Raw genomic sequence first — 72,089 nt, 5'->3', positions numbered from 1 at the left:
GGGGCAGGGCGGGGAGCTGCTGGTGGGTGCTCTGCACCCACTAAATTTTCCCCTCGAGTGCTCCAGCCCTGGAGCACCCATGGAGTCGGTGCCTAAGGCGCCACTTTTGGCCAGTTGTTAAATTTAGAAACCCTTTTAGAACCGGTTGTCCCTCGTGGAACAACCGGTTCTAAAAGGGCTTCTAAATTTAACAACCGGTTCCAGCAAACCGGTGTGAATCGGCTCCAGCTCACCACTGCCCTTGATGCTGCATGCCATTTTCTTCAATGTAGATATAATGCAAGAAGTTGGCGCATATGATCGTATTTCCCTGGGGTTGCTTATCCCAGCAAGGTCAGTACTTAGCAAGAATTAATTCAGGTAGTAGGGATTCATGCTGTTGACCAGACCCGAGACCTCAGCACCATCAGTGATGACTACAGATAGATGCAGCTACAGCTTGTTACAATGAAGCCCCAGAAGCATGTTTGCTGGTCCACAGGGATAGAAGTGAGTGGACTTCCATTGTATCCACTTCCTATTCATTATCGACTTATTTGTTCCCATCATTCTGTTTTTTGTCCATCCTGCAAGCACTGACTCATAGGTCTGAGCATGTCATCATCATGCATAACTGGCTCATTTTCTGAAGGCAAGTTCCTGGGATGGTTGCCTCTACTTTGGAAGAGTGTGGAGGCAAGGTGGATTTTGGCCAAAGGAGAGGTAAAGCTGGGTGTGGGGAGTTGCTCCCCGTGATGGACAATTGAAATCACACTGAGCTATATGCCAGAAAGGGGAAAACAAAGGACAGCAAGGAAAATAAACTGAGCCAGAGGGTACCCAATCGTGTGCAATGGGGCAGAGCAGCGGCTCGCCACGAGGGAAGATTGTACACCTCTCTCAGATAGTGCTTAGTTATGGTAACTCTCTTTCCAGGGTTGGAATCCAGTGTCCCTCTTTGGAACGTGTTCAGCTGACATCAGTGTTCGAGGGGATGGAATACACCAAATCGTGCGATGTTTAGTTAGTGTGTCAATTGCATTATTCTGACAGCAAGGCGGGGAGAGGGGAGAAAAATTGAGATGTTCACCTGGCACATAAAGGCTAAACATTGTGAAATCTTAGAAAAATATCAGCTCAATTTGTCAGATGTACAGTACATCAGTTACATCCTTTGGTAAGATGCTAGTATGGCTATATGGGCAAAGAACCAGTTGGGCTAATGCAGGGGTGGGCAAACTTTTTGGCTTGAGGGCCACATGGGGGTTCTGAAACTGTATGGAGGGCTGGGTAGGGAAGGCTGTGCCTCCCCAAACAGCCTGGCCCCTGCCCCCTAACTGCCCCCCTCAGAACTTCCCCCCACATCCACCACCACCCCGCTCCTTGTCCCCTGACCGCCCCCTCCTGGGACCTTACCCCCTATCCAACCCCCCTGCTCCCTGTCCCCTGACTGCCCCGACCCCTATCCACACCCCCGCCCCCTGACAGGCCCCGCAGGACTCGTACGCCTATCCAACCCGCCTGGTTCCTCGCCCCCTGACCGCTCCCCCATCACAACCTCTGCCCCATCCAACCACCCCCTGTCCCCTGACTGTCCCCCGGGACCTCCTGACCCTTACCCAACCCCCCCTCTCCCCGCCCCCTTACCACGCCGCTCAGAGCAGCAGGACTGGGAGCCGCGCCGCCTGGCCAGAGCCACCTGCACCGCCGTGCTGCCCGGCAGGAGATCGCAGCGCTGCTGCCCAGAGCACTGGTGGCTCAGCGAGCTAAGGCTGCGGGGAAGGGAGGACAGCAGGGGAGGGGGCCGGGGACTAGCCTCCCTGGCCGGGAGCTCAAGGGTTTGTCCACCTCTGGGCTAATGGGTCAGTAGCTTGGAGTGCCAAACACTGGACTGGTTTACTTCATTTCCCTGCTTTCAAGGAGGGCTGAGTACTTACTTTCAGCTCTAAGGTGATGGTGTACAGATTTTGCAGTGCAGACTAGAGGAAGGTAACGTTACCCGAAATTGAGCCAGCTGGTAAGCTTAGGGAGGACTAATGACCCACAAGAGTTTGGAAGAAAGCAACGCATTTATTATTCTGATAGCTAAGCTCAAAACAAGGGGGGGGGGCACAATCACACTCACATACTCACGCTCGCAGGACAGGCTCGTCACTGGAGATGTCAGGATTCTTCAGGGTAGGTGTACGAAGGTCAGTCTTCCCAAGGCACAATGGACTGCAACGCGGCACACCACTGGCCAGGCGGTCCGGGCGAAGGGCCTTCACGGGGGGTACAAGCTTGTGAGTGCGCTCCTCAGCACATGGCCCCTTCCCCTTTTAAGGACCTGCTCCTCATGGCCTGCCACGAGCGATGACTTGGCTGTGTCTGGCTGGTCACACTCCACCTCAGACAGTGCCCATGCGCTGGGTGTGTGATCGCTGCCGAATCAGAGTCCCAGACACCTTGTCTACCTGGGAGCTCTTCTGGGAGCGTTGTGCAGGAGGTCAGACTAGATGAGCATAATGGTCCCTTCTGACCTAAATATCTATGAATCTATGATCTTCCAGCTGTTCAACCAGCCCATTTATCCCACAGGCATTCCAGGAGGGAGGGGGAGGGGGAAAGCCACTTCACAGGTATTCAAAGAGGGAGAGGAGACAAAAGCGTGGGGTGGCGGGTGGGGAGGAGAAAGTGTAACAGACCTTAGGAGCATACAGGTTATACATAGCATAGTCCCACAGCGCATACAGATCACTGCTGCTCCTGCAACAGGTTAAGCTTCAATTAGGCACTGAGGGCATGTCTACCCTGATAAAGGCATGCAAGAGCGAGCCTCCCAGCCCATGTCTGCAGACGTATGCTCGTGGGGCTCATGCTAGCATTCTAGAAACAGTTGTGCCGACGTTGCAACTTGAGACGGCGCTCTCAGGCCTGTGGGTAGGCCTCAGAGCCTCGGTTCCTGACCAAGCTGCACCTTTCGAGCACACTAGTCTGTGGATGTGGGCTGGGGGGGGGCGGGGGGTCACTCCTACGTTCAGTGTAGGCATACCCTGAGGGGCCAAACACAATGGGGTGCAAGTGAATTAATAAAAGAGGGGAACATCCTGACTGACCAGAGGGGGAAGCAGATGGGCGGGGTTATGATCTTGTGGGCGGGAGATTAGAAGCTTTATGGAATGATTGCAGCACATGGGTTCTTCTGGAGATGCCATGTAACCGAGGACAGACCTGTCTGTGCTAATAGAGAACTGGGTGTGGAGATCTGAGGTGCAGGAAACTGCTTTTCCTTTCAGTGCAATCCTCCTATCCCGTCGTTTTTACACTCCCACAAAACTAAGTATTATAAAAATTCTCTGTCATTGCTTTGCAACGGTCCACAGCTTAGCTAATTTAAAAATGCAAATAAATGCTAAATTGCAGTCAAATCTGAACCGTCTTTTTCCAGTCATTGCACCGGCAAGAGCAGGATGCAGCAGATATAAGTGCTGAGGCTGGCAATCAATCTTTATGGTTCGGAATAATTTTGAATAAACGCCGGTGCCAGTTGGTGAAGTCATTGGAGGTGCTCGGTCAATCAGGATTCGAAGAGGACTGGTTCGTAACGAATTGCTTCCCTCTGTCCTTACATTAGGACAGAAAGCTGCAGTCTTTGGCTCATTCTATACTGGACCTTTCATACTCAAGGGAAACTCAGGGGATCTCAAAGCACTTCACAAAGTAATGTTAGGCTAAGTTTACACAATGGGGACTAGCAGCACTGCTGTAGCTATGCTGGCATAACACTGTAGTGTAAATGCAGCCTACACACATGGAAGGGGTAGGATCACCACATCCCCAAGCAATGGTAGCTAGGGCGAAAGAAGCATTCTTCCATTGACCTAGCTGCATCTACGTGGGGGGGGTGTTGGGTTAGGCTGGCATAGCTACGGTGCATGGGGTATGGATTTTTCATAACCTTGAGGGCCATAGTTATGTCAACCTACATTTTAAATGTAGACCAGATCTTAGACAGTGATTGTACAGGGACGACAAGCAAACACATCAGCTGTTATGTCCTCAGCAATAGCTCTCACACAGCCCTTGACAGTACAGTAATAGCTTGTACTTGGTTGTGACTCCAGGGATATTTCCTCCAACTGCCTGCCCCACTCCCATTTCTTTTCAAACAACACCATTTGGATCTTTACTTTCCTTCACCAGAGATGGCGCTCAGTGGTTTGAGCATTGGCCTGCTAAACTCAGGGTTGTGAGTTCAATCCTTGAGGGGGCCATTTAGGGATCTGGGGCAAAAATTGGGGATTGGTCCTGCTTTGAGCAGGGGGTTGGACTAGATGACCGCCTGAGGTCCCTTCCAGCCCTGAGATTCTATGATTCTATGATTCTCATTCAAAACTCTGTACCACTAACAGTGTCAACGCCCTCCCAGTACTACACTTCATTGTTAGCCTTGAGACTGAACCAAGGACTAGCATGGGACTCTTGAATCTATGCACTGTTTAGTTAGGGTCAATAGCCAGACCTAGGAGTTGACCCAATAACACAACTCATCACAGTACTGGGCTGGTGTTAGTCTTAATACTAACTGTTACTAAGACTCAGGTCCTTGCAGACTCACCCAGCAAATGGCATAACCCTACCACTGAGAGCATCTGTCTGCAGCTCTATGGCATAGGGCCATCTGCTTTGTTTAAACAGTATTTGTTTTATTTTTTCTTATTGAAATTACATGCCTGTTTTGTTGATGCTTCCAAACAACGAACAGATTTCAAATGGGTTCTGAAAAGGCAGTTGAAATTCTGAGTCCAAACACTGTGATGTCCATGGGGCCGTACAGTCCCTTGTCAATTCTTCTGAATAAAAGTTTTTGAGACGAACAATAGTTGCGGATTCAGACACCCCCCCACTTCCCATAGTAACAGACCAGAATCATGCATGTTTCCCTCACAGCCCTCCGGCACACCAGGCCGTGGAGCCTAGAGTTTTGGATTTCAATTAAGATTCAAACATCACAATGATAGAGTCCTCCTAATCCTTCTACGAAGGTGCAGGCAGTTAATCAAACTGCAATGCCTCAGGCTCCAGGCTGCTTTCGTGAACATGAATTCAGTACCAAAGCTCCCAGGGCCGTGCTGACCTGTTCAGAATGTGTTGGTCTGCCTCCTGGCTCCGGAAGAGGGGAAGACTGGAAAGCTATTGTTTGTGAGTCCAATGTAATGGTGCATTGCTTAATGCAGGCTTTTATTGCTACTGGATGGGTTATGAATGAGACCTTGGCCTTTCTCTCTTTAGTGCATGAGAGGAGGGTAAGGGGTACTGTTCTGGGGCAAATGCACCTGGGTAAAGAAATACATATCGCATACATACGGCAGCCAAATGGAACAACCACATTAAATAAGTCAGGGGGTCCAGAATGGGAATGCATTCATCCTGCATCCACATGGAGCGTTAGGTATCTACCCTAGTGGCTGCAGCAACTCCACCCTAGAACGGGAGGGTCGTGGATTCTCTGTTTTGCTGGCACATAGCAGCCCCACTTCTCCACACTTAGTTATTATGTCTTATAGGGTGCTCCGCTTCCCTGTGTCACCTCGGGGAGGGGGGCTGTGATTTTTAAAGGCTGTCTGTCTGGTTGCCAGGTCCTGAAAGTGGACCTTATCTGCACTAGCTACCAACAGTCCCCAGGGGCCATTCCAGCAGCTAGGCATGTGAGGAAGCTCAGGCCATGCCCCCTTGCCCCCACCCCTAGGCCCTTGTGGGCACCTAGGACAGAGTCTGAAAGAGGAATACCAAGGGCCAAATCCTGCTCTCAGTGACATCGGCGTAAATCTGAAGTAATACCATTACATTCCGTGGAGATGCCCTGGGTTTATACTGGAGTTCTTGGGAGCAGAATCTGGCCTCAGGAGTCTATTGGGGAGGAAGGGAGAAATCTCAGGAGTCCCAATGGAGGGAGAGGGAAAATGTATCCTGTGTCCTACCACGTCCTCCAGTGTGTGTGTTTGTGTGTGTGTCGCTGCAGCCCCTCAGTGTGGGTGTGGCACCACAGCCTTTCACTGTGTGTACATCACCATAGCCCCTCCGCAAATGTGTGTCTGAGCCCACAGGCCCGCAGCATGTGTGTGAATGTCATTGCGTCCCTTCAGTGGATGTGTGCGTCACAATATCCCCGCAGCATGTGCGTGTGTGTGTGTGTGTGTGACCACATCCCTTCATTGCATGTATGTATGACTCACTGCATCCCTTCTGTGTGTGTGTGTGTATTTTGCGGGCCACCAAGGAGCACTGAAGATGAGTTCAGTCCAGTCCTGAGCAATAAAAAAATACAACACCCAGTCACAATGGGTTTGTCAACAACACTGGAGGACATTGTGTTGTTTTTTTAGTTGCTAGCTGATAATGGCCTGGCGTAAACATTTTATAACTACCTCATGAATTATTCACAGCCAACTTCATAACCTTACATTTTATGGGATGTTGGTTTAGAAGGGGGTGGAGGGGAACCACCAACAAAAAGACCCCTGGGGAGCCAGGACCCAGCTGCAGGAAGGAGCAAGTTCTGAGGCCTCTGATTTATTTTCTGTCCGCACTCAAAGGAGGTGTCACTCTTTGATTTCTTTCCCACTCTTCCTTTTCCTTCTTTTTTATTCCTTCTGTTATTCACATTCTATATTTAATCACCACAAAAATATAAATAAAACATCGTATACTGCTCTTTGAGAGCAGCATGCGAAATATTTCACCCATTGCCGAGGAGCTGAGTTCTAGCATTGTTGATGTTGCTTGCATTTGATGAAGGACAAGTCAGCGTAAACCAACCTGAATCTCTCTCCATCTTTCTTCTGTCCCTCGTTCCTTTTTCTAGCCTTTCTATCATCCCTTCTTTCCTTATTTTTCTCTGTTCTTTTCAGCCTCCCTCTCTCTCCATCCTACTCTCTCTTCCTTTCTTTTTCTCCATCCCTCTATGCTCCCCTACCTCGCTCCTTCTCTGGGTTCTCTACCCTCATGGGATCTGAATAAGTCAGTTACCCGTATCTGCTGGGGAAAGAGTCAGACTCAGAGATGGGTTTCTGTGGTTTAATGAGGCCTGGGAAGGGTAGGCTCACGAAGAACAGTGCCAAAACCCTCCTCCTCTCCTGCAGATGGGAGTGTTTAGTATCCTGCCCACCAAGTTGCACTGGAAGGAGTTACTGCAAACCTGTGTATGGTTGTTTCCAAGAGAGCTGCAGCAAAATGCAACTGCAGTAAGGGGCTAGGAGAGCCACCCAGCCTGCATCGGTCCCCTGCATGGACAGTGGAAGGGATGATCAGTGATGCAAATGGAAGAGGGAACATGGCAGCTGGCAGTAAATCCCTGTAGGAACCAATGGTGCTCACAGTAAACATGAAAATGATTGACAGCCAGCACAGACCCCAGACCCCACCAGGACTCATTGTTCCTGGTTTGAAGGTGGAACAAAGGGCATAGAGTCAGTGTTGCCACAATGTGAGAGCAAAATGGTGAGTGCAACTTTCAGGGCTCTTTTTGAAAGCAGAGAGGAAGTGGGGAGAGATTTGTATTTCGGACATTGTGCCTCCTTTTAGTTATCCACAGAGCTAGCTTTGGTGGCATGGGGTGCTCAGCTGTGTTGACATTTAATGCAAGGCAATTGATTGAGGCACCAGAGTTTCCATAAGGAGCTCCCCATACATCAGTCATGCATGTATTTTCCCATGTATCTCTAGGGCTCATGGGTATAGCTGAGGGCATTGGTAGGGACTGATGGGTATGCCCGTAATTCTGGATGCGCCAACATGAACTGAAGGGTATTATGGAAGGTACCCTTGGGGACCTTTGAGTATGTGGGTACTTTGAATGGGCATGCAGCAGTTTTTATTTGATAGTTCTTTTGGGAAGGAATGTAACACTTTTCACCACCTCTTTTCGTGCATTTATTGAAATTCATGCCATAAAAAGCTGGTGAGAGCCAAAAGACAGCACTGATTTAATATACATAGATAGATAGATACAGTATATATATATATATATATATATATATATATATATTCTGTTCTAGATACACCTTGATATGTTTTTGCTCAGTGCTTATTACTGCTTCACCAGCCTTGAAATGGGAACTGCAGGCAGCTTGATAAATGGATTGAAAGGCTGTCTAATTTCACTGACGTCTCTGTGAGGAACGCTGCCCTCTGCTGAGAAACTGTTTACAATTTCATATGCCACAAACACCGTATTCCTTGGTCTATCACCACAGAGAGCACTTATAGTGCGGCAGGGGGACTTCGTGTGTTACCCTTTCCTCAGCTGCGGACGTTCACCACCGCTGCTGAAACTCAGCCGGTAAGCGCAGAGAAGAGCTGCAGCAGATCTGACTGTACTGCGGACGGCAAAGGGGGAGCCAAGATCCAGATGGCCTCACCCCAACCGGCACCCCACAACTGTGCTGGGGAGTCCAGGCCAGCTGGCTCTAGAAATATAAAATCAGGAGGTATTATTATTTTTTTTTAAAAAAAGTAAATTTTGTCTTCCAGTGTCTGAGCCTTTAGGGTGCACTTGGGTCATGTTTTCAGGGTTCCCCCCCACAACCCCAAGGACTGAAAACTTACTTCATTGTTAAATGAAAGCTGAGATTCTCAGCTGTTCAGATGCTCCCAGGAGCAGGGGTTTTGCGCAACACACCAAGAATTGAGAGAGTTGGCAATGCCAGGAGATAATTCGTTATTGTTATCACAGCCCTAGGCGGGCTAAGCTACAATAGTCACATTGAAATGCAGTAAGCTGCTTGACAGAGCAAATGAGCTCCGACATTCAAAGTTGTCTGGACGTAGGATGCCAAGTTTGCAGCACAGACCAGCTAGTTGCTACCCAGAAGCCACGTAGCTTTTCTTTCTGGGGTCTTTTTTAACTCCTGCTTTCATGTCTCCAAGTCCTTCGCTAAATGGCTAGGGGCAAATTCATTAGTGGTGCAAAAATCTTTTGACGTCAGCAAAGTTACACCAGGAAAGAATATGGGCCAATGTGTCCACGGCGCCATCTACTGATTCTGCAGTGTATTCCTGGAGTTAAACGATGTACTCCAACCCCTGAAGGTCTGGAATGAAAAGGAGGGAAATAACCACTAAGGGAATGCTACTTTCCCATTAATTGGAGAGATTCCTCATTCACCCCCTTTCCATCCCGGGGATGGCCTAGACAATCCGCCTCTTGCTCCAGTTCAGCAAGCACAGATGCTGGGGCCAGGGTCTTATTGTAACTAAAGCTGGGGCAAAAGGTATCTGGTTTTGTGGTGGGGAATAACCAGAGACCCAAAGGGGGTCTGTGAGTAGACTTGACGGGGCTTCAGTTTCGCTCCATTCCTGTCCCATTGACCTCCACGTGCAGCAACACCCAGCAGCCATGAAACAGTTGTTCACCTCCCGTCAGGCTGAGCAATGGGCAGGCTGGGGTGACAAAGGTAGCGTTCACAGCTGGCTAGCCCTTGGCTGAGCTCTGTTCCCATGGACCAGAAGGAGCATCCTCTGGGCACTGCAGAGAGCCCAGTAGTACCAAGTGCCATAGGTTGTTTGGAGCTGCCCTCCACCCAATATAGAAGTCAGTCAGGCCAATGGGGCTGCACGTGGGGAAACAAATTCCACACCTGCCAAAGCTTGCAGTTTGGGGCGGGCAATGGCCCCTTGCCCGCCCTAAATTTGGCCCAGGCCAAGCGCAGGTCAACCATTCCCAGTGATAAGAACAAAAGCATCTGCACAGAGAAGGGCACTTTATCCCTTCTTCCTCTTGTCCCCCAAATGAGCGCACCCCCACTCCAGCACTGAGGAGTGCATATTAAGCTGAGCTCACAGGTGTGTGTATTGGCTCTGGATATCACAGTCTGCATTGAAGGCAACGAGCTATCCGATGTAACATCATTAACACAGAGGCCTGAACTTTGGGGTTTAGAAAGAGTTTTGCCGTTTGAAGAGCGAGAGAGCCTAGCTTTCGCTCTTGGGGACAGTGTGGAATGCAGGTGGGACACAGGCATAAGGCTATTTGTGGGAATGGGAGACAGGAGACCTAAAAGTATCTGGACCCTCATAATTCTCCTGCTAATGAGACTTTATCAGTGCCACACCATTAGCGCCGAAGGAGACTTTACTGCACACGGAAAAGGAAACCAGCAGCAGGGGATCAATATTCCTAGCACTGTGCAGCTGAGCTAATGAGAAAAGCAAGGCCTTAAGCTGCTCACAGCAAAGTGGTGTGATGCTCCTTGTTCATGCACTTGCCAGGGGCAAAGATGGGGGGCTCTGGATCTCTATATATCTCAGCTGTTGTTTCAGCTTGGCGCAGTAGTCAGGTGCATGGATTCACCGTGCCTTTAAGATGAAGATGCGGTTTAGGTCCTGTGGCTGGAAGTGGGGCATATGGCCCCTCAATTATCATTCTTCTGAGAGCCAAAGCTAAGCTAGAGACAAGCCCAACATGAAGCTGAAATAGTGAGAGGTTGGGGCTCAAACTCAGTGTGATAAATGGATCAGTAGCCAATGGGTGATCGCAACACCGAGCCTCAGACTGTATTTACAGGTCCAAAACACAGTGGTCTTGTGTCATGGGGATGTTCCTTCAGGTAAAGTCTTTTAACTCAGAGGACTGTATTAAAATATGCAAGATCGGAAGAAGGAGACTCATGCTAGACAAAAGGGATCTGCTTTTGCTTGGGGAATGGACTCAGGAGCGCAACTTGAGCAACCCTTCTGACAGCATTAATCAGAGCATCAGAGAATATCAGGGTTGGACGGGACCTCAGGAGGTCATCTAGTCCAACCCGCTGCTCAAAGCAGGAAGGACTACCTGAGACCCCCACATTGGTTTATGCACATGTGACCCAGCATGGATGGTGGCTCAGCCCTTCGAGTCCAAGTTTATATTCTGCTCAGCTCCACCACAGTATAAAATAACACAGTGTCCAGCGGCTTCCAGTCTCTTTCCAGCAGACGCAGCGTTTGCATAGGGATCAGAGTGATGCTGGTATATTGAATTGGTTCTCTCCCTACCCATAGGCCTAGCCTTAGATACTTTTCTTAATCGGGGCCTGAGTCTAGCTATGAGTAGTCTGGCTGAAGTCATGTGAGTAACTGCCTTGTTACTTCCAACCTTAGTGCACCTGTAAAGGGTCATTGACACCCCAGCAGAGCTACCATATCATGCAAAGTTTCAGCTTCCTGCCCAGTGTACAGTACACGTCACTCCCCACGGGTAACGTTCCTTCCAGGAACAGACTGCTGAATATTTGGGGGAAAACTGGAAAATGTTCGTTCCATATTTTGAAGATGATTTTTTTTATTCAAAGGTCAGGAAGGGAACAATGCTTTGTGCTGAGCATCATCCTTAATACTGCGAAAGCCTTTTTTCAGGCAGGAAAAAAGCTCAGCTGCTTAAACTGGGGGGAAGGAGACCCCGGTGCAGCTTTTCATGGCACAAGAGTGACCTCCAGTGGTGTGTATGATCCATGCACACCCTCACTAGAGCAGCAGTGGGCTGGCTTCAGATGAGGTAGAGACAACCAGCCTTGTCTGTACCCTTTTAATCTGCAGAAGAATCTAGCATCAGCAGCTCAATGAGCATAACACCACGGTAGATGCATTACCATAGCTCAATTCTGAAAAGACCTAAGGGGGACTTGGAGAAAGAGGGTGGGAGGGAATACACTGAGGGACTGTGGCCTAGAGCCACACTCCCTAGAGAGTAACAGTGAAAAAAGGAAATCTGTCTCGGGGAGAAGTTGCTGGGAGAAGGAAGGAGGGGAAGTAACAAGAAGCCATCTCTCTGTGCAATGACAGCAGAGAAAGGAGAGAGACTGAAACTATGTGGTCAAAAACTGTTTCATCTTGAGATTTAGGTTCTTTTTCAAGATGAGTAGGGATGAAGTCAACCTCAAGCTTGGCTCTCAAGCGGAGGAGAGAGGACAGACAAGCTGAGAAAGCACAGATGTAAATCGAGAAAGAGCAGCGTTTGGAGTTGGACGGACGTTCTCCTCTGTTTGAATAAAGATTAAACATTTGGATCCAGGACCCTTCCCAGGATCTTCTGGGCAGCTCTCCTCTCAAACACCCCGCACTATTCTCTCTTTCCAGTGACTCCTACCATCCCTGCAATCAAACTCGGCATAACCTCCCAGCCTGGCATGAGGTGAATCCCCTCCCATGGAGCAGCACTATCTCCACGGGAAGGCTACTAGCCCTCTCGTCCCATCTGGCAGCAGCAATCTGGAGCTGTCTGCTGCCTGGCTCCCATCCCAGTGAACAGATCCCTGCATCCTGCAGTTCTCTTCAGACCAGTACCAATGGGGAACAACTGAAGCTAGTTGCAAAGCTCCCACTGAAGCCGGGGTGATCAGGAGCTGATCCTAGACATGTACCATCATTTTCACCTTTCAGCAGGCAACTTTGGGGTGTATCCCCCACTCGATACTTTTGTGAATGCCCCTTAATGCAGTGCAGAGAGGACAGGCCCGGGGAAGGAATTCAGATTCATCTAAGAGAGGCAAGAACCTCCAGGGGGGAGCTGTTACAGGCGATTCACGTTTGCCCAGGTTCAGATCTGTTTACACTGGGGCAAATTAGTCCAGAGTTAGAAATCAGAATTTGGCCCTATGGATCCAGTTAAACATGCTAAAAGGATGGGGGCAAAGACCGCAGCGTCCTTGGCTTCTTGAAGAGAGAAGAGCTCCAAGGGGAATTTCTAGAAATGAGCGTAATGGAGCCTATTGGTTATGATTTGATGTGGGTGAGTTGCAAAAGGGGTAGCATTTGTCTCATGAAATGCACAGCTTCCAAGCGGCTCAGAAGAAAGGAGGGAGATGTGAGTGTCTGGGGTGATGTCTAAGCATGGAGCAGAGGCAGGCAGAGCGGAATTGGCTTTCACCAAGCGCAGTACACAGAGGCCAAGGACCTCCTTTTCTGAGGACTGGAAGAATGTTTTACAAGTGCCCCTTCTGGTTTTGAGAGATCTGAAATCTGTCTGCAATTAAGTTAATTTGGAGTTGAACATGGACAAAGATAATGAGTTGGAAATAACAACGGGAGAGGAGGAAGGGGGTTGCTAAGAAACAGACCCATTTACTGCATCCAGAAAAATCAAAGAAATCATTTTTATGAGCTGAATGGCTGAGTGACAGGGCACACATTACAGCTGGCATGGAAATGAGAGTGCTATAGGGAGAGACTGCAGAGAAATGAAGGAGGTAAGAAAAGGACAGGACTTCTGGAAAACTGCAGGAAAAAAAAAGAAGGGGGGGAAAAGACCATTTTTAATAGGTGGGGGCCACTAGGGTGTAAGGGTCAGCGCACTGGCCTTGGAGTCAGGAGACCTGGGTTCTATTACCAGTGCTGCCGCTTAATTGATAGGTGAGTTAGGGAAACTGAGGCACAGAGCGACAATGTGACTTGCCCAGTAGTCACATAAGGATAGTTATGATTACCTTCCTTTGTGAAGTGCTTTGAGATCTACAGATGAGAGTGAAGCATTATCATCGCTTTCCAAATAAAGGCAAAAATCAACTCTCAGACCCCCCCAAAACTATCCTCACCTCCACATTCTTCCCATTGGGAGTTTCACATGGAGATCTGAGAGGCCAGCATTCCTTTACTCTGGGAATTAACATGCGAATTGTCACCACTGAGCTAAGGGGAGGGGGGGGGGGGAAGAATTGAAAAGAGACCAGAGTGCTTAACAATCACAAGCCTTAAGTAAATCCATGAGCTATTATCACTGAGCTTGTTTGAATTGACAGAGCTTTCCTGCAAATATTGGGGTGACACCTTCCCCACCAGTGTGTGTTTTAATAAGGAGCTTGGTGTTTTCTTAGTCTCTCTTTCAGCTAAAATGGAAAAGGTTGCCCAGGTAATTGAAATCGGGACTAGAATACAAATACAGTGTGAGAACCCTACACTTGGTAAATATAAGTTGCAGGGTGAAGAAGGAATCCCAGTGGAATTCTGTATGGGATGGAAAGAACGGGAGACCTTGAAATATTTTCTCCCCACTGATCCGATTAGGGAAAGAACATGAGATGATGGGAGACCAAAAATGGATACAACAATACTATCGGTGTCTCCAGTCATCATTGAAAGAAAAGGCAGATCAGAGATTATTTCAAAGGCATTGAAATTAGTTATGATTAAATCAGGTAAACTAATCAGCGTTGCTTCTTTGGGCAATGTTGTAATATTGTTAGGAGTCACCAGATGGTAATATTACTTAGTGTCTTCCTCTGTACAGGGCCTAGCGCAGTTGGGTCCCGATCTTGGTTGGGACCTCTGGGGGCTACTTAATACAAATAAGAAGTTCCTTTGCGAATAACACCACTGTTCAATTCCTGTTCAATTAGATCTTGGGGAGAACGCCATGTTATTAATTATAATGCAATTCCTTTTGGGAACTCTGGGATGGGAGATACAATTTTCTCACCTCTGACTGGAATAAATTCCTAGCTGCAGACCGATCGCGACACAAAAAGCAACAGACACTTTAGACTGTATGTTGTTAAAAATAATACAGATGTATGGAGATATCGTTGTTTATATTTTGTGTCCCGAGCTGAGTGAGGGGGTCTGCCCATCCCCACTAGACTCCTGAAGATCCTTTGGTAGTTCTTTTCCAGTTCATCCACACTGCATTCACTCAATGCTCTATGTCATGACCATCTGCATTTCAGTCAAGAAAGACTTGACATAATTTCTCTTTAAAGCCCATCAGCCTTGTTTATTAGACATTTAGAGTGGTCAGTGCAGAGCATGCCACCTCCATAGCTCTCACCAAATGGGGGAAGGAGACATCAGGCTTGGGAACTGAATTGGGGTCTTCTAAGGAATGCTGTCCAGCTCCATCACTGCCCTCCTGCAAGGCTTCAGTATCACTCTTGCTCCGCCAGCATCACAGCAGGGCACAGTAGGGTTACATCTTTGACCAGAGAAAGAGAGAGGAAACCCTCTAAACTGGCTTCATTGGCTACAGGGTGAAGCCTTCACTAGGGCTAGTAATATAGGGGGAAAGCAACTATCAGTGTCCCAAAAGCAACTGTCAGAGTAGACAGAGAACCACTAAAAGAAGTAAGTCATTTTACCTATCTAGGGCATGAGATATGCAATGATAGTGACACTATGCTAGATGTCAAGCAATGACTACCAAAATCCACAAACCACTTTCACACACTTGAAAAGATCCAGAAAAGTAGCAGGATTGGCAGTGATACAAACATACAAATTCTTAACACTAGCATCATGTCAGTCCTCCTTTATGGCAGTCTACAACAAAAAATGATGAGAAGATGAACTCTTTCCAATGGACTCTGATGATCTTCTTTAGGTATTTACTTTGATGCTGAAGGCTGGTTTTCTCTACTTAGAATCTCTGATGTTGCAAGAAACTCATTCCAAACATAGTAAAAGATGACAAGGGACATATTTAGGACATGCTTTGAGGATGCCTCCATGTCAAGTGATAATATGGACATCATCTGGAAAGAGAAAAAGAGGACAACCTCAAGAAACATCAAGCAGAACAATGGAGAAGGAAGCCAAATCTATCAACTTGACACTCAGAAGCCTGAACAGACCAGCACAAGACTGAACTAAATGGTAGAAACTGGTGGACACCCTATGCCCCTAAGGGTGCGGGAAAAGAAAGAAGAAAAGCAACTAGATAGTACTCCCAACTTCTGCCAGCCTGAGGGGCAGCAACATCGATCACCTCTTGCAGATTACATGGGTGTGAAATAAATAGCTACCTGATTATAGCTGTAGACATTCCTAGATTTCTAATGCAGGCCTGGTATTTTCCAGGGCAGCATCACAGTGTGCATTTACAATAAGACAGGAAATGTCTCCCGGAGAAGGACATTGAGGAGCAGTTCATTCATGTAAGCCAGCAAGATCATTTTCAGAAATCCCACATTCAGAACTAAAAAAGGCACCCGCCCAATTTCTGGGAGTACAAATTAACACACAAAAAATGACCTGGATAATCACTCTCACACATACAACAAGGCTGTTGTCTCTCTAAAGTGACAAGTGGATGAGGTAAATACCTTTTATTGGACCAATTTCTGGTGGCAAGAGAGCCAAGCTTTCAAGCTTTCAACAGAAGTTGGTCCAATATAAAATATTACCTCACCCACCTTGTCTCTCTCATATTCTGGGTCCAACGTGGCCACAACAACACTGCATACAACAATGGTATTGCTAGTACCAGTTTGGTTTCTTTTACCCTTATTTGGTACCTTGCAGTTTATGTATAATCCAGGGAGGTAAATAGACAAAATGCATTTGATTTTGTAAAGTGATCCGTAAGACGGATTTCCCTGGCAGAGTTTGCAAGGGTTATGTGGTCTCTTAGGAAATGGCCATGTGAGATGGTTGTAAGACTCTCACGTTCTACCTTCATTGGAGATCTGGCTTTCCCAGTGGGCTGTTTCGTCAGGGGTGGTGGGGTTGATCAGTCTGAAGGTACTCACAGCGCAGTATAAAGAAGGGAAATCAGTGCAGAGAACAAAGTACTTTCCACTCTTGTGCTCACTGCAGGAATCCCAGGGGGAGAACAGCCCTTCATCACAAACGCTTTGCTCCAGTGCACACCAAGTTATGCCAGTTGAAGAAGAGTGGGGGAATTTGACAGAAGGAAAATGACATGGCAGAGCAAATAATGAGAAACCATGCAATCTGATTCAAAGGGATTTGGATTGTTTAGGTGATTGAGCCCACAGTTAGCAAATATAGTTCAGTGCAGACAAATTAGTTTGGGAGCAAGGAATCAAGCGATGGAATATGTGTTAGATAAAAAAAGCACTCAGCATACTGATCAGGGAAAGGATTACCCTGAGGTCATTGACACCATCAGGCTGGTGCAGAGCTGAAGTTAAAAAATGCAAAGATATTTTTACAAACTTGATACTAGTTTCTATGAAATACAAAATATTAGTGACACTGTTTAAAGCACTAGTTAGATCCTTGCTGGGATACTCTGTACAGTACCTGCTAGTCACTCTGACAGAGGAAGCATATTATTGCCTTAGAGAGAGGGCAGGAAAGCTGATACGAAGTCTGAAAGGAAATGGACATATGCTCCCGGGAGCGAGAAGGCTTTGTGGTGATCTAATGGATGTTTTCAGAATTATAATGGAGATGATTGGTAAGAATACATTTCATACCTTGGGATGAGGTTTCAAAACACCGGGAGAACCTTAATATTTTTGTTTAAAAAAAGCTAAATCATATTGTACGTATATAGTAATACATACATACATTTACTTGTATTACGGTCCTGTCAAGAGCCCACAGCTGAAATCCAGACCCTAAAGGATCTGTACAGTCACATGCACAATCTAAATATTCATGACAAAGGGAGTGAGACAGAGACAAAACACACACGGGGAAGTTCGGGAACTGAGGCCTGGAGAGATTTCCAAGGCACAAGCAGCAGATACATGACTACCTGCCATTGAAAGTCAATAGGAATGGGGTGTCAAACTGCCCTTTGTTCCCTTGTAAATGTACAGCAGCAGGGCTTGAGCTGCTAAGAATGGCAGTGTGGACATTCCAGCTCTGGAAGAAGCTCGGGTTCTTAAGTCCGCCTGACCCTCTAGGCGTCAGAGGCCAAGGTGGGCCATCCAGTGAAGTGCAGACAAACCCTTAAGGACTTGGCCAAGGTCTCCAAGATGGAGTCTGTGGTAGGGCCAGGATTGAACGCTGATCTCCGGAGTCCCAATCCAGTGCTGTAACCAGAAAGCATCCCTTGGGGAAGTAAGAAACACCATGATGACTATTTACACAAAGGCCCTGTGTACGCTAGGAAGGTGGCCCTGTTCTGAGAGCAGGTGTCTATAACAGGTCTCAGTTGACCTCCCCCAGCCAGGATTGAAAATAGGTTAGCTTCTAGTATAGATGGTCCAAATCTTTATCGGAGGAGTAAGGGACAGGAGAGTTGGGAGGCAGCGCAGAGTTAGCAGGAGACCCCTTTCTGTAGCAAATCTCTGGGGAACTGTGGATTTGGAGGCCAAACTGCCCGTGGCTGCAAGCTGGTCCCCAGGAAAATTGGCTTCTTACTTGTTTGTAGAGTGCCAGGCACATTATCAGCATATCATAAACAATAATAATGTTACACGCAGTATTTCCATATCACCCAACCCTCCGTGCAGTCACTATTCACAAATGAATGACCAGGAGGAAGAGTATGAAGAAGAAAGGGTCTGTTTTCCTTTTAACCGAGACACCAATGGAAGAGGAGTGTGAAGATGCCATTGGCCTAGGATTATTGCAGCCAAAGGGAGTATTTTTCTCTTTGTGTGTGCACACAACCCCTGATGCTGCTAATGCCGCGAAGACACTAAGTGTCTCTGTTTACACAGGCTGCATATATAGTGCCAGCCCAGGTCCCAGCTGTTGTTTCTTCAAGCATCTAGCACAGTTCAGAGACTCTTATTATCACAAGAACAAACAACTTTGCGCAGTAGGACTAAAGGCTCATTGCATGACAGGGCTCAAGGTTTCTTTGTTGTTTACCAGAATTGATTTTTTTTAAAAAAGCACTTTGAATCATAGACTCATTGAAGTTCCAGATGGAAACAAACTCCAACCATAAGTCATCCAATTCATCTCCCATCCAGTGCAGGATTGGTCCCTATTTACTAATGTTTTATGTTCAGTTGTTTTGTTAGCTGTTTGTTTAGGATTTTGGAACATGATTCTGCTAGTGATTTAGTTCTAAGAGGCCTTTTCCACTCCTGTATTACAGAAAAGTACAAATTCAAAGGGATCATTTGGTCTCATGCACCATATAGCCTATGACAGAAGAAACATCAAAGGCAGAGCTGTATAAAGCTAAGAGGTTTTGCTTAGCAAATACAGTACATGTGGGGTTAAAAAATGCCTGGAAAAAAAACAAAAAAAACAAAGCCCCACCTTTTATTTTGTCTGAAAATTTGAAGTGAGAATGAAAAATGTTTCAGTAGCTTTTTTTGCTCCTGATAATTTTTAGTGTTAGGTCCAGTCAAAAGAGAAAATAAGAGTTGAGCAGATCATGTTGTTGTGACATGGGAGATGTAGCCCCACAGAGAAAACTATCTATGGACCTGTTTCACCATCAAATTATTCCACTCTGAGGCCGGCATAACTCCACTGATTTCACAGCTGAAGCATTGTTTTCATTTTAATTAATATTTTAGCCTGTGAACACAAATTCTGGGAGAAAACATCAGTGGTTCCAACAACCGTCCTCAGTCCTCATCTCAAAATTATGCATAAACATTCCAAACATGTAGAATCCAAGTCCCCTTGCTTACTTATTACTAGTTAACAAGTAGATTTTCATACTCTCAATTGCAAACACCTCTTTGCTCATCTGCAGGAATGTCTGAATAGCTCTTTGCTGATTGCCAGATTTTGCAAGATAGCAAAAACAAACGGGATTTAAACAAAAAGAAAAACAAAAAAGCAGGGCTGTGATATAACAAATGGCCTCTGGAGGAACAAAGTTCCCTTGTCTGTACATGGAGATATCTGCCTGGCTATTTGTTCTTTTGTATGTTTTGACAAATGCTGGCTGTTTGTTTTTCATAATGCTGTGCACAATACTTTAAAGGGACCTTGGGGAGGGAGCATATTTTGATTCCCCAGTCCCCAGCTGAGTGGACTGTGGGGGCCTTGTGATTCCCCAGTCCCTGGCTGAGTGGATTGTAGGGGTTTTGTACCGTGGTTCCTGCTCATAGATTCATAGATTTTAAGGTCAGAAGGGACTCTCATGATCATCTAGTCTGACCTCCTGCACATTGTAATAGACCCCTAACTATTGTCTGAGTCACAGACGCCTGGCTCTGCCCCAGGCCCCACCCCCCGCTCTTCCCCCCTTGCCTCCCTGCATGCTGCAAAACAGCTGTTTGTGACGGGATGGAGGTGCGGGGAGGGTGGGCAGGAGCTGACAGGGGGTTGCCGGTGCGAGCTCAGCAACTACCATGTTTTCCCCATGCGTGCTCCAGCCCCAGAGCACCCACAGCCTCAGCGCCTATGGGCTGAGTTACTGAACTCCTCAAATCATGTTCCTTTTAGTAAGTCACAAATAAGGAAGGTTTCTGTTTAAACCATTGGTAGCCACTCTTTGGAGCGGAGTGATCACGAACACGATTGCCTCTCTACTTAGTGTGCTGGCTCTCTGTACTTTACGTCAAATCCCTAGCAACTTGGGGTATTTATTCTCCCACACTGGAACAAACCATCTAATTCGAGCATTTCTTTACACAACCGTTTCTCTTTCTCTTGCTGCTCAACCAGGCTCCCTCTTGAGGACAATTGCCCTCATTACACTCAAGTGGACTCAGGCTTTTAATCTCCTCCGTTTCCTTGGACCAGTTTTGTTTTCTTCTCCATTTCCTCCCAGTTCTCCTAAGTATATTAAAGAGAGGAAGAGCCTCCAATTTCCATTCTGTCTCATTTTCCGTGCCATATTTTCCACTCTCTTTCCCTTCCATTTTATCTAACGACCCAGCAGCCTTACAATTTGTGATCCTTTGCCAGTGTGCAAAATGCCAAACACCAGTGTGAAAATCTATCATGTTACAGTGCACAAACAACCGAGCAGCTTATGGGGGAAAGCACCACAGTGAGATGGATGATCTGGCTATTACTAGCTGGAGAAAGGGGCGTGGGTTCTGATTTCAAAATAAAGCTGAAGAGCCAACCTTGGGGGTGGTATGCGTTGGGGACAGTATTCTCAGAGCCCCAACAAGGGAGCAGCAATTCAGGGCCAATCCGGACTTCACCAGCACTGTGGGAAGGAACAGGGACACTGGCCTGTATCTTCTTTGAACGCTGCCAGCCAGGGCAGGCCCCAGCTAGCACATGTGTTACTCGCACAAAATTCTCTGTTACTCGTATACTCTAGGGGCACCTATCTTTACCCAGTCCCTAGGGCTCAAGGGTAACTCTCTTAATTTAGGCACACACCCCAACCCCGTTCCGAGGGCTCAGGGCGTAACCTTACACTGTAGGACACCCACCCTTACCCTTCTGTGGGCTTAGGGTGTAACCTTACACTCTGTGGGGCTGCAGGGACCTTTACCAGTGAAAGAGCCTTACACAGTAATATCCTACTTAACCTCTGTTTATTAACCAAAACAGAATACATATGCTAAGCATACAGCACTCACCACTCCCAATAAGGCCCATGAACTTTTCTTGATGGCCAGTCAGGATCAGGTCATCAAGTCAGTCAGGGTGACTCCAGCTTCTGCACGGTGTAATTAGCAGGGTGTTGAGGTCTGGCAGCTTTAATCTTGGGGCTGTGTCCTGGAGTTGGTTCCCAAGCACTTTCTTTTGGACCGCAATTTATACAGTGAAACTTGCATCCTGCTTATTTCTATTCTGGTAGTGCCTTGTCATTATTTCCCCCTGCACTCTGGTAGGGCGTGAGGCTGCCGCAGCCAATCTCAGAGGCAGGAAATATGCTTTATAAATAAATGTCAGTAATGTATTGGCATCACCTAGGGTTTCTCAACACCCCTGTCCATTTCCTCAGTATTTTCAAGTTCCTACCCACTATAAAAAAGCCAGCCAGCCAGCCAGCCAGCCAGCCAAATTTTAAAGCAGAATGCTCAATTACACAACGAAAATGGCCCTTTGGGGAGTAAAGTCTGCAATGGCGATCACAGGGAATGAGTCATCAGATGCATTTTTGGTGAAACACTCTATAAACACATTATAACATTCTCTTGATGAAATTGGATTGCACAAACCATCTTTATATTACCAGGAGTGCCAGATGATGTGACCTGAATACAGTCCTGTCCTGGGGGTGCTGTGCACATGTCCTTCCCCCAGGGAATTGTGGGAGGGACATGCCTCCAGTGGAGTGCTGGTCAAAAAATGGAAATGGGGCTTTGACCAAAATTTTCAGAGAGAAATTTTCATTTTGATCAATGTTTGTGGGTTTTGGTAAACACTTGCGGCTGTGGTTGCAGTTTTTAGCAAAAATGTTGGTTTTTTTGGTGAATTTTTTCAGTATTCAAAAAACCAAAGCCAATTTTTTTTAACCAGAAATGTTTTTTTTTGAAAACAAACAAACAAATTTTGCTTTTCTCTTTTTGTCAAAAGTGGAAAAATTTTCTTTGGACATTTCGGAATTTTTTCTTCTCAAAAGGTCTGCCTCAAACTGGCCTTTTTCAGCCAGCTCTACTCAGGAGATACAGGTTTCAGAGTAACAGCCGTGTTAGTCTGTATTCGCAAAAAGAAAAGGAGTACTTGTGGCACCTTAGAGACTAACCAATTTATTTGAGCATGAGCTTTCGTGAGCTACAGCTCACTTCATTGGATGCATACCGTCTTCTGCAGTTTCCACGGTATGCATCCGATGAAGTGAGCTGTAGCTCACGAAAGCTCATGCTCAAATAAATTGGTTAGTCTCTAAGGTGCCACAAGTACTCCTTTTCTTCAGGAGATACAGAATCTCCCAGAGCTCACCGGTGTGGAGCAAGCCTTTTGCACCTCTCCTGAGGTTCCCTGCTTTATGGTTGCATGGCCCCCCACCTTCAACCCCACTCTCCCCATTTGTGTCAGCTCACACGTCCTCAGGTGCTAGGATGGAGACCTCCCAAAGCTCCCTGGCATCTGAGGCTGTGGTTTGCTGGGTCCTTCACGAGGAGGGTGGAAGGGGAATGGGGAGCTCCTTGTACCTGTCTCCCCCATGCACCAGTACAAGGTGCAGTCTAGCCCTAAATATAATCACATATTTGTGTTGCCAACAGCCAGGAAATTCGGTAGGAAGATTTCCCAGAAATGTTATGCAAGTATATGTAAGCCTAGGAAGCCCCTGTCTACATGCTATCTCCTCTCAGCCTAGGCCCAATGTCTAAGACTTCTTCTCCTGTCTCAGGTAGACCATGAGGACCTTGGAGCCTGGACTTTGTAGTTTGAAAGGAGCATCTGTGCACTTGTGCTGCCCTGTAAATATTAAAGAATAACATTCAAGTCTCAGCTGAACGTGAGAGGCTCAGGGCCAGCCAGAGGTGCATTAGTGGGAAGCACAGCGATGTCTTCACAGTGGCTGGAGGCAAATTGCATAAGCAGGCCAGAGGCAAGCCGAATGCGTCGGTGGCACTGGAGAGAGCGCTCTCAACACCAGGGATTCCTGCTTCTCTCAGCAGGTACCAGCACAAAGATGGGAAAGGGGGTGCAGGATGTCGGCCGTACTCCCCATTCAGTGCCATGCCTCCTTTGGGGTTATAGAGTCACCGGCAGCACTTGACAGTTCCCACCCCCTTGCACTTAGGGTTAGCTACAGTATTGTGGCTTCCCCTCACATATGTATCCTGCAGAATGAGGGGATCCCTGCAACCTCTCCCGCCCTCCCTGCAGCCATGCAGGGGTAGCCACCATACAGCCCCTAATGTTGAACAGGATTAATGGATAGAGTACTGGACTGGGACTCAGGAGACCTGGGTTCTAATCCATCTCTGTTGTTAGCCTGCTGGGTGACCTTGTGCAACTCACATCCCTGCCCTTTGCCTCAGTTTCCCCATCTGTAAAATGGGGTTAATAATGCTGCCCTCCTTTGTAAAGTGCTTTGTGATCTACTGATGGAAAGAACTGTCTAAGAGCTGAATAGTAGTAGACACCCTACTCCTTTTTAGTCTGGAAGGTGAGACGGAACATGGGTAATTTCAGGGACAGTGCAGCCTGCTAGTAAATACCATGAACCAGTGAGCAAATACCCACACATTTCTAGTTACATTGCAGGGCCCAATGAGCTGTGACAGGATAAGTGTGTAGGTGACACATTATCCCAAGGATGGAGGCTCAGTGAGATGCAATGTACACTTTGCATTTGCAGTGTAAATTAGCTTTAATGATTGAGGAGTAAGCATACAAAAATGGATACAAATGCAAATCATTGAAACTACTCAGGCGTCCACTTGGGGGTAGTAAAGGATTTTGACTGAGCCTTCAGGGAGTCGCAAACGCTTTCTTTTCCCAACTAGAATGAGTCCTGTACATATATAGATCTATTCATCCCAATTGCTGTTTTATAAAGAACACAGTTATCAGAAATAGATCCAGTATTCTGCTTCAGCCCCAATTCCCACTGAACTCTGGGGACTGAGGGATCTTAGGGACATAGGAATTGCCAGACTGGATCAGACCCAAGATCCATCCAGTCCAGTATCATGTCTCTACCAGTGGCCAGACCTAGATGCTTCAGAAGAAGATCTAAGAACCCTACAGTAGCAGATGTGGTGTCACCACACAGGTCTCATCGGGTACGTCTACACTGCAAAAAACCAACCAACCAACACAGCAGTGAGTCTTAGAGTCCAGGTCAACGGAGCTACCAGGCTACAAATAGCAGCATAGGCATTTGGGCTCAGGCTGGGGCTTGGGCTGGAGCCTGGACTCTTAAATCCAGCAAGGGGAAGGGTCTCGGAGCCCGGCTAGTTTCAGCCCCTTAGCGAGAGCCCTGCAAGCACAATTCAGCTGACCTGCACTCTGAGACTTGCTGTACTGGGGCACTGTAGCTGTACCCATATACAGATATTCATTTAAGCCCTGAAGCACAAGGGTTAATGTCCCTTCCTAATTTTTTGTTGTCATTAATTATAATTACTCCAGATAGCCTTGATATCCATGTCAGTTTGCAGTCCCTTTACAGCTCTTGTTAAGTTCTTGTCTTCAGTGGCTTCCTGTGGCAGCAAGTTCCAAGTCCATGGCTTGAATCCAGCTCCAATACATGTGTAATAATGAACAAGCAAGGTATTTATCTGAAATACAGTCAGGTCAATTAGAAACTTCAACATTTGGATGCACTCCAGGCCATTTCTTCATTTAAAGGGTTCTCCTTGATTCACTTTGGTTCCCCATGTGAAACACTGTATGACCTGATCCTACAATCAGATCTGTGTCTGGGGAGTCTTGTGCCCATACTGAGCCTCGTTGACTTCAGTGGTGTTGATCGATTTGTTCAGATTGAGGCCCATAAAAGTTCCCCAAATTTCGTGCTTCCCAGTAATTCTTGTATTCAGCTAAAGTGAAACTGTTTACAAAAGTCCCAGTTTTCTTCATTACACTTTCTTCTCTGATCTTACAAAGCTTCTGAAGTGTACATTCATGAGTACTTTCCAATACAATACTCTCCAGCTTTGAGGATATTTCACGGTGGTTAAGAGCCTAATGTTGATCTTAGACCTCTAGGAAGAGTGTTGTCCTCTTGACATTAGGCCTGATGATAGCTAAGGACTGACTAGTGGAATAAACTATAAGTGGCAATAGATTTAAAAGTGAAGTATATGCAATGACAGGAGGTTCCTGTGACTGGCAGGACCTATCACTCCAATCTCCCCACTCAGGGTGATCTTCCATGGCTCCTCCATTCACATACAACTGTCCCAAATCTGAGACTCAGCTCAAACCAGCTGGATAAACATGCAACAGTACCACCCTTCTCCACAAGGATCCTTTCACACTCTTGCACTGGGAAATGGCCATCAGTTGGCATGCACAGAAGCAATGCTGTAAGTCAGGCTAAAAAATGTGGCTAGTGTCAAGTAAAAATCCCATTGCTGCAGCAGATGTAGACCTATTGGGCTAAGTTCACCCCTGATTTAACAACACTGAAATCAGAGGAATTACACCAGCAGGGACAAATCTGTCCTGTAATGACTATATGCATCCGACGAAGTGAGCTGTAGCTCATGAAAGCTTATGCTCAAATACATTTGTTAGTCTCTAAGGTGCCACAAGTCCTCCTTTTCTTTTTTGCGGATACAGACTAACACGGCTGCTACTCTGAAACCTATATACCAACAGGGCAGCTACACAGTTATCATGAAATGACAGAACAAATTCTGCATTTACATGTGCATCCTGTTGTCTCCCCTCAAGAGCTAGGAAAGGCTGTTAGACATTTTGAGAATAATCAGCAGGAATCTGAAAATATGACATAGTACAAGGTATTTATCATGCAGACTTTCTGGCTCCAGTCCTAGGCTAAGCTGCATCCATGTTTATTAGGAAGCACTATTTCACAAGGAGGGTGGTGAAGCGCTGGAATGGGTTCCCTAGGGAGGTGGTGGAATCTCCATCCTTAGAGGTTTTTAAGGGCCGGCTTGACAAAGCCCTGGCCGGGATGATTTAATTGGGGTTGGTCCTGCTTTGAGCAGGGGGTTGGACTGTATGATCTCCTGAGGTCTCTTCCAATCCTAATCGTCTATGATTCTGTGACAGCTCAGAAGATAGGGAGGCTAAAGGTAGTTTTATGCCACTTTTGGGCCAAGGTCCCTCAGTCCAGAGATGGCTGTGCATGAGGATGGTCTCTGGGGCATAAGCAAGAGTAGCTCTGAAGCTGCCCTAAGTACACTGAAGGGCTGTTGTAACAGCTGATTTTACTAGTGAACACACTCCATTCTCTCAGGATGTGTCCTGTGTGCTGGAGGCCAGGAAAAGAATGTTGTAGGAGCTGGGTTTATCTGACCTAGAGATTTTCACACACCAGGAAAATCAGCAGCCAATTCCAGGCAACTTCCCAGCCCCTCTGAAGCCCCAGAGTGGCTGGAGTGGGGGACAGGCTCAGAGGAATCAAGAATAGTCATGACCACAGTATCTGCTCTCAAGACGACAGGAATAATTTATTTGTTTTTATACTTCAGGCGAAATCCTGCTCCCCTTACTCATGGTGTTAGTACTGGAGCTAGCTGGGAAAGGACTCCCCCCCCCCTCCTCCCACATGTTAGCAAATACATATATGTTAGGTGTAGTATACACCACATTAATTGACATTATGCACATGGTATTAATGTAATATACATTATACATATATATGAGCATTGGGAGGTTATGTTATCTGAATGTATTATGCTTTTCCCACATTTCTGTCCACCCATGTCAAGCATCCCACAACACTTAGCAAAGCTGAAGTCAGCTTTGGCATTAGCAAATAGGAAACTTGTCAAAGCAAAGATGCTAGTGGGACTGCAGACAGGCTACTAGAATCAGAGCTGCTGAACCAGGGCTGTCTTGCACACAGACACTGAGGGTGCAACTTGCATGTTGGTAGGCTGGTTGTGAGCAGCCCAAGTTGGGAGCTACAGCAGCAAAGCATAGTGAGGCACCCAGGGCTACTGGGGAAGAGGTGACAACCCCTCACTGGTGTGGATTGTACCCTCAAACCCTGTGACACCTGATTATTACGGGTTTTTTTTAAAGAAAAATAGTGGTTTTCATTGACTTTTGTCCCACTCATAGCACTACATAAAGTCATAGGCCAGTACAAAGATGAGAACTACAGACAGATGTTCTGTGCACGCACAGGGAGCTCGCATCTTCAGCACAGTCCACCAGATTGCGGTCCCCCACCAGGAAGATGCTCTGCTGGGCTGGAATCTCACTGGCGGGGTGTTTGGAGGGCCAGTGCCTACAACGGGGAGAGATCACATTGAGGAAAGCCATTCTGAAACGGCGGGAAAGCAGGTTGTAAATGATGGGATTCACAGCGGAGCTCAGATAGAAGAAAACACCTAAGAGAGAAAATCAAAGCATGGGAGACAGCTAATTAGTGGGTGGAATATGCTCCGAAGAGAGAGTCTCTACTTCTTAATGTAACAATGAGATACACAGCTCCAATGGCTCTAGAAAACAATAAGATCAGACCAATGGAGGAAGGGGAATCTGCACAATGAAGGAAGTCTCCTGATAAACCAACATCAATGGTGAATCTGTGTTGGCTACCTAATTTCCACTTTGGAACCACATCTAACTTTTCCCGTAGCAGGCTAAGATCATTCCTCCCTTGAAGAAACTAGTTCTTGTAATGTTCTTGCTGACAGTAATGGTAATCCTTAGTCATAAACCTCAGCTGGGGGAGAATGTAAAGTCTGTAGTTTTGATCAGATTCATGGCTTGGCTGAGAAACCCTCCAGGAGAAAGTTTGTTACCATGTATACATCAGAGCTGGTTGAATAGCAACAGCATTGATTGGTGAATATTTTAATGAGTTCAAAGCACTGACTTTGGCTCACTGTGATTTGCGGTATCCTAGTTTTCATCTTTTGTGAGTACTCAAACAACCAGCAGCATCCTGGACGTTTCAGGAATTTTAGTTCCATTTTTAGATTAAACACGATCCCCAACAGTAGCTATCAGACCCTGAGACACTTTGCAAGGAATGTCCTGCTGAAATTCAGGAACGAGCCCCATTGCTAGTGGAGGTTGATTGCATGGTATTGTTTTGTACTGCATGTTCTGGGAACTAATGACTGTCGGGAGGTATATTTGACAGCAGGGCTCTGTTGCCTTACTTTGCACCTCCGCTGTGCTGTTGGCAGATTCAGAGCTAAGTAGATCATGCAACACCGCTATGTTTTTCAGCTGCGCTCCCTGATTAGCATTTTCCACTCCTTGTTTTCTAATGGGGTGTACCCACTGTGGCCTGTTGGCTAAGGTATAATTTGGGTGTGTTTGGTGAAGTACCACTAGGCACACAGGGGAGGGAAGATATGGCCCATTGACAGCACATATTTTTTAGACATCCCTTTCAGTGGGAAGATCACTAGGCAAAAACTAACTGTTAAGAGTCAAATTTTGCCCTCTGTTTCAGTGGTGTAAATTCAGAGTAACTGCCTGGTCTTCAGTGGAGATACCGCTGGGTCACACTACTACTCTTTGGCCATTACGCTTTGTGAGCCCAATTGTACAACCCTTACTCACATTTGTGTAAATAAGTGTAGCCCTGAATCTTTCTGACAAGCAACATATGGGCAAACTCAAGCATTTGGGGGTATAAATGGGTCTGATTGCACTGATATTATATTGCACCAATGTATTCTGGGAGGGTTTTTTATCTCCTTGCACAGAAGCATCAGGGATGGCCATGGCTGAAGATGGAAGATTGGATGGAGAGGGCCAGGGCCAAGGCTCTAAGGTGGCACTGAGCACTCCCTCTCTTAGGAGCTTGGCTGGCTGATTCTTGCTCATAAGCTCAAGGTCTAACTGATCCCCATAAGTGGGGTTGGGAAGGAATTTTCTCCTAGGTCAGATTGGCAGTGACCTTGAGGGTTGGGTTTTTTTGCCTTCCTCTGCAGCTTGTGAGTGGTTATCATTTGCCAGGTGTATCTCACTTGGTCCTTCTTGTGCTCTGCCTGTGGCACATAACAGCCTAGTCTCCTGCGGGCTGTCATACTTTGGTCTAATATTGGTTGTTGGGTGTGGGTGGCTGGTTGTTGTTGGTGGCCTGTGCTAAACAGCAGGTCAGACTGGATGATCTGGTGGTCCTTTCTGGCCTTAAAATCTATGACTCTATGATATCTTGTAATATATGGGTCCAAATTCTGCTCTGCTATACCACTGTACATCCATGCTTAATGGAGTCATTCCAATTTTACATCCGTTAACTGAGAACAAAGTATGAGCCATAATATTCGTCTCTCCTTTTTTATACTGGCTACATAAAGTGAACTAATTCAGTACCCTTAATGCAAGAAAAAAACATTTAATAGAAACATCTGGATGCAGACTTGGTTCAAGAGAACAACCATGCATTTGTATTATTTCTACCCTTGTCCTTCCTTTCACCTTCCCCAATTTTATTTATTTCTTATCCCCATATGTTACATCATGCCTGACTTTATTATATTTTTGCATTCAAATGGGTGTTAGGTGTTTCACAGAAACAAGTCGAGATGCTATCTTTGCCCCCCACCCCCAAAAAGCTTATCATATAAAGTATCATAATCTGTTTAATGGAGACACTGGAAACAACTCTGAATAATATAATTGAGGACCGTTTGCAGAATTCTAGCTGTTTTGTTCCCGGGATTTTTGAGAGACAAAGTGGGTCAGGTAATATCTTTTATTGGATCAACTTCTGTTGGTGAAAGAGACAACCTTTTGATCGACACAGGGCTCTTCTTTAGGTCTGAAGAAAAAGAAAAAGACCTGTGTAGCTGGAAAAGTCTCTCTCTCACCAACAGAGGTAGGTCCAATAAAAGATATCACCTCCCCCACCTTGTCTCTCTAATAATCGAGGAATAACATTTGAGTATCAATATACTGTGTTTCTGAATAATTTACTCACAGGTTGCCTGAAAAAAACCCTATTCACAAATATTCTTTCCCCCAGCTTTACTGATTAGCAAACCCTGATAAAGACAGTTACCTGACACCACATGGATCAGGTTGAACACATTGGCCAACGGCTCAGTCCAGTCCACAATGAAACTGAAGAAGAGTCGATCGATGTGAAATGGGGCCCAGCATATGGCAAATACCATCACTAGAACAACTGATTTGGAGAAAGGAAAAGAGAAAGAATTACAGAAGTATATGGCCTGTTACTTTGCATTTATTGAATTGGATTCAGTAAGCAGGATGAAAAGTCCCCGGTGGCTCCGAGCATTTGTCCAGTGGGAATCTCAGCTGGTTCATAACCTTTGCTTTTCCCTCTGCTGTCTGCCATGCTCTCTGCGAAATTAACTTCAGACTGAAAGAGAAATTTCCAATCCATTTCTCTCCGGTCTGCATTCAGCAAACATTGATTTTTTAAAATACTCTGTTAAATTTCTAGTGGAGCTGATAATAGCCAGGTGGTTTTTAGCTTATATGGCACTTCATCCTAAGCAAACTTTGGAGGACCTAGCAGGATTCATGCTATCAGTGCGGCTTTTATTTGATGGCCTCTTGAGCTGTCACCCTCTCTCAGTGCAAAAGCAAAGATCACAGCTCAGGACTAATTTCCAGGGGGCACTGCTTGTAACTTGCAGGGTCGGGAGTCAGACCCAAGGGATTGTCCTCTGATTTTCAGACTGGGTTGCATCCATTCAGAGCCATGGTACGCTGACCAGCACCAAACAGGTTAAGGATTTGCCCCTTTTCCCTCCTCACCAGCTTGATTACTCAGTCATCTTAGCCTGTTGTCACAGACTAACTGGTTTCAGAGTAACAGCCGTGTTAGTCTGTATTCGCAAAAAGAAAAGGAGTCCTTGTGGCACCTTAGAGACTAACCAATTTATTTGAGCATAAGCTTTCGTGAGCTACAGCTCACTTCATCGGTGTTGCAGATAGATAGGAAAGAAATGCCATCCGAATTCAGAATACCAGGGCCAGGTTTCAAATGCTCAGTTAAAGTTGTCTCAAAGCCTTCTGACAGGAAGATGCTATTTCCTGAAATGTGTTGCGTGGTTTAGGTTTCTTGGGTAGTTCCCGTTCCGATTGCCGGGCCTGCCTCGTAGCGGTGGATGGCTGGGTATGTTTTAAAGACAGCCCAAAGTTAGGGAGTGATGTTTGTGCTTTCAAGGCTGGTGGAGTTCAGATGCTCAAGGGGTAGGCTTGCATGGGGCTCCACAGCTTGCCATGAAACATTGAGGACCCTGATAGAAGATGGGATAAGTCAAATCAAGAGTAAATGATGGATGTAGATTGGCAAGAGCTTTCTTTAGAAAAGTCCAGCACACGATGCCAGGGGAGGCAGTGCCTGTCCAACAGACAGTCACCAACCTGCATCTGGAGGGTTTAGGAAAAGACTATATATAGACAACACGTATGTATTTACTTATTGTTTCAGAAGTTGGCAATTGCTGGAAGGGGAAAAATAGTGAATTTTAGCACTCATCAGGACAATGAAGAATCAGTCACACACGGCTAATAGCATAGGTTAGAGCTTAATATAACACAGGGCGCGGCTGGGCAAGCTTCTTGAACACATGGCTGCTAATGCACCTTAACCGTGATGGGAAAATCCCCCTACTAATCCAGGCGTGGAACCCCACATGTATATCCCAAGGAACATCAGTCCCATTGTCTATAAGCCCCCAGCTCAGCTTTTCTGGATCAGAGATATCCAATGGGGCCTAATTAGGGAAGGGGTTGTTTGTAGTTAACTTGAACTGTTCATCAAACCTATTTCGCCTGTGAATTAAACCCAGACTTCACCTTCAACTTCTCTAGATTTCTTCTGCACCTTCCTTCTTTTCTGCACCTTCTTCCCCATGTTAAATAATACATAGGAAAAAAGGACCAATTACTTACGCAGCATCTTGGTGACTGATTTTCTGCAGGGTCTCTGAATATTCACAGCCATTTCGTCAACTGCCAAAGATTTCTCTCCTCTCAGCTGGCCAAGGGAAAAAGAGGGAAAGAAACAACGTGATTTCCTCTGAAGCACTCCGACTGGCCACACTAAGAGTTCGCCATGCCAATTCTATGGTAAGCTGGTCTGGCAAAGTTAAGTAAATCTTGCTCTAGGGTGCCACCTATTCGTGGTTTAGAAAGGACATTAACTGAGTTCAACCTGCCTTTGAAGGAAGGCTTAAGTGATTTCAAAAAGAACAGGAGTACTTGTGGCACCAAGTACTAACATGGCTGCTACTCTGAAACCTGTCATTATGCAAGTTAGTGATTTCAGGCATGCCTATAGTGAAGAAGAGATGTTGTATATTTGGACAATCATTTTGTTTTACCTGACTGTCGTGCTGGTCCTGGAGTGACACTCTGGAGACCGTGGAAGAGAGGCCAAGGAGCAGTTTTTTTCTTTTACAAATATTGGCAGTTTGGTTTGAGTTTTGCTAATATCAACCTTAAATCCAGGGTAGTTTGGAGCCAGGTTCCGTCTGATCTGAACCAGGAAAGCTCAGAATAAGGATATGACTTGTCCGATAAAAGGATTTAGTTTTATTCCATTACTAGAACTGGCAAATCAAGGTATTTGGCTTTGCAAAAATGTGCTGGTTTGGTTTGGTTTTTGCAAAAGGTTCAGATAAAAGGTTCTGGGGTTTTCCCACTTCTAATCTGGCCAAAACAATGTTTTAGTGAAAATTTAAGTTAAAAACAAATAGATTTTCTGGATCTCAAATAATGTACATCCAAAGTATGCGTCTAAGTTAGTCTGAAAAAACAACAACCACCAAAACTCTCATTGACTGATGTAGAGTCGGATTTGGGCTATAAAGCTACTAAAATTCAGCTTTGTTTTTGTCTTCCTGCAAAATATCCACTACTATTTTATTCCTGGGTCCAATGCAATCATCTAAAATCCCTGTGATCCGAAAATACTGACTAGGGGCTTGATTGAAAGGACTCCGAGGAAAGATACTTATAGACTTCAATGGGTTTTGAATCAAACCCTAACTGCTTAGGCTAATTTGCTTGGAGTTAATTTGATGAGTCGAATCCTTATATTCCATCAAGCAGAGAACACTGGTGCAGCACATGCCTAGATTCAAACACACACCAATCTATTACAACAAAAAAAGTTAATACTTTCTGTGCTGATTTCCCTGGGCCTTTAAACAACAAAAACAGGGTGATAAAACAAACAGAGACAACTTGTTATCTCTCCCTACTCCAGACTAAAACGACTAGTGAGATTAAAGTTAATTCCAATTAACTCTTGATAATCTAATATTTACTGGAGTGTTTTCCTGATGAGCTAGAGTTGAGATCAGGTGGTTTAATGATGAACAGGCCATTAACTGGTCAATCAGAGGGAAACTCACTTTTGATGTGATTTTATCTGGAACTAAAGTGGGTTGGCAAAATGGAATTTCTGTCTCATGGGCAATTCCAACATTTTGAAATTTGTTTCCTTTCCAAATTAGAAGAAAAACTATCAATTTCTAAATTTCTCCCAGAACAGAAAATTCAAATAATTTAAATTCAGAAATACCAGAACATTTGGTCTTTCATTTGTGTGATTTTGATAATGTCAAAAATGTTTCCTTTCACTAAGGTCAAATGTTTCATGTTACGAACATTGAAACACTATAATATAAAATATATCATATTTATGTTACTAATATGTATAAAATATAACACTTGAAACAAAATTAAACAAAATGGTACAAAAAGAGAAAGTTTAATTGAAATTACTTTCCCATAGAAAATTTAATTGAAATTAACCTGTTCCCGTGAAATGTTTTGATTCTGACAAAACAGTGTCTTCTGGCAGAAAACTATTTTGTCAAAAAACTTTCAACCAGCTATAGCTGGAATCATCTGTAGAGACCATTTAATTGGGGCCCAGACATTTTGATTTTAATTGTTGACTATTCAGCCAATTTTTATAGTGATAATTTTTCAATACCTGCAGAATGGCAGTTAAGCTTTTATTATAATAGATGAATAGAGACAGAAGCCAAAAATAACAGAACGAATAAAATATTCCCGTGAGAAGAGGATATTTCATTGTTTTGTTCCATTTTAGTTTTCTGTTTCATGTTTTATGATTAATTACATCTTATACATTTTTCAAGAGTGTTTTAACTGTGATAAAGGTCAGGCATGGTTTTATGTTGATCAATTATAAGGTAGGACTCACACTTGGGAAGAAAATAGATAATATTTTATGCAACTACAAGGCAACTTAGCTTTCCAATATTTCTCATTATTTTCTTTGCCATTTTTACTCATAATCAAAGTTGTTTGAGGAATAAATTTGGTTGATACGTAACGTATGTAAACATTAACAAATGTTTGCTTAGATTGATTAAAAGCTTTAGCTTCCCTTCAGTGATTTTTCAGTCTCAACAGCTATTCATTCTAAGAATGCTCGAAAGCCATAGAGAATGTATTGCTATGACAGAGTAATAAACCATAGAAATGGGGGGGGGGAGGTTTCTTCTCTGCAGTGGCTTTGATAGCACCGTGATGGCTGATCTTCAGACTCTCCAGTAAACACTGCGTTGTGGTGGCAGGATCAAAGAGAAGGCCAAACTGGGCCATCAAGGGGGAGAAAATGCAGTGATGGGTGCCTCAGGAATGACTAGCTAGCTAGAGTAGGGGCTTTTACATGCATTCTTGTCATCTTCATGTCAATGCTAACATTCAATGCAATGAACCATGTGTGAGATTAGCTCAGCTGTCTGAAAATGGATTCCACATATGTGCGCTGAGAAAATAAAAGAGGTGTGGAGCAAGAAGCCGGAAATGGGGAGTTAGTCATATATTTCTGTATTGGAGTATGTTCTACGAGGCAGCAAAGGTTATAGTGTGAAATTCTGCCCTCTGTTATAAGCCCACTGGAACCATTCTTCTGTAGGTCACTGACTCAGGTCTGACACAAGTTAGTAGTAACCAAAAGTTGTTGTCATCTGATGAGAAGCTTGATAGCCTTGCCTGCCTGTCTATGCAATAATAAAACAATCCTTCAACATGGCGTCTAGGAGCACCAGTCTGATGTGAATAGGGTGCGCGGAGTTTGATTTCCGGTGGACAGATGTCACAACAGCGATTGGCAGTGTTGTAGCTGTGGTGGTCTCAGGACATTAGAGAGCTGGGGAAGGAAGAAGAGCTCTGTGGAGCTCGAAAGCATGTACCTTCCACCAACAGAGGCTGGTCCAATAAAAGCTATTACCTCACCCACCTTGTTTCTCACAACAGCAATTGGTGGTATCAACGAAAGGGTCAGGGAGTGGATAAGCATGGAAACAGACCTATCCTCTCCCTCTAGTGATGGTTTCCTCAGGACAAGATTAGTAACAGTAATTCTCCACATTTTTTGTTCTGTGGGTGACTTTATAAAAACGGAGATCTTCATGGGCCACTATACAGCCCACTGTCTGATTCTCTTGAGGGTTTATAGCTACCATGATGGGGAGAGACAGGGTCCAGATGGGGGCTCCTCAGTCAACCTTCTCTAGGGGCTAGGGGTGGCAGAGGACTGGCATCCATGGGAACAGGGGAATGCCTCCTAGGCCCAATGTGTCTCTTCAGTCATGGGATATTCTCAGACAGGGACACTGTCTTGTGATGTGAGAGTTATTCTGTCACCCTGATTGCTCTGCTAATAGATGGTGGGATTTCCCACCCCCCACCCCACAATAAGCTATTCAAACCCCCCCGCCATGATTTGCTCAGCTTATAGCGCTGGTTGAATGATTTATATTCACCAAATTATTTAGGCAATGAAACCTGCAAAAATGTTTTGCAAACAATATGCGTCAGATAACTGAAGCATCAGATAACTGACTAGATCGGAACAGGACAGTTCCATGGCCATCAGCCCTGGAGCATCCGTGCTGTGAGGAGGAGCGACTCTAGTTTCGGGTGCCAGAGGCGGCCGTGATCCTGCTTGATCAGGTACAGGACAAGTGATAAGGTGACCGGACTCGCCATGGCACTGATCTCCTGACATCATTTCCCAGCATGTTGTTTGAAGGACATGGGCATCAGGGACTGAATCCTGGAATGTGTTCCCACAGAGAGGTTTGGTGATCACATCAGCGTTATGTCGTTACCTCAGAATGGGTTGATCCCCTCAGGTATATCAATGGTGTTGTATGTAAAGTTTCAGAGTAACAGCCGTGTTAGTCTGTATACGCAAAAAGAAAAGGAGTACTTGTGGCACCTTAGAGACTAACCAATTTAACCAATGTAAAGTTACTTATATAGCCACTGTCATTACAGTATCTGAGAAGGGCGGGGTGGGAAACAGCTTTCCTGTCCCATGAGAATTTTTGAGGTTTTGAACCTATTTTCCATGACATCAATCATCGGACGACAATAACTTTCAGCGACTACTGACCTGCACAGAATTCGAACAGGCAAAGCAGAAGCAAAAGGTTTGATATGCCCTTACCAATCACCAGAGCCGTCCAGAACACACACAACTGTCTTTGTGTGTGTATTTATCTCCAGTGAATTTTGCCATCAATGTATAAGCAGAAATCCCCCTTGATTTCAATGGAGATTTCCAGTTAAAAATAAATGGCTCAATACAGGCCTAATACTTTTAGCAACACCACAGAATTGGAAGGTACAGCATGCTGGAGCCGCTGTTGGTGTTCCATTAGTCTGAAAGGCAGGGACCTCGAGTGAATGCCTTGTACAGCAGAGATTTTTCTTTTCAAGAGGCTCCAGTCTGTATTTGTCAGTTCCCTACCGATGCTCCCATCCTACCTCCTGCTTTGACAGTCTCGCCTCCTCATCCTTCCAGCTACCAGTTGCACTCAAAAGCCATCTGGCTAGAGCAACCTGGACAGGTTCCCTACTGAGCCAGTGTGCCATTCAGCAAGGGATCAATCCTGCAAGTGGCTGTGTTGAGGGCACACTGCATTGTGAAGGAGATACTCAGCACCTTGCAAGACTGGACCCTAAGTGACGGCTGCATTTTCTTTCCCCACAAGGGATAGAGCTCTCTGTAGCATGCACGTTAGCAACCCAGACTGGAAATCAAAACCAGGCAGTAGAGTTAACCAGTCCGACGGGGCAGGAGGAGTTCTATGGGACAGGCGTTTCACAGTGAAGAAGAGAGGTACTTTTTACTTTAAATACAGTTGTCCACTTTGCAGGACACTTGCCAATTTTCAACCCTGCTGTGGATTTACTGAGCTGCTTCTTCATGGGTCATTCTTTCTTCCTGCAATGCAATATTGCAGGGTATTCCTTACCATTTAGGGTTTGGGCAGCGCTGAGGGAACCAACTGGACTCCCCAGTTCTCCCTCTTTCAGAGCACTGGCTGGGAATCTCTGAACTGAAAGGAAACTTCCCCCTCACAATTGCCTGAGCTATGCTCCAGGGTCAATGCTGAAATTTTTCACTTCAGCATTACCGAAAGCACACGATGCTCAGAAGGGGGCTGGCACTCGGATTTATGAACTGATTTCATGCTCACCACTGACTAGATGTAAATTGTTGATGCCTGAAAATGATCTGACTGGATCGTTTTGTCAGTCCCCTTCATTTAAAAATGAAACATTCTGCCCTGACATAACTTGCGTTGAAGCCAATTGCTCTGTGCCAGGGATAGATGTGGCTTAAAATGGAGCGGTGTATTACGAGCCTAAAGCAGAGGAAATAGGCATACTTGAATGGACACCCAGCCCTTACGATGTAGAGACTGAACAGAATAGAGCATTGGGAGCATCCATAAATCTGTGCGTGAGAGCTGTGCTTTGAATGATGACTTGGAATGTCTGGGGCAATGGCGAGTAGCCGCAGTTCTTTACGTGAACCAAAGGCTTTTCATTCCTTGTTTTAAGATTTTCAGCTATTACACTATCCAGAAAACAGGAAATAGTGTGCAGCGTGCCCTGAAGTGCAGCTAAAGATACCGAGTGAAACTGTGCAAAGACCCCACAATAGGCGCTAAATTGCAGTTTTGCAGAAGTTTAACCCATTCGCCCCTTCAAAGACCTGCTGTTTGCTATAACTTTTAGGCTATTTCTCATCATAGATTGTCATTGACGCTGCAAGCAAGTCTTTTCTCCCCCCTTTAAGTGACACTAAACAGTCGATAGCTGAGGGTATGTATTAACGGGGCAACAATAATTCGACTGCTGATTCTTGTTCTTAGTACGATTAGTGCCGTGGTCCGTACATCCATGTGCCTCCCCATGTTTTCTGTGCAAGTCAGCAAAGCTAGTTATTCCTGCCTTACAGCCAAAGTTACATTCAGGTTTACTAGTTATATTAAAAAAAAAAAAACAGAAAAAAAGAATACAGCCACCCAGTATTAATAGCAGTGTATTTCATAGCTGTTGCAGTGAATAAAGGTGCATTAGTACAGTAAGGTATAGGTTGTTCCCTCCTGCCCCATCTTCACATAATGATGTTCATTCACAAGCAATTCTAGTGTCTGGAGGGAGTATAGATGTGAAATACTAGCAGAATGTGGGTCTCCCTAGAAATCCACTCACTGAAAAGAAATCATTTGCTGAACGTGCCGTCTGCAGTGGTAGAGCAGCATATCGATTTGTGGCCGTTTGCATGTGAATGTTTAATTAAAGGCGATCGGCTGTAACCCTTTTCTTTCCACACTGCCTGCCTGCCTGTGTCGGAGAGCAAAGCTGCAGTGGAAATTCTAAAGCCACAAGAGGGGGAGAGGCAAATAATGCATGAGATCCAGTCACTACAGTCACCCTCCTTTTTATGCTTTTTACGGTTTCCTTTCAGTCTGGATCTTGCGTTTGTTGAAAAATGTAGAAATGGGCAGAGGGGTTGGAAATGGAGGAGGAAGAGAATGAAGACAGATTAGAGTAAACTGCAACTGAGACCTAAAACAACAACACTTAAAATATATTGGGCCAAATTTATCCCCTGGGTAGCCGTTTTAACTCTACACTGGTGTTACACGAGGGATGAATTTGGCACACTGTTTCCTGGGGCTACCACTTGAAATGGTTTCCCTTGTCGAGTGATGGAAAGACACAAGGAAGGAACACAGTTGAATTTGGACTTACTTTCAGCCCCATCAGGTAGTACAGCACACTAATGACAGCCATGGGCAACACATAAAAGAGGAAGGAAGTGACCTGGATGATACAGTTGTAGATCCACATGGGCCTGACCACGGTGCAGGTAGCCGAGCCAGGGACCAGCGTGCCATTGGGGTAGTACTGCAGCATGATGCCATGGGTGCTGGTATTGGGCAGAGAGAAGAGGACCGAGAGGATCCAGAGCACGATGATAATCCTCAGAGCACGCTTCCTGGTGCTGTCCAGCTTGGCTCGGAAAGGATGGAGGATGGCTATGTATCTCTCTACGCTGAGCGTGGTCATGCTCAGGATAGAGGCAAAGCATACAGTCTCAAAGAGGGCTGTCTTGAAGTAGCACCCCACAGGGCCGAACAGGAAGGGGTAGTTGCTCCACATTTCGTAGACCTCCAGGGGCATCCCAAAGAGCAGCACCAGCAGGTCTGAAATGGCCAGGCTGAAGAGATAGTAGTTGGAAGGAGTTTTCATGTTCCTGTGCTTAAGGATCACTAGGCAAACTAAAAGGTTGCCCATCACCCCAACCACAAAAATCAAGGCATACACCAAAGTCATGGGCAAGAACAGAGGGCTCCGCTTGGGTCCACATAAAAAGGATAGATAGTCCTCGGTGCTGTTTAAATAGCTCCTGAAAACTTCCTCCTTTGCAGATAGGTGATCAAACCATGAGACATTAGTGATCAAGTCCATTGTTGGTTCTGCTGGGAAGTATCTCTACTCAGATCCAGCCTTACTCAGGCTAGCTAAGGCTTGCCTGTTGCAATTTGCTCACTGCTAGAAACAGAAAAAGGAAGAGAGAGAGACACACACAGATGTCCTGCCAGACCTGACAGCACAAAGACACAGAGAGATACATAAGTGAATGTGTACGGCTGGACTCCGTTGAGGTTTTGCTGTTCTAACAGCTATGAGGCGTCCTTAGACAGAAAGCCCCTCCTTTCACACATAGTCATTGGCCAACTATATGCATCAGATTATATGATAATAAAGGAGGTCCTGGCTACTCATATCAGCTGCCCCGGCTGATGCATTTGCTGAATTAGAAATGTGGAGTGAATAGAACTGTGAATCTGAAATATTGGCTGCGAGACCAGCTGCAAGATGCTTGTTCTTGTCACAGTATGAGAGACCAGGCATTGCAAGCTCAGTATAAAAGCTTTTACAAAGTTATGCTAAAGCTACTTCCAGCTGGAAGCTACAGAGAAAAATTGTTGTTTTTTCCAGGGACAGATTTCTAAGTCACTATTGATTTTAATAATCTGCTTTTTATGGAAACGAGCAATAGCAAATAGACTGATTTTCTCTCGATAGAGATCTGCTTTTGTAGTTCAACAGCTAGAATTAGTCAACCTTGCTTTTTCATGCTTGCATTTTTGTTAAGTTATGAAATTGTTTTGCTTGGTACCAGCAAAGGATTGTATTCGTCCTTGTTATTAATATTAGGTATTTTTGGGCACTAGCATTTTGAGAGACAACATTTCGTTTCTAGGAGCCTAGTTTGGATGCTGATCCTGTCTTGTCAGAAGCAATTTGGCCTGTTTCTTTTTTGAGGAGATTTTTGGTACTTGCTGGTCTGACTTCTGTTGGATGGCTCTAACCAGTTCACACTTTATCCCTGTCAATTCATACCACCTCTTGATTTCTTCACAGTAACAAGCCTCCTGCAGATGTGTTTACATGTGCCATGGAATACACCTTCCTGAGTGCATGACAGTATCACATGAGATCACTTGTCTCTTAATTAATTTTCAATTCCGTACTGAATTAGCATAACACAGGCATTGCTTCAAAACAAACAAACAAATGAACAATAAACATAGTAGTTAGAATTATCCTTCTGTAATGCAGTAAGTTTAATTGGTTGGAACCCGGGAGTAGAAAAAAGCTATGTGGAAACTGATAAGTTGTTGTGATCCAATATGTGACCTGGCTTCTGATAAAGAATGTTATCAGATCCTTATGAGCAGATGAAGAATGTTTTCTGGATTGTATATTTAAAAAACACTGAAAGCTGCCATTTTGATGTGACCCACCAAAAAAGAATATGGATGAAATTCACAATTCAATGAAGAATTTGCAGCGTGACACTCTCAAGGACTTGATGATCAAGGAATAAGATTAGATGGTTTTTATTTTAGTTTTTGGGTGAATGATCGTGCTTATAAAAGTGAGACACTGATGACTGGTTAAAGACTGACCAGCAATATAAAGTAGAAAGGTTTGTGCAAGCCTCTTCACACAACCCTAACCAATGCACTTCAGTCCAGACCAGCTAGTCTGGTCTTTCACCTTTGTTGAACCAACACTGCCAATCTTTCTATATTATAGTTTGTGCTGTGATTTTGTAGCCTGGCTATCCAGTAGGCTGATGAAACTTGTTTGATTAAGGCCAGATCTCAATAAAGGTTCAGAGGTGATGTTCTAGTACATTTGGTCACTGGGCCTCCTAACAGTGCAATGTGACTTTTGAACTATACATACTCTTAAAATATAAGACATGCACAATACATTATTTGTGAAAGCACATTAACAAATGGCCAACATCCCTCATTGCTATTCAGTTCTTGTCTGCCATTAAAGATAATCTTTCATTGCTTTCCCATTTTAGAACTGCATTTGGTAATCTGCTAAAATCTAGAAAAATGCAAGAAGTGATGATTAAGTAGCTAAACTAGTGTACAGCAACCTGGTCAAGCTATAACATGGTTACAGTAGAACCAAAAATCTTAAAAGTAAAATGAAATCTTAGTCAACAAATGTGCTAGCTTAAAAGGCAGAAATCTCCAGAAAGTAAGGCAGTTTCATACAGTAAATTGTTTAAGGATTCACTTTATCCTCAACTTAGTGTTACTTCACTGGACTATACATTTTCTTATAGGAATAGACAGAAATAGACAAAGTAAAGTAAAGTAAAATCCTAGCGAGGTAAACAGAAAGGAGCATAAACGCTGCCAAATTAAATGTAAAAACGTAATAAGAAAAGCCAAAAAGGAGTTTGAAGAACAGCTAGCCAAAAACTCAAAAGGTAATAACAAAATGTTTTTTAAGCACATCAGAAGCAGGAAACCTGCTAAACAACCAGGGGCCCCCTGGACGATCGAGATACAAAAGGAGCACTTAAAGACGATAAAGTCATCGCGGAGAAACTAAATGAATTCTTTGCTTCAGTCTTCACGGCTGAGGATGTTAGTGAGATTCCCAAACCTGAGCCGTCTTTTGTAGGTGACAAACCTGAGGAATTGTTACAGATTGAAGTGTCACTAGAGGAGGTTTTGGAATTAATTGAGAAACTTAACAGTAACAAGTCACCGGGACCAGATGGCATTCACCCAAGAGTTCTGAAAGAACTCAAATGTGAAATTGCGGAATTATTAACTATGGTTGTAACTGTCCTTTAAATCAGCTACAATGCCCAATGACTGGAAGACAGCTAATGTAACACCAATATTTAAGAAGGGCTCTAGAGGTGATCCTGGCAATTATGGACTGGTAAGTCTAACGTCAGTACCGGGCAAGTTAGTTGAAACAATAGTCAAGAATAAAATTGTCAGACACATAGAAGAACATAAATTGTTGCGCAAAAGTCAACATGGTTTCTGTAAAGGGAGATTTTGTCTTACCAATCTATTAGAGTTCTTTGAGGGGGTCAACAAACGTGGACAAGGGGGATCCAGTGGACATAGTTTACTTAGATTTCCAGAAAGCCTTTGACAAGGTCCCTCACCAAAGGCTCTTACATAAATGAAGTTGTCATGGGATAAGAGGGAAGATTCTTTCGTGGACTGAAAACTAGTTAAAAGACAGAAATAAATGGTAAATTTTCAGGAACGGAGAGGGTAACTAGTGGTGTTCCCCAAGGGTCAGTCCTAGGACCAATCCTATTCAACCTATTCATAAATAATTTAGCTACAACTAATCAGGAGAAATATCTTGGAGTCATCATGGATAGTTCTCTGAAGACGTCCATGCAGTGTGCAGCAGCAGTCAAAAAAGCAAATGGGATGTTAGGAATCATTAAAAAAGGGATAGAGAATAAGACGGATAATATCTTATTGCCCTTATATAAATCCATGGTATGCCCACATCTTGAATACTGCATACAGATGTGGTCCCCTCATCTCAAAAAAGATATACTGGCATTAGAAAAGGTTCAGAGAAGGGCAACTAAAATGATTAGGGGTTTGGAACGGGTCCCATATGAAGAGAGATTAAAGAGGCTAGGACTTTTCAGCTTGGAAAAGAGGAGACTAAGGGGGATATGATAGAGGTCTATACAATCATGAGTGGGGTGGAGAAAGTGAATAAGGAAAAGTTATTTACTTGTTCCCATAAGATAAGAACTAGGGGCCACTAAATGAAATTAATGGGTAGCAGGTTTAAAACAAATAAAAGGAAGTTCTTCTTCACTCAGCGCACGGTCAACCTGTGGAACTCCTTGCCTGAGGAGGTTGGGAAGGCTAGGACTATAACAGGATTTAAAAGAGAACTGGATAAATTCATGGAGGTTAAGTACATTAATGGCTTTTAGCCAGGATGGGTAAGGAATGGTGTCCCTAGCCTCTGTTTGTCAGAGGGTGGAGATGGATGGCAGGAGAGAGATCACTAGATCATTACCTGTTAGGTTCACTCCCTCTGGCATAGGCCACTGTTGGTAGACAGGATACTGGGCTGGATGGACCTTTGGTCTGACCCAGTATGGCCATTCTTATGTTCTTAAATTTACCCATGGTTTGGGAGGCCAGGGCAAAGCCCCCTGCACCAGTTAAGCACTGTGCTGGGGTGGTGTGTGTCAGTGGGGTGGGCTGCATGGTACAAAGACCCTTTGTAGGACAGAGTTGCCTGTGGACCCTCTGTGCTTCAGAATTAGAATTTTTTTACATCTTTCCCCCTCCACGATCCCCATATACGCTGGGGAAAAATGCAGCAATGGAGGGGTGGGACTCCATCTGCCCCATCCTTAGCACACTGTCTCCCTACACATCTGTGCCCCCTATCCCAAAGGGCAGGAAATCAGATGGCATAAAGCTGGCTATGCTGTATAATACACACAATGTAAGGATTCCTCCATGCTCAGTAACCCTCAGCAGCCTCTTTAGGCTGGCTTAAAGTCCCTTTTGTGCTGTTCTAGCTGCACAAAGAGACCTCAGTATCGCACCCAAACAGTAGACACAGACTGAAGATGAAAAAAAAAATCTTTACCACTTAGGACCATAGTAACTGCAGGGCAACTATGAGCCATCTCATCCAGTGTCCTGATAGCGGCCAGCACTGGATGTTTCTAAGGAAGATGCAAGAGACCCTGCAGTCAGCTGTTATGAAATAACAGGCTCACAAGGAGAGCTTTTTCCTAACCCCCATTAGTGAGTGGTTGGCTTATATCCTGAAGGTGGAGGGTTTAGATCCCTCTTCTTAGCAGTCATGCCTTTTCATTAACCTTTCACTCATCTCTCATTTCTCTCCACCTCTTCTTCCTTTTTTAAACAGGCCCCACCAGCCCCATCTGCTACTGCAGGATTTATATGAAATAAGATGATGATGGTTATCATGCTAACTGGTGCAAACATGATCCTGGAAATTTTTGAAACATCCCCTTTGGCTGAGACTCGGAATTATTGCTATCTTCTTCAGAAGAATCCACTGAAGTGTCTTTCAGTTTCTTTAAAGTAATTGAAAAGGAAACTCAGGTTCCACTCAGCTTGCGCTCACTGTTATGAAAAGGAAAAAGAGGAAACGTAGAAATGTAGGGCTGGTTGGGCATCTTGAGAAGTCATCAAACCCATCCCCCTGCTCTGAGGCAGGACCAGGTAAACCTAGACCATCCCTGACAGGAGTTTGTCCAACTCTGTTCTTAAAAACCTCCAATAATGGGGATGACACCATCCCCCTTGGAAGCCTGTCCCAGAGCTTATTGCCCCTTACTGTTAGAAAGTTTTGCCTAATATCTAACCTAAATTTCCCTTACTGAAGATTAAGCCCTTAACTTCTTGTCCTACCTTCAGTGGACATGGAGAACAATTGATCCTCATCTTCTTTCTAACAGCCCTTAGTACATTAGAAACCTGTTTTCAGGTCAAGACTCAAGACTAGCCAGGCCCAGTTTTTAACCTTTCCTCAGAGGTCAGGTTTTCTAAACCCTTTATAATTTTTGTTGCTCTTCTCTGAACTCTCTGCGGTTTGTCCACGTTTCCAAAACTTCCCAGAACTGGACACAGTCCTCCAGCTGAGGTCTCACCAGTACCAAGTAAAGTGGGACAATGACCTCCCATGCCTTACATACGACACACCCAGGACATTCACAAAAAGCCAGCCAGGCAGCTATCCTGGTAATTATACCTTTGAGGGAAAAGCTACTGTCCTGTAAAAACAACAAAGTTACTTGAAGGTGTCGTGTGCCTTATCCAATCTCCATGCATCTGACTTTCTTTCTGCATGCTCCCTTTTTTGTGTCTATTTCCAGTCATCCACTGCGTAATCTTTTCTGCCTGCACTGGGCTCAGATTCTAACAAGTGTATTAAATGCATCTTGAAGGGTGATACCACAGGGCAGAAAGCAACAAGAACTGCCTCTCCAACATTAAATAATAAAGAAAGATATTATTCATTGATGCCAACTTGTTGTCTAGACTTACCATGAGCATGGTTACAAACACCTGCACCCACTCTACCATATCTGCCATCTGTGAACTGCATCGGCACTATAACTACTGGGATTGATGTTCAGAGAAATGTTGGGGTTGACCCAGCCAGGGACACACCATGTACTTCTGGAGAGCATGGCAGAGCACCAAGACTGAACATACCTCCAGGCTGCATGTGCACATCCATCCCTAGCTAAGCAATTTATACCATGTACAGTACCATAACAGCTGATTGCTTATTCTCAGAAGAAGGAAAAGCCCTGGCATCTCCTACATTGCTTTGCAGTGATTGTAAGCAGCTGTTGCCTTGCTAATGATAAGCCCTGTAAATAACAGCAGGGGAAATTACACCCCCCTTTTAGCAAATACCCTTTGTCTTGCTGCTGTCCAACCTTTCCTCATTAAAATACAAAAAAAACAGTAGAGAGCAGGGCGGCCGTGGGCACATCTGGTAGAGAAAGATCACATACAAAACACTGCTGCAATGGTCAATTCCATCAAAACGAAATTACTGTGATTTGCAAGTGGAAAAATCACACAGCAGGAAATGTATTGAAATAGTATGTACGACAAGGAGTGATTCAGAATCCCAGAGCCAGGCACCACAGTGCAAACCCCCATAGAGCCAAACCATTATCAGTGATGCAAACTGAATCTGATTACTCAGAGCAATCACTGCTATCTCCATTTTATTACAGCCTTGGTGCTTGACTCCAATTTCCTCTCTTATATGCAAAATATGTGCCTCTCTTGAGACGTCACTTTATTTGGATCATCTGGCCTCCAGGAGTCTAACTAGGTTTATATTCGTTCTTCCTGCATTCTTCACCATCACCCTGCAGCAAGGACTGTCTTGGGCTCAGGTCACTCATATGAACAAACATACTTCCCCATGGGGGAAAAAACACATCACACAATTCACTAGTGCATGAATACTGATGAGTCTGATTTCACTGGTTGACCCCTGGTTCTTATGCTATGTGAAGGGATAAATAACCCTTCCCTATTCACTTTCTCCATTCTAGTCATGATTTCATAGACCTCTACCATATCCCCCATAGTCGTCTCTTTTCTAAGCTGAAGAGTCCCACTTTTTTAATCTCTCCTCATATGGAAGCTGTTATATTCTCCTCATAGACTTTAAGGGCCGAAGGGACCACCGTGATCATCTAGACTGACCTACTGCACATCGCAGGCCACAGAACCTCACCTACCCACTCCTGTCATAGACTCCAACCTCTGGCTGAGTTACTGACATCCTCAAATAATGATTTAAAGACTTCAAGTTACTGAGAATCCACCATTTCCTCTAGTTCAAACCAGCAAGTGACCCATGTCCCACACTACAGAGGAAGGCAAAAGCCCCTGGGGTCTCTGTCAATCTTGTCTGGCAGAAAATGCCTTCCCAACCCCAGCTATGGCAATCAGTTAGACCCTGAGCATGTCATCAAGACCTATGAGCCAGACATCTGGAAAGAATTTTCTGTAGTAACTCAGAGCCCTCCCCATCTAGTGTCCTATCTCTGGCTTGGAGATATTTGCTAACAGCAGTTGTGGATGGGCCACATGCCATTGTAGACAATCTCATCATACCATCCCCTCCATAAAGTTACCACACTCAGACTTGAAATCAGTTAGGTTTTTTGTCCCCACTGCTCCCCTCAGGAGGCTGCTCCAGAACTTCACTCCTCTGATGGTTAGAAATATTAATCTAATTTCAAGCCTAAACTTGTTGATGGCCCATTTATATCCATTTGTTCTTGTGCCATCATTGGCCCTCAACTTACCTAACTCTTCTTTCTCCCTCCCCTCCCCCTTGGTCTTTATCCCTCCGGTGTATTTATAGAAAGCCATCATATCTCCCCTCAATCTTCATGTGGTTAGGCTAAACTAGCCAAGCTCCTTAAGTCTTCTCTCATGAGGTAGGTTTCCCATTCCTCTGATCATCCTAGTAGCCCTTCTCTGCACCTGTTCCAGATTGAATTCATCTTTCTTAAACATAGGAGATCAGAACTGCACATAGCATTCCAGATAAGATCTCACTGGTACCTTGTATGATGGTAATAATGCTTCCCTATCTCTACTGGAAATACCTCACCTGATGCATCCTAGAATTGCATTAGCCTTTTTTATGGCCGCATCACATTGGTGGCTCATAGTAATCCTGTGATCGACCAATACACCCAGATCTTTCTCCTCCTCTGTCACTTTCTGGGTTAGTTCTAACTCTGTGGGATTCAAACTGTGGTGAAAACAACACTAGAGAGACAAGGTGAGTGAGGGAATATCTTTTATTGGACCAACTTCTATTGGTGAGAGAGACAAGCTTTCAAGCTCACACAGAGCTCTTCTTCAGGTCTGATAATGACACAACACTTAAGACCATCTGGCATGTTTGTCAAAACACGAAGGCCAAATAAAAATCTTGGAAATCAACGAGACATCTGATATGAGCTATGGATATAAATATAATGAGTTGGTTCTTTCACTTGTTCTTTATGCATGAATTAGAAATTCTTCCAGAAACCTTAATCTTGAATTGACAGAAGAGCTTGGAAGCATCATGTTACATCACTAGTTCTGCACTCTTGCTCATATCTTCCCTCTATGTCTATATGTTTCAGATTCCTGATCTTACTCCTGACTTACACTTCCAGAACTCCTTTCTTCCCCAATTTAATTTCCTAACTAAAGCTCCTCCAGTATAGAGACACTGCTTGGACTATGGCCAAGGTTTCCAAAAGCAACTAGTGACTTTGGGTGCTTCAGTTTTTGGGCACCCACTTTGAGACACTATAAAGAGGCCAGAGTTCCCAAAAGTGCTGAGCACCGCTTTCTGAAAATCAGGCCTTTTAAGATGTCTGAAGTTGAACACCCCGCATCACTAGTTAGTTTGGAAACTCTTGGCCCATCTAGCTCACCTTTAGGGCTGATGGGTCTGTGAGCATCGTTTAAAAAGTGGCACCTTAGAGACTAACAAATTTATTTGAGCATAAGCTTTCGTGAGCTACAGCTCACTTCATCGGATGCATTCAGAGCCACGAAAGCTCATGCGCAAATAAATTTGTTAGTCTCTAAGGTGCCACAAGTCCTCCTTTTCTTTTTGCGAATACAGACTAACACTGCTGCTACTCTGAAACCTGTTTAAAAAGTGGTTTTGTTTATTATACTTTACAAATAGAAAAAACACTGTTAATAGTCTCAGAGATCTGGAAGGGGTTTTGTTCTACTTTTTATGAAAGTGCCAACAATGATGTCAGGTATAACAGGTCAACTTGTGCCAGTGTGTTGGTGATCATGGTACTTCTGTAGATGGGTCATGCATTAAACAATGGTGAGTGTGTATCTCTTGACACCTAGTATCTAAACATGGCCTAAATCCTATTATAAAATGTATTAGTGCGGCAGACTGAATTTGCCTAAGTCTGAGTTATTGTCCTCTCAATATATGAACTGCATGTTAAAACAAAGGACAATATTTGTGGGCTGTAATGCTTTCATCTAATTTCAGTTGTTGGGTTTACTGTACGGGTGCTAGGTGGTACTGGTGGCCTGTCATGTACAGGAGGTCAGACAAGATGGTCTGGTGTTCCCTTCTGCCCTTAACTCTATGACTATGACTCTAGGATAGTAAGTGTGAAATAGTATCAGAAATAGACAAAGCAAGGAACATAGAGAAGCAGAAACCTTTCCATACTGCTCCCAGGCCTCAAGGGAGAGAACAATGTTACTCAAAAGAGAACACATACAATGGAGGAGAGAGGGGGAAATAAAATAACCCTCAAAACAAATAACATAATGGAAATCTAATCACGAAGAGGCTGAGAATTAATGGGAAAGAAAGAACAATATTGCTCTGAAAAAGCAAAAGGTCGGAAACATGAAATGACGAGGTGATGCAAAGACAAAGATAGAAAGAGAAATATGAAAAAAGGCAAATAGAAAAGAATAATCAAAAAGCCCTGTGGGCATGAAGAACAAGATGTACAAAAGTGAGAATAAAGGTTCTGAATAGAAAAGGAAGGTTAAAAACACTGGAAAGAAAAAAAATACCAGGCAGGAAAATAAGAGTTCATGCACATAAATAACACACACACATTGAGAGAGAGGGAAATAAGGAAAGGGAAATAAGTATTAAGCACAGCCAGGATTCATGCATGTTGGTTTCATGATGAGATGAACCCTCACTTCTTATTTTGGTTTCCATAGCTCAGCTGCGGCTGGAAAAGAATATACAGGACTCGGTATCCAGCTAGTTCAGGATGGTTACTGGACACGTGTTCTTTTTAAAAATGTCTTAAAAGCTCTTATTGGGTCTGCAGGTCACTCCAATGAAAGGCTCTAGAGGAGCAGAGAGAATTTCAAAGAGTGCGTGAATCCATCAATGCAGCATGGCAGGACTAGCTGTACTTCTTACAAGCCCTCTTCCTCCACCCAAAGAAAACAGAAAAGAAAAGAAAAGAAAAGAAAAGAAAAGAAAAGAAAAGAAAAGAAAAGGTTGGGAGTGCATGAAGCTATGTGAAGCTATGACTCTAGGCTCCCAGGTGGAATTTTCCAATAAAAATGAAATGCGTTCACGCCATTCTAGGTAGGCAACGTCTGGATAATTGAAACTCAGAACACATCAGAATCAGACTGGGTAAAAAGTAAAAAAACGCTGACAGGAATTTCTTTGGTTAACACATTCCTTGCTAAAATGTTGCTAATACTACAGATTATTATTATACATTTATATTGTGGCAGTGCTTAAAAGCCTTACCCAGATTGGGACCCATTGTACTTGGAGCTGTACAAAGATATAGTAAGTGATAGTCCCTACCCAAAAGATCTTACAACCTAACTGATCAGATGTAAGAAGCTGATTAGACACACAAATGGACTGGGATGAGTTGATAGAAATGAGTAATAAATAAGAAAACAGTGTCCCTAAGCCACGGGATTAGATCAGTGACAGAATTTCCTTATGAATAGAGCTGGGTGAAAATATGTGCCTGACTGTCCTCTCACTTATATAAATCTTACATCACTGACTCCATTGACTCTGATAACTCCTGAGCTCCATTAATACCAGCAAGAAGGGCAGGAGCCTTAGTTAGTCTGCAGACGAGAAGAGTGAGGGGGGATTTGATAGCAGCCTTCAACTACCTGAAGGGGGATTCCAAAGAGGATGGAGCTCTGCTATTCTCAGTGGTGGCAGATGACAGAACAAGGAGCAATGGTCTCAAGTTGCAGTGGGGGAGGTCAAGATTGGATATCAGGAAACACTATTTCACTAGGAGGGTGGTGGAGCACTGGAATGGGTTACCTAGGGAGGTGGTGGAAGCTCCATCCTTAGAGGTTTTTAAGGTCAGGCTTGACAAAGCCCTGGCTGGGATGATTTAGTTGGGGTTGGTCCTGCTTTGAGCAAGGGGTTGGACTAGATGGTCTCCTGAGGTCTCTTCCAACCCTAGTCTTTTATGATTCTATGTATTTTAAGTTTGCAGAGGATTGTGTTTTTTTTCAGCTTCAGGGCACATTGTGCACACTCTGGGCCTGATTCTCCATCGCCGTGCACCTTGGTGTTCCATTTACACCCAGGCAAAGTAGATGTAAAATACTACTGTTCTGATCTAATAGCATTTCTCTCCCACTTCACATTCAGTTTGTAGCAAGGTGCAAGACAACTGAGGGTCAGGCACCAAGAGTCTTACTTTGGGTTTTAATTGATCTAAACTAGGGCTGTCAAGAGAGTTAAAAAAAATAAATCGCCATTAATTGCGTGATTAATCGTGCTGTTAAACAATAACAGAATACCATTTAAATATTTTTCATGACTTCTACATTTTCAAATATGTTGATTTCAATTACACAGAATACAAAGTGTACAGTGTTTACTTAATATTTATTTTTTTACAAATATTTGCACTGTAAAAACCAGAAGACATAATATTTTTCAATTGCCCCATTACGAGTACTGTAGTGCAATCTCTTTATCATGAAAGTTGAACTTACAAATGTAGAATTATGTACAAAAAAACTGCATTCACAAAGAAAACAATGTAAAACTTTAGAGCCTAGAAGTCCACTCAGTCCTACTTCATGTTCAGCCAATCGCTCAGACAAACACGTTTGTTTACATATGCAGAAGATAATGCTGCGCACTTCTTGTCTACAATGTCACCTGAAAGTGAGACCAAGCATTTTCATGGCACTGTTGTAGCTGGTGTTGCAAGATATTTACATGCCAGATGTGCTAAAGATTCATATGTCTCGTCAAGCTTCAACCACCATGCCAGGGGACATACATCCATGCTGATGACGGGTTCTGCATGATAAGAATCCAAAGCAATGTGGACTGACGCATATTCATTTTCATCATCTGAATCACACGCCACCAGTGGAAGGTTGATTTTCTTTTTTGGTTCAAGTTCTGTGGTTTCCACATCGGAGTGTTGCTCTTTTATGACTTCTGAAAGCATTCTCCACACCTCGTCCCTCTCAGATTTTGGAAGGCACCTTCAGATTCTTAAACCTTGGGTCAAGTGCTGCATCTAGCTTCAGAAATCTCACAGTGGTACCTTCTTTGCATTTTGTCAAACCTGCAGTGAAAGTGTTCTTAAAACGAACAATATGCTTAGTCATCATCCGAGACTGCTATAACATGAAATATATGGCAGAATGAGCATAAAACACAGAGCAGGAGATATACAATTCTCCCCCAAGCAATTCAGTCACAAATTTAATTAGTGCATTTTTTTTTAAATGAGCATCATCAACATGGAAGCATGTCCTCTGAAATGGTGGCCAAAGCACGAAGGGGCATATGAATGTTTAGCATATTTGGCACATAAATACTTGCAATGCCGGCTACAAAAGTGCCATGCAAACGCCTGTTCTCACTTTCAGGTGACATTGTAAATACGAAGGAGGCAGCATTATCTCCCATAAATGTAAAAAGAAAAGGAGTACTTGTGGCACCTTAGAGACTAACAAATTTATTTGAGCATAAGCTTTCGTGAGCTACAGCTCACTTCATCGTTAGGCATCCGATGAAGTGAGCTGTAGCTCACGAAAGCTTATGCTCAAATAAATTGGTTAGTCTCTAAGGTGCCACAAGTACTCCTTTTCTTTTTGCGAATACAGACTAACACGGCTGCTACTCTGAAACCTGTCATAAATGTAAACAAACTTGTTTGTCTTAGCAATTGGCTGAACAAGAAGTAGGACTGAGTGGACTTGTAGGCTCTAAAGTTTTACATTATTTTGTTTTTAAGTGCAGTTATATAACAAAAAAATCTACATTGGAAATTTCACTTTCACGATAAAGAAATCGCACTACAGTACTTGTATGAGGTGAATTGAAAAATACTGTTTCTTTTGTTTATCATTTTTAGTACAAATATTTGTAATAAAAATAATAACACATAGTGAGCAGGGTACACTTTGCATTCTATGTTGTAACTGAAATCAATATATTTGAAAATGTAGAAAAATATCCAAAAATATTTAATAAATTTCAATTGGTATTCGACTGTTTAACAATGTGATTAATCATTATTAATTTTTTTAATCGTGAGTAATTTTTTTGAGTTAACCGTGTGAGTTAACTGCAATTAATCGAAAGCCCTAATCTAAACCACTCAAAACGATGCACAGTCAGGACTTCCAAATGTGATGATTTCCACCAAAAACCCCTTCTCCAGAACCCCCTTCTCCAGAACCTCTCCCTGAACAAGCCCCTCTCCTTTTTTCTCTGCTGAGTTAGGTGGGCAGGGCTAAGTGTAAGTAAAGATACACAAAGTGCTCTTCTTAGGACAATAGCCAATGGAGGTGAGTTGTCTCATGCAGAAATGGCTATAAAAAAACAGACTATGAATCCTTCCAGTACAGTAACCTGTCTCTGATGGTAGCCAACACCAGTAATTTCACAGAATTTATGATGTGGAATCTAGTTTCAAGGAGATCAGTCCTTTAGCTATTCAGAATGAAACCTTGGGATGGCAAAAGTGATGGGAACTTTATAGATGTCCCGCTTCTAAAATATTCCAACAAAATAATCTCTTCTCCTGCGTCACTTTATTAACTTCCACTGGCTCTTGCTTGCACGGTGAAAATGGAAACAGTGAGCAATGACGAAAGACCCAGTTGCATACCTGATAAAAACAACTCCTGGGCTTTGTCAGTTTGGCCAGGTCTTTCAAGAATTCTTGAACACATTATTTATCTTCAGCTGCACTCATATTTACTGCAGAATAATTTAATTTAAAATAGGCTAGTTTCATATATTTTCTACTTCACGGCTGAATTCAAAACCCCCCTGGCTTTTATTATTCCCCTTTACATTAGTAAAGCCACATTTTCTACTGCCTTACATACCTCATCGAACCCTGCAAACATCCTTTGCTCATACGCAACCTGTCACTCACTTTAGAGTAAGAAAAGGAGTACTTGTGGCACCTTAGAGACTAACGAATTTATTTGAGCATGAGCTTTCGTGAGCTACAGCTCACTTCATCAGATGCATACCGTGGAAACTGCAGCAGACTCTATATATACACAGAGAATATGAAACAATACCTCCTCCCACCCCACTGTCCTGCTGGTAATAGCTTATCTAAAAGCCATTTCCAGCACAAATCCAGGTTTTCTCACCCTCCACCCCCCCACACAAATTCACTCTCCTGCTGGTGATAGCCCATCCAAAGTGACAACTCTTTACACAATGTGCATGATAATGAAGTTAGGCCATTTCCTGCACAAATCCAGGTTCTCTCACTCCCTCACCCCCCTCCAAAAACCCACCCCCATACACACACAAACTCACTCTCCTGCTGGTAATAGCTCATCCAAACTGGCCACTCTCCAAGTTTAAATCCAAGTTAAACCAGAACATCGGGGGGGGGGGGGTAGGAAAAAACAAGAGGAAATAGGCTACCTTGCATAATGACTTAGCCACTCCCAGTCTCTATTTAAGCCTAAATTAATAGTATCCAATTTGCAAATGAATTCCAATTCAGCAGTTTCTCGCTGGAGTCTGGATTTGAAGTTTTGGGAGACAGGCCAGTCCTTGCCTACAGACAGCCCCGCAACCTGAAGCAAATACTCACCAACAACCACATACCACACAACAGAACCACTAACCCAGGAACTTATCCTTGCAACAAAGCCCGTTGCCAATTGTGCCCACATATCTATTCAGGGGACACCATCACAGGGCCTAATAACATCAGCCACACTATCAGAGGCTCGTTCACCTGCACATCCACCAATGTGATTTATGCCATCATGTGCCAGCAATGCCCCTCTGCCATGTACATTGGTCAAACTGGACAGTCTCTACGTAAAAGAATAAATGGACACAAATCAGATGTCAAGAATTATAACATTCATAAACCAGTCGGAGAACACTTCAATCTCTCTGGTCACGCAATCACAGACATGAAGGTCGCTATCTTAAAACAAAAAAACTTCAAATCCAGACTCCAGCGAGAAACTGCTGAATTGGAATTCATTTGCAAATTGGATACTATTAATTTAGGCTTAAATAGAGACTGGGAGTGGCTAAGTCATTATGCAAGGTAGCCTATTTCCTCTTGTTTTTTCCTACCCCCCCCCCCCCGATGTTCTGGTTTAACTTGGATTTAAACTTGGAGAGTGGCCAGTTTGGATGAGCTATTACCAGCAGGAGAGTGAGTTTGTGTGTGTATGGGGGTGGGTTTTTGGAGGGGGGTGAGGGAGTGAGAGAACCTGGATTTGTGCAGGAAATGGCCTAACTTCATTATCATGCACATTGTGTAAAGAGTTGTCACTTTGGATGGGCTATCACCAGCAGGAGAGTGAATTTGTGTGGGGGGGTGGAGGGTGAGAAAACCTGGATTTGTGCTGGAAATGGCTTTTAGATAAGCTATTACCAGCAGGACAGTGGGGTGGGAGGAGGTATTGTTTCATATTCTCTGTGTATATATAGAGTCTGCTGCAGTTTCCACGGTATGCATCTGATGAAGTGAGCTGTAGCTCACGAAAGCTCATGCTCAAATAAATTCGTTAGTCTCTAAGGTGCCACAAGTACTCCTTTTCTTTCTGCGAATACAGACTAACACGGCTGTTACTCTGAAACCTGTCACTTTAGAGTGAATCCTGGAGCCGTTTTCTGGGTTAGTTGTGATCCTTCTTTTCTCATTTCTCAGTTGACTCACCATCGCCTTCGACAGCAGCATTTCTCATGCACTGCAGGACTTGGTTCTCCATCCATAACTGCTCCTTCATAAACTCTTGCCAGTGCTTCTCAATGGCTGTCACGGGACTATGTTGCCTTCAACAGTAATATGACAAAGAGCCTGAGCAGGAATGGACCTAAAATCTGTCATTTCAGATGGAATTAGAATAGACTCTTTTGTTCACTAACAGCATATTTTTTAAATTAGCTCTGACCAGGTATTTCCGAGGGCTTCTCTGCATTAGCGAATTGTCCCCATCACAGCCATCACTGGCTAGTTAACAGTAGCTGAGCCTGCGTAACCCCCTCCCCCCAGTATACATAGCCAAAGATCCTGTAAGCCATGGTTTGCCCGAATGCAGGTAACCCTAGTTTCAAACTGGGGTAAAATGCCCCCAGTGCAAATCATGTCTTATAGAAATGTTTCCTGATTACACTGGGGTCAGAACTGGTCCACATGAAGGCTGTGCTCACCAGCCTCCCACATCATTGTGTTTCCCCCCACACTGCACGTTGTATGCAGCTCTGGGCTCTCCACACCAGCAACAGGGTTGTGTATGGCTGCTCTGCTGAGCTGCCAGGTGGACAACACACGCCAGGTGGAGAGCTCCAAGATTCCTCTCCACCACCAAAAGTTGGCAACAGACCCAACATTTTCCTATATTCTCCACCTTCCCTATTCCCCAGGGAGCTATGCCTGGATAAAGAAAGTCAGCAGGGCAATGGCAGTGGTGGGAGAGATGGGGTATGTCTGGACACCCATGGAACATATGTTGACAAGGAATCCTCAGGCTGCCACATGTGGGGAAACTGAGGCTGTTACTTATAGCTTGGGAGATGACCAGCATACACCTCTGACTCGTGAGCTGACCACATGACCTGCACTCGTAACCAGTGCATATAACATGCCTGGGTTAGTATTTATTATTATTTGCATTGTGGTAGTACCAGTCATGGGTCACAGGCATCTGAATTTGGTCTCCGCTTCCCACACATAGCCAATGGCGGATTTGCCCCCTGACACTGTGCTCCTCAATACTACCTGGAGAATGGAGAGGTCCCTCATTATTCCTCAATGAGCGCTCTTGTCAGCTTAAACATTTTATTGTATACAGGGAGTCACCACTGAAGCCTTTAGGAAGATTACCGACATGGTGCTAGCCCTCTGCATAGGGGTGGATTTCACCCACTGAGCATTTCCCGACATAAAAAAAAAATAAAGATTCAAAAGGCAAAGACGCTTCAACACACTGGTGCGGGCAAAGACGCTGTCGAGTTATTTACCTGCACAACTGTGCATGTGCAATTCGGAAAATCAGGGCCAAACTTTGAACCAAAAGAGGTTGCACAAATATTAAATTAGTTTAAGTAACTATATTTTCAATATACTCTGTGTCCCACATAGAACACACAAAAGTGATGTTAAAACAACATTATTTAGATGGCAAAGTCAAGCATTCAAAAATTAGGAAATGCCAGAATTAAGGTTGCCTGCACTACCTTAATATGGATCCCTTGTGTGTGTGAAACAGTCTTTGATTACATGATCACCTACTATTTTTTCCACAGGACCCCTGCCTCATTCATTGCACAGGCTGGACAGTGCTCACTTAATGAGTCGTTAATCAATATTTTGTTTCTCCTCATTGTTCAGTGTGTGGCCCCCATGCCTTATTTACTGCACACCATTCAAACTATTAGCATGCACACTTCATTAAACCTCACAACATCCCTGTGAGGCAGGGAAGTGATATTAAACCAGGATTTGCAGACAAGTAAATCTGAGGCCTGAAGAAGGCAAGACACTTGCCCAATGTCACAAAGTGAGGCCATGGCAGAGCCAGAAATAGATTTCAGATGTTCTGACTTCCAGCTCTAACCACTAGTGTTTACCCACCAGAAAAGGAAGGAACTATTGTATATTTTAGTAGCTGCCAACTCATTGGACACAAGACACTTAGATCTGGTCTACACTACAGAGTTGGGCTGACGCAAGGCAGCTTACATTGATCTAACCATGGAAGTGTCTACACTTAAATTTTGCTCTCTCTGACGTAACTGCTCCCCCCATGCTGACTTAATAATTCCACCTCCATGAGCGGGGTAAAGTGAAGGTTGATGTAGTTAGGTCAATGCAGCATCAGTATAGACACTGCATTGCTTATGTTGACTGTTACTGGCTTTGAGGAGCCGTACCACGATGCCCCATACTGACAGCACAATCGATCCAAGCACTGTTGGTGAGGATGCACACTGCCAACACACGGAGCAAAGAGCAGACGCGCACAAGTGATGTAATTCCTGCAACAGCTGTACGGTGACGTAAGTTAAGTCAACTTAATTTTGTAATGCAGACATAGTCCTGTTTTGATTAAGTGCAATTAAACAGCTGCCATGTTTCACCCCGGAGAACAGCCAGCATGGGAGAATTGGAAAATTCCATCAGCTTCATGCAGTGTAACAGGGACTCCAAATTACAGCCCTTTTTTAAAAAAGAAGTTCATTGTCCAATACATTGGACCAAATCATGCTTAACTTACTCAAATCCCATTGGACCAAATTCTTCTTTTGGTTATGCTAATATAAACCTGGAGTAGCTCCATTCAATAAGTTTACAAAAGATTTTACGCCCATGTAAGTTAAAGCAAAATTGAGCCCCAAATGGGACTGCACATCTGAGTAAGATGAGCAGGATTTGGCCTCTGAGTTCCATGTGACAGAAAGGCCTGAAATTTGATGGGATGACAAGTTCTCCCGTTCCGCAAAGTTCCATTCTAGGATTCCCCAGCCAGAGCCATTTTGTGTACCTGGAAAAAGACAGGATTTCAGTGTCTAAACAAAAGATCATGGAAGATAATTCCAAGATATTATATAGGTTGTTGCTAGTTAACCTGCTTTAAAGTTGGCTAAACATCTCAAAGCTTCTGTTGGTGCAGGCTCCATTTCTGCTGACTAAACAACATGCATTCTACTTACCTAAAAGTTATCTTCCCTGCAGTTTGATTTTTCTATGATGGACTTCCTGATTAAAACCAATGTTAATTAGCTGCCATATTTCAGCTCAGAGGAAGCTCTATTTTAGGAACCACCAACAAGAATTCTAATTAACTCTAAGTCTGATGATGGCTTCTGGACACATGTCCCATGGGAACTGGGTTAGGACTTTCTAACTCATTTCAGAAAGGTAACCTATCATTTTGTTTTTTTCTTAAATTTAAGGGGGAAAAGCAAAATATATCCATGTCTGGTAGCAATACAAATGTATGTGGCTGTTATTTACCTTGGATCTAAAAACCCAAACCAACCAACTAAACAAAGCCAACAACAATGATGCATCCGATGAAGCGAGCTGTAGCTCACAAAAGCTTATGCTCTAATAAATTTGTTAGTCTCTAAGGTGCCACAAGTTCTCCTTTTCTTCTTCCAACAACAATGCCCTTGAAGCCTTTACATGGCTTAGGCAGTGCCATGTGATGTATCTTTATTTGCTCCTCTTTGTCAGGCTGTTACCTCAATCAACATACCCAAGAAAGGTGTAGAAGTAAATCAAGGCTGTAGAAGTGAACCTCTGGGTTAGGCTGAAAGGGGGCAGAAGGGAATTCAGAGGATTGCCATTTGGCAGGAATAAAAAAAACAAGTCCTTCTAATCTCATGCGGTTTTATTATCGAAGCCTAGCATAATTCATTCCATAAAACCATTATTAACTATTAGCCAGACACATAAATTACACCATAAATCCATAGCTACAGTTCAGCTGGATTTTGGCTGGCAATATAACCGGAGAGTGGGTGAGACAAATATGACAGGCATTCTGCAATAAGCTAAAGGAATTCAAATTGGTGTTTGAAGTGTATTCAGCGGCTATTTTTAACTCTATTTTTCCACTAAACTCCAAGCAGTGCTGCGACTTGAATTCCTATTGCAATAAGAAAGTCAAAGTTTACAAATCATCTTGAATGTGATTTTTTTAAAAGCCCCTGTATGTCCTCTATAAACACTATAAAGCGATCTATGGGAATATGATTATACTATTTGGTACTTTCACTAACGATTCATTCCCCAGCAACCTGAAAGGCCGAATTCCTCCCTGGTCTGATGGGGACCTCTTCCAGGGAGTGTGGGATGAGCTGGCGTTGCTGGGGAAGAAGAAGCTGAGGTGGGCTTGGTGCTGAAGCATGGGCATCAGGGCATGGGGCATGGCTAGGCGCTGTCGAGGAGGAAGACGAGGTAGGTCCTGCACTGGTACTGAGATGGTGGGGAGGGATGGTCCGCACCTCTGGAGAAAGAGGTTGGGGTGGGCAGGTAGCCTCTGCACTACCACTGGGATGGCCTGGCCCCCTTCAGGAAGAAGCTGGCAGGTGGGGCTTGGTGCTGGGGTTGCAGTGGCAGATGGCCTGTTCCACAGGAAGAGGAAGTAGGGGTGAACTCTGTCCCTCACCCCCTAGGCAGCACCTCTACTCACCAATGTGGAGCCACCACCATATCCCCACAGAAGGCTGCGTGTAGCCTCCAGCTCCCTCCTCCAGGCCAGGCCCCTCCAGCTCCAAAGGAAAACGTCACTGAAGACGGAGGACAAGGACGGTGACTCTAGGCCAGTAAGCCCTCTCTAATTGGCTCAGGTCATGTGTCTGCAATACATGGGGATACTGAGCCTTTTAATACCTTGAGCAGTGTGACCTCTGTGTAATTATGGTTCAAGTTCTGCCCTTTTGACTTTATGCTCCGTTAGCTGGCTAATGAGCGTAACTATTCTGTCATTAGGGTGCATGTCACCTCCCGCTCGCTTCTGAGGGACACTTTGGTACTGTGAGCAGTGTGACCTCCTGGTAATGAGGGTTCAGGCAGCTGCTCGTTTACTTTCTTGGCATTACTCTGCTTTCGCTGGCCAGCAAGAGTGACTCTCTTGTAATTAAGGCGCAAATAACTTTCCTGTTGCTTGCTGAGCTCTTTGGACCCCTCGGCAATTCAGGTTCAGCTCTCTGCCCTCCCTGTTGGCAGTCTAGTCAGTGTGACAACCCTGAAATTCAGGTGCACATCACAAGTCTCTCTTATGGGATGCATAGAGCCCTTTGGTACCTTGCAATTCGGGTTCAGCTCTCTGCCCTTTTGCTCACTTAGCATTACGCTCCTTTGGGCTAGTCTTTAATTTGGGTTGCATTTCTCCTTCATAATGGTGGAGTAGGGCCGTATTAGTAATTTTGGGCAGTGACACCTCCCTGTAATCAGGGTCTGAATATTTGCCCGTTAGTTCTTGGCATTGGGCTACTTTAGCCTCCTGACCACTTTATAATCTGAATCCTCAGCCCTTTATTCCCTTAAATTATGCCACTTTAGCCAGCTGGTCAGAAGAAGCAGTCTGTTAGTAGGGTGCAAGTCTCATCAGTCTCTATTTATGGTGCCCTCAAAAACCTCTGAAGAGAATTCTGGCCCATCATGCTCTTTCAAACTTGTCTCCAATGGTAAATCACAAGGCTTGGCTGCAGAATTCCAGACAAGAGATCCTGCAGCAGTTGCTGGCAAGTTCAAACAGAGAGGTTTCTCTGGCAATTTTGGAATGAATTGATCAGTACAGTATTCCTTTTTTTCATTGACTTTGAATATAGGTCAATTAATTTCTCATTGTCTCTCTTAACCCCTGCTGGTTTTGTATTAAGAAGTTGGAACTGCATTGTGTAATAGTTGTCAAGGGGGAAAATCTGGGAATTTGGGTTTAGGAATAGGATTTATTTGATAGTTTTGGAACTTGGGTGAGGCTTGGGAGAGGTGAAAGTCCCATTGAAGAATATGGGGACAGCACAGTCCTGGTCAAATACACTCTTATGAAATTGCCAGTAATTCAGTAGTTATGTTTTTTTGCCCCATTACCTGAACTGGATAGAAGCTCTGTAATACACAAATAATTTGAAAAAAAATATATGTTTTTGTCAATTGATTGAAGAATTCATTCTGTGCTGCCTTTAATTATTTAACATCGTTTGGCTTTTTGTATTGAGAATTGTGAACTGCATTGGAATTCTGCTAAAACTCTGCCCTGCACACTCTCTTTCCAGCCTCACAAGGACAACTGGACAAGAAGGAAGAACCCAATCAAAAAGAAAGAAAAAGAACTGTGGATCAGGAGACAGGAAATAAATGCTGAAAGCACAGTACCTGGGAATCTTTATAAGGTATTATGTGATATATTTCAAAGGTAAATCATACAACAATCTCACACAGTGAATAAAAATTAAACTAAAAACATAAGACATTAATAGATTACCTGAAGTTATATTAAGTATTCTTCATGTGCCTTGTAATAAATATTGCATTAAAATAACTTTTTTGTGTTTGTAGTTCTTTTTAGGTTTACACCAGGTCCAGAACTGTGGCATCTAAGTTCATTGGAAGGATAAATTAAATAAAGTAATTACTATGTGTCACCTACCAATGCTGATACATTTTGAAAGGCTGATATATCAAATTCTGAAGCTCAATTACGTGTCACATATGAAAAGGAAAATGGTTGATTAGCCACAACACTGTCTGATGCCTGGAGAACCATTTACTGCTACAACCTTTGACAGTTTCTATAACTACCTTTGCCACCTGAGAGAACACAGATATGGCTTTTTACCCAGTAAGCATGTCTGACCTCTCAAGAAAAGATCTTTCACTACTCATCCCGTAAAATGTGTGTCATTTGTGTGTCATACATTCACAGTCTGGTAGAGAAGCAGGACAACTTTCCAGTTTAATTTATTAAACTTAATTTTTACCATTCCTTCTTGAGTCATACTGATGTCATTATGTTTAGCAAGTAGTCGTTTTAACATTCTTAAACTCTGTTGGCCACAGTAAGTTGTTCAAAGGTGAAGAACCATTCTGCTACAATATAAGAAAGAACTGAGATTCATTGTGGCAAACCTATAGAGGCCACTGAAAACCCTACTGCCAGTAGGCACATTATTAACCCATATCTCTCACTTCAAAAGAAGAAATGCTTTTGATACCAGAACAGTTCCATAGCTATAATGTTATGTGGAGTTGAACTAAGTTTCTACCTATTTCAATATGTTGACCACTTGGAAATTGTCAACAGAACTGGAGACTTTTCATCTAAAGTTGATTTCACTGTCATAAATAACAAAATATTTCAGATTTATGTTTACCTAGGTGCCTACTTTGTGTGGCTAAATACCTTGTTCGCCTCAGCAGGCTCAGTCCTTTTAAGCCTTGGAGACTCAGGTTTGGGGCAAAGCGAATCCTTATAGGTGGCACAGAGTCCTGCTACTCCTTTCCTCAGTCAGTCCCTTGTGCTTGTTTTCCTTCCCTTCTGGGGACCGAGTGCAGCTTCCCTACTGGGAAGGTCTGGTGTCTTGCTGCAAACAGCCTACTGGCAACTTCCCCACTCCTCTTGCTCCCTCACTGTTCTGCCGGGGTTGGGGGGGGTGGAGGGGTGTTGTTTAAAAGGTCCCACGTGGTTGAAGTCAGCTGAACCTAATTGGTTCCCTAGCAACCCCTTTTCCAGCTGAACCTTATTGCCCCCTGGTTATGTCTCCTCAGTGGATAGGGAGGGGTCTTTTATTCCCCTGGGACTAATTACTACCCCCTTTTGTAGCTGTTTGTCCTGGGTTTACCACACTTGTGTTAGCTAAAGCATTTAATCCTTTCTTAGAAAATGTGCTCCAGAATATATATGACTCGAAGTATTAGTTGACCAATATGGACATTTGTTTTTACTAACAGTTTCTCACTATGTATGGAGGAATTATTGGGAATCCATAATGCAATACACAGTGCTGTAGGATTATACCTCACTATTCTTGATAAATAACTGTTTCCTACCCAGACGGTTGCATGAATTTAAATGGAAGATATGGGGCCAAAAAGACACAGGTGTTAACATGACCCCAACATTAAACAGTTTTAAACGAGGTTCAGGTTTCGTATACATGGATCTCAGCCTGTTTAGTATCATGACAAACACACCATTAAACATCTTTTTTAACCTTTTAGTAAAGATACAGGAAAAGAAGGAAAAACAGTTCAAGCATTTGAAATGTAAAGTATTCAATAAGGGTTTCATTTAAACAACATCCATTGTTCCCTTTCCTGTTAGCTGCAGAGAGTCTTAAGAAAGAAACCTCCTCTTGTCTGACAGGCTCTCACTCCAATCTACACTACAAACTTATGTTGGTATAACAGCGTCGCTCAGGGTTGTGGAAAATCAGTGCAGTTATACCGACTGAACTCCTGGTATAGACAGCACTATGTTGATGGGAGGGATTCTCTAGTCAACATAGTTATAGCCTCTCAGGGAGATGGAGTATCTGCACCGATGGGAGAAGCTCTCCTTTCTGCATAGGTCACGTTTTCACTAAGCGATACAGAAGCACACCTGCATCGGTGCAGCACTGTAAGTGTAGACAAGCCCTTAGATGGTATTAAAGATGGTAATAACTGTCCTTTTGGAGAAAAGAGAAGAAGAGAGTTGAAACGAGCTGGAGCTGTTGTTATTCTTGCTGTCGTTAAAGTCCAATCCTGTTTCCTAGAAGACAAACGCACACAAGAGGGAAGGGAAAAGAACAGCAAAGATGGAAAATACAGCTTCTGTCTCTGCAGTTGACTTTCACTTGCAACCTCACAGCTGAAAAAACACACACAAAGCCTAATCCCAGAGCCTAGGCTCCAAGTCATTCCTAAACAACCCCTTAGCTCGAGACCTGCAAGCCCAAATCAGCTGGCATGGGCCAGCCATAGGGTTTTTATTGCAGTATAGACATTGCCTACGAGCTTTAGGGATCCCTTAAGCCTTATTGAGCTTTTTAAGGTGTAATAATTGTACAAATCAGTTAGGTATTGAACAGTGAATTGTTCTATTAAAAGAAGGATGTGGAAAAATTGGAAAGCGGAGGGCAACAAAAATGATTAGGGGACTGGAACACATGACTTACGAGGAGATGCTGAGGGAACTGGGGATGTTTAGTCTTCAGAAGAGAAGAATGAGGGGGGATTTGATAGCTGCTTTCAACTATCTGAAAGGGGGTTCCAAAGAGGATGGCTCTAGACTGTTCTCAGTGGTAGCAGATGACAGAACAAGGAGTAATGGTCTCAAGTTGCAGTGGGGGAGATTTAGGTTGGATATTAGGAAAAACTTTTTCACTAGGAGGGTGGTGAAACACTGGAATGCGTTACCTAGGGAGGTGGTGGAATCTCCTTCCCTAGAAGTTTTTAAGGTCAGGCTTGACAAAGCCCTGGCTGGGATGATTTAGTCGGGGATCGGTCCTGCTTTGAGCAGAGGGTTGGACTAGATGACCTCCTGAGGTCCCTTCCAACCCTGATATTCTATGATTCTATGATTCTATTCTATGATCAATCATTTTAGTACTGGTAGATCATTTTATTCTACACCAAGACGACGATTTTGCAAAAATCATCACTTTGTGATAAGAATTTGTTAAATGGATTAACGAGGTTTGATTATCATGCCTTGATAAATCTTTAAATATTCCATGTTAAATTCATAGTTTTAACTTTATGACTGTCATATAAACCATCTTGCTTTATTTTAGTTCTGTAACTCCTTATTTATTAATGTATCTTACTTAATAAAGTGTATAAATTCAGGAATAGCTTTAGTTCTGTCCTTGGCTAAACAAGGAGGAATCCAATCAACTTATGAAGAATTTTGGTGTGGTTAATTTTAATTGTGATTTTCTATCTTATTCTTATGACCTTTGGAAATAACCACCTCTGAATACTGAAAGTTTAATTTTTTTTCTTGCTCTCTAGGATCACACTTTGGAGGGGAGGGGCAGACTATCATGTGACCTCAAAAGGAGGATGTTTGTAGTGTTGCTGCTCCTATGTTGGTCCCAGGATATTAGAGGGACAAGGTGGATGAGGTAATATCCGTTATTGGACCAACTTCTGTTGGTGAAACAGACAAGCTTTCAAGCTTACACAGACTTGAAGAAGAGCGCTACATAAGCTTGAAAGCTTGTCTCTTTCACCAACAGAAACTGGTCCAATAACAGATATTATTTCACCCACCTTGTCTCTTGAAAGGAGCCTGAAGTTCTCACAGCCACTTACCTGCATAAAATTTTCTTTCTTGAACTTTTAAGGGGGAAAAAAGGTGAGACTTTACTTGGACCCCCCCCCATCCCTCTCTAGTCCACTGCCTACAAGCCTCCATTCAGCCATAGATTTCCCAGCCCTGTGGATCTCTTCTACAGGACCAGAACCCAATTCCTGAGCATGCTAAATGCAAGGCCCCTGTGTCTTCTGGGATAAAGTTAACCTACAGCTGGCAAGCTGGTTTCTGCAGCATTCCAGTGCAGGGAAATTTTTAAAAAGGTTGAATAAATTAAATATGAAAATTAATATTATAGTAACCCCATGTTTATTTTCAGAAATTAACTTATTTTATGGTGGTTCTAAATTTTCAATGTGCTTTGGGTTTTTGGACTGACGGTGAAAAATTGCATTTGTATGGGAGAGAGCTGAGTAAGGGAGTAGGAAGATATAAATCACTATATACGTGTTCAGTATTTAAAACTTTTTAGTGCTGTGAACAAAAGTTTCCTACTGAATATGTAATTGCAATTAAGTTTCTCTTTTTCTTGGCATTTGATAATTCATTCTTATGGTACCAGATGTCTTTTGCTCCAATGAAATATATATGGGGACATTACTTTTGATTTAGTATATTTGCCTTATGATTTATTATTAAAAATAGGCAATTTGGAAAGCAAATAATTTAATATTAGGTGGCAGTTCATTCTATGAAAACCAGTTACGCAAATCCAAGGAAAGGTTGAAGGAAGTGATATCTGGGTAGATGGGATTAAGGAAAAAAAATCTCAATATTTCAACACAGTAACTGCTAAAGGATGAGGATAAAACAATTAAAACCAGAAAAGCTATTGTGAAATTTCTACTCAAAATGGCTTTGATTAATATGCAGATGAAGGGGTTTCAAACAGATTGTCTTGCTATTGAAGTTTGAACCTCAAAGTTTATTGGAACTTAGGCCTGCTGTCTGCAGCTCACCTTTATGGTCTCATGTTATGTTGACTAATGGCATGCAATAGGTATCACAATGACTGGCACCCTTAAAATCCTAGGATGGAATGTGCCTCAGTTCCCAGAGGGCTCTGTGGCCTTGTTTTCACTTGTGTAAAAAGTTGTGTTTTTGAGTTAGCTACCTCCAGATAAAATCCTAGTGAAGACAAAGCAGTCTACCTCGACCTGCTAACTCTTGGTAAAACCAAAGACTTGGGGGAGCTTAGGGCTGACCTTGACCTGATAACACGCGTTAAATCACCAAATTCATCTTAGCTGCGACTTCAACACCGTTTGAATCTAGGTCTCAAAGGCAGAAAGCTAGTGCACTAATCTCCTGGGCCACTGTACAGGTCTCTCTTATGTAATGCATTTGATGCCACATATTCAGGTATTTTCCATTTGGAGTCACAAGTGCTTCACCAGTCCCAGCCCAAATGAGTGAAAAATATACAGGGTTTGCAGCAATGGTTGGGTTGTTCGTTCTTCAAGGTAGGGGCACAATCCTCCATGGTGCTGGGTGCATGCTGGGATGAGCACTGCTAGGCTACTCCCACCACTGGCCACACAGATGCTCTACCTTGCATTGGCCAAAAAGCTGCCCTAGGGAAGGTTCTGCCAGCTCAGGGCACTCTAGAGTCACACCTCATGGCCACCAGAATGCAAACTCCAGAATGCACCATTCTGCCTCCAGCTGCCCTCAACATGCCCACTGTACTGTGTAAAATTAGCTATGCCAGCTTTGCACCACCCCAGGATTCCCCCACTGGGGGAAATCCTTAGCTGTCTCTTTGCAGCAGCACTATGGACACTCTGCACCATGCCTGCAATGCAGATTTTTTGGTGGGGGATTCAGTTACAGCAAACGAAGTTCACTTTACTTCTGAATAAGAACGTCCGCACGGGGTCTCTGTGTTAACACACTTCCACATACATACACTGACTCCATACCTTTAGTTGAGTCACCTTAAATTTCCCAGCTGTCCTTGTGTTGAGAAGCCCTGATTTTCCAAAGTGTTGAACATGTGCAGCAGCTCTCACTAAAGTGAATTTAGGAGGCTGATTTTAGGCACCCACGTTTGAAAGCCTTGGCTGCAACCCTGTCCAAGCTATGGTGCAGGTACAGATTCCCGAACAATTTTGGGATAGAGCTTGGTCGCAGGTGTTTGAGAGACAGACAGCCCCCTGCTACTAATAAATCTTCTCCAGAAGTAATTCAGAGCTTGTGCTTGCTTTCCCAACACACCACGCCTCTCCAATCCTTCAGAGCCGGCTCATCCCAGTCGGACTCTCTACCCTTCTTTTCAGCTGGAGACTCTGTGGGGCAGAGAATATTTTGGCTGGAATGAGGCAGAATGCAGGTGGCAATGGCATGCTGAATATTGGAAAGAAGATGTGTTTATCTTCTCTCTTACTCTTGCTAATGACGAGCAACAGCCTCTTTCGGAAGCAAAGTTTTGTGCACTAAAATCACAACTCTCTGCTTGATGAATCAAGAGTAGAGCCAGTCAGAAATTTTTTAAGCAAAAAATTGAAAATTGAAATTTGGAAATAGCACTGCTGCAGTGCGTGAGAGTTACAGGTCAGGTGCCTCTTACGAAACATCTCCCTTGTAGACCAGGCTAACTGGTTGGACTACATCTCCCAGAATGCACCATGGTCCCCACTCTTACCAATAATATCAAAATGGTTCATTTCAACGAGGTTAAAATGTTTTGTTTCAACTTTATCATTTTGATGCATTTTGTTTACGTTGATATTATATCAACATATTATATGTATTATGTTATATTTAACAGCCTATACATAGTATATATTAAATTTAATATTTTATATTATGATGTTTTGACAATATCAACATGAAACAAATTGACATTATCAAAACAAAATGATAATATGGTTCCAGATAGAAATTTCTCAGAATATATGTTCCTTAGAAAAAAAATTCCAATTCAGAATGAAAGGAAATGTCAATGTTTCAATACTTCCCATGGAATGGAAATTCCATTTTCTGACCAGTTCTAACAATTGGCACTTTTTCTTCTTCTTATCTTGACTCTTCAGGTTTCTGAGCCTGTTGCCTCACCCAGGAGTTGTGCACTTGCCAAGTAGCATGCTTTTAGGAGGCAAGACCTCGCTTAAATATAGAAAGATCTTGGAGACAAGCTTTTAAGGGGCACAGCCTCAGAGCCTCATTTAGAGATAGGGCCGAAAAGCAGTAAGGAGGCCGGGCCTCATTGATATACTCAGCATAGGGGCTATGAAGAAAAAGGTGTCATTCAGAGTTAATCCTCTATTTTCAAGGAGCACCTTTGAGATTTTTTGTTTTTTTATACGTTTGGGTAGCAAAATATTTTACACCCCAGCTAGCAGCCCTGGTAAATGCATTTTCATAGACATAAATGAACTCTTTAAAAAAGTAATTGCATTTCCCCGCATTGGTTCCAATTTTGTAGCATATGCTGCACAGATCTGTTTGTAAAAGGACGGGAACATGTCGTGTGTTTGAGAGTTTTTAAAATAAAAAATGTTTTTAAGACATCTGTGTTCCCTTGGGCAGGTCAGGAGAATAGGGTTGTTTCTGAGGGAATCAATGTCCCTTATTAAATTTCCTCCTTTCTACTGCTTTCCCAGCATTTTGCAGGCAATGAAACGTGAGAAGGTGATGGTGGAGGAGATTGTTCTTTGCTGCGACTTTGAGGGGTCTCCCTATAAGGTTACGCAGAGCCATGCTGTTTCATTCTATAAAACGCCGTGGGTGATAGCGACGGCAGGTTGTAGGAGCTCCGTTTCAGTCCCATTGTAGAAAGTCTTCAGAAGGTGTTGACTGTACGAAGGTTGGCGACCAACCCACTAAGCGGAAGCAGAAGCATTCCTCTACGTTTCAGGGGGTGAACTAGGAAAACCAGCAGAACAGAACACGATGATGATAGGTGCCATATAAGATGATGGATGCATAGTACATGCAAAAGGACATAGAAATGAGGCTACATTCATTAACGTTAAGATGTAACATTGTAACTCTGTTATCATTTCTCTCTCACGTCTGAGCCAGAGATGGGCTTTTTTTCTTTTTAACTTCTAGCTGTATTTTTTTCATTTGGGTAACACGTATATAGGCCTCAGTACATCTAAGAGATGACAATGCATAAAAAAAGGATTTTTATTCCATAATACAATATTAATTGATAAAATTCAGGATACATCAAAGTAATTTGTTTCAGAAGCAAATGTAACATTCAGAAGTAGGGACATTGTCACTTTTGTACTAGCTTATGGGCAGCACTGTGACATCAATGAAATTTATGAAGAACCTGGGGGAAAAGTATGTGAAAATTCAAAATAACAGGATTTGATTGTAAAGCACTCAAAGCAGAAAGAGATAATAGAGGGTGGGGAGATTGTTGCTAAACACAGATCTGAATCATGTCTCAGAGAGCATAGAGATATAGTAATGTAGGGCTGAGCATTACAAAGCAGATCTGATCAGAACTTTGACTGGAATTAAAGGAAAGAGAGCCATTGATTTCAATCTTGGCATCACTTTTTCTTTACATGAAATAATAAGAAGCCTTTCTTAAAGATCAGGAGAAGTGTTAGTGCTCAAACAGAAACGGCTTCTGAGAGTGTAGGAAAGCGTTTTACAGATGGGAAACTGAGGCAAGGGGTCCTGAGCTGGGCTTATGGTCAGGGTGCTGTGTCTGTCACAGTTGATCATTGCATGTGGGATGTGTGAGACTGGTGCATTCTAGGATGATTGGCAAGTAAGTTTGATGTTTTGCTCTTTTAATAAACCTGTTGTTACCCTCTTCCCCATGCTGTGTTGTAGCCACTGTGTCCCTATTTACTCTGCCGTTTGAACTATAGTAGTGCTTATCCATTGTAAACAGAGCTCGGTAAAAGTTTTCGGCCAAAACATTTTTTGGCGAAAAATCCAGATATGGCAACACTGAAATGTTTTACAAATTCACCTCAGTTTCACTGAGTTGTTCATGTGGAAAAAACAGTTTGAAACAAAAATAAATGAAAGCTTTCTGTTTGAAAAACATCAAAACCTTCAGACTTTTTCAAAGTGATATTTTTATTGCAAAATTTCCTCCAAATTTATGCTAAAAATTTAAACCAAAAGCTGCTCAGCATTGAGATGAATTCTTTTCTCATATTTTGTTTTGCTGAAACATTTTTAAAAAATCACTTTTGATTCAACCAAAAATGTGGGTTGTTTTGAAATGTGTGAATTGTCATCAAACCAAAACATCTGCTAGGTCTGATTGTAAAATAGTTTCATTGTTATAGCCTCTAGCCTCCCCTCTCCATAACCTTCCATTGTGCTTTGCTCTACACTGCTGGTTTTCCACACCACCCATGATAGGTTAGCTTCCCATAGAATATCAGGGCTGGAAGGGACCTCAGGAGGTCATCTAGTCCAATCCCCTGCTCAAAGCAGGACCAATCCCCAATTTTTGCCCCAGATCCCTAAATGGCCCCCTAAAGGATTGAACTCACAACCCTGGATTTAGAAGGCCAATGCTCAAACCACTGAGCTATCCCTCCCCCCCAAGCTCCCATCTTGAGAGCTACACTGCCAACCTTCCACTTTTTGTATTCAGTCCTGCTCTGGTTACTATCTCTATCCCCAAAACCAGCAGAGCTTCTACCTTGTGCACCTGGCATTGGCCACTGTCAGAAGACAGGATACTGGGCTAGATGGACTATTGGTCTGATCCAGTATGACCATTATTATGTTCTTATGTACCTTTCTGTTGCGGTTCAAATACAAGACAGCACAAAGCTTTAAGCAAGCAAACAGGCTGGTCTGCCAACGGACTGCTCCTGTCAGCTTTCCACCCTCTCCTTTATTCTTTCTCTCCCCCCGCGCATTACATTCTCCAACAGATAAAAGGAATACACTGGCTTTGTTTAACATTCTTATTTACCAATTTCTATCTACCGCATTCCTTGCTCTCAAGCCTTGAGCCCAGTCCTGGGAGGCTTCCCACGGTTCATGTCATCTGGGCGAGATTCCAAGGTTCATGCC

At 43.8% G+C, this 72,089-nt stretch overlaps 1 protein-coding gene across 1 annotated transcript; it reads right to left on the bottom strand.

Annotated features, from left to right (window-relative positions):
- Window positions 1–27,228: 27,228 nt before the first annotated feature.
- Window positions 27,229–39,861, bottom strand: NMUR2 (neuromedin U receptor 2). The gene is made up of 4 exons (XM_077824664.1): window positions 39,142–39,861; window positions 31,993–32,077; window positions 30,125–30,250; window positions 27,229–27,488 (listed from the first exon to the last, which is right to left on the bottom strand). Exons 1-4 carry the CDS (start codon window positions 39,859–39,861, stop codon window positions 27,229–27,231), a joined length of 1,191 nt encoding a protein of 396 aa, XP_077680790.1.
- Between the last annotated feature and the right edge of the window lie 32,228 nt (window positions 39,862–72,089).

The sequence above is a fragment of the Eretmochelys imbricata genome, chromosome 8, assembly GCF_965152235.1.
Source record: "Eretmochelys imbricata isolate rEreImb1 chromosome 8, rEreImb1.hap1, whole genome shotgun sequence".
NCBI lineage: Eukaryota > Metazoa > Chordata > Testudines > Cheloniidae > Eretmochelys > Eretmochelys imbricata.
Note: the sequence above shows the minus strand (reverse complement) of the source record. Positions and strands in the feature narration are given on the sequence as shown.

Excerpts from the sequence above, each read along its gene's own strand:
- NMUR2 (XM_077824664.1), bottom strand. The coding sequence starts at position 39,861 with ATGGACTTGATCACTAATGTCTCATGGTTTGATCACCTATCTGCAAAG. Across the intron at positions 30,251-31,992 it reads ATCAGTCACCAAGATGCTGC|TTGTTCTAGTGATGGTATTT; the intron begins GTAAGTAATTGG and ends TCTCCAAATCAG. Across the intron at positions 27,489-30,124 it reads CCTGATCCATGTGGTGTCAG|GTGTTTTCTTCTATCTGAGC; the intron begins GTAACTGTCTTT and ends TTTCTCTCTTAG.